Source organism: Ixodes scapularis, unplaced genomic scaffold, assembly GCF_016920785.2.
Source record: "Ixodes scapularis isolate PalLabHiFi unplaced genomic scaffold, ASM1692078v2 PGA_scaffold13__105_contigs__length_92229423, whole genome shotgun sequence".
Taxonomy (NCBI): Eukaryota; Metazoa; Arthropoda; class Arachnida; order Ixodida; family Ixodidae; genus Ixodes; species Ixodes scapularis.
Window position 1 is genome coordinate 63,843,872 of NW_024609839.1, and position 60,948 is coordinate 63,904,819.

Genomic DNA, 60,948 nt, shown 5'->3' on the forward strand with positions numbered 1-60,948 from the left:
GGTCCTGTACGTGCTCGTATGCGTTCTCACCAACGGAGCTTTACACGTGCATGTCTCTATTCGCGGACGCGGAAGAAGTGATCCAGACTATACGTGTAGACACCCCTTGGAGCAACCGCCTCCCCCCCACGCACTTTGCCAGGGACGGGCAAAAAGAAACGCCGTGTCCGCAACGAGCGGCGCTTCACCCAGCGAGATGAGGAAGCTACTAAAACTGCAAATAAGCGGCACCCGGCTGTACAAAATTGCCACCGTGTAGGCGACAATTAAAACGAATCGCCACGGGAAAAACGGCGGCGCGAATAGGAACAAGCAAACACTACGTTTCAGCAAAGAAGCAAGAATAAGTGGCCGTCTGATAAAATGTAAATTAAGACTCCACTCCCCAGAGACCATCAAGAGTCTGCAATGGTCCCGTCTCAAGATAGACTGAAGCGGAACGCGCGTATACGATGGAGGTTCCCGGAACGTGATTGGTCAAGCCGGCTGACGTCGACACTGACGTTAAGCGTTCTGGATAGCTGATTGGCTAAACTGACTGAGGAAGCCGGTGACGCAGATGCGTTTCCCGGCACGGGATTGGTTCAGATGGGGTCGCAGCCTTCTGTTTGGTCCGTCACAAAGCCAAAAAACTATGGAGTGGAAGCAAGAACCGCTTTTCACCACGCGTCGCCCCTTTTTTTAACGTTAACTCGAGCGTTAAAGGGAGGAAATTTTTAGATGAAAGAAAGTCCGTTCAATCGTCCGTGGGTGTGCTGATTTGTTTGTTTGTTTGTAGTCGTGCATTAGCTCGTTTTCCTTTGTCTTGAACGCTAGTTCTTCTAGTCTCGGTCAACACCGTCGTGCCTGAGCGGTTTCTGCCATTTATGAACTCTGGTATATCGAGGAAATCGTCACGCCAGATTCGGTCGTCCGTCCCTCACTTTGCGGGACCCAAACGAGGATCTTTGCAGAGCGGTTCGCGACTCATTTGATCCATGGCATTGTCTGCACTATACTTCATCCTCTATTTTGTGCGTATACTTCGAATCCGTAACAAAAACTGTTCGTAAAGATGCTTTATTATTTCTAATAGGGGCCACCGCCACCGTGTCTGAGCAACGTGATTACTCCTCTCGCATATTATTAATATCTCTCATTTCCTTTAATGTTTTCTTGGTCTAGTGGTTATGCAGTATATTGAGCCATATAAACAATACCTGCTTGCGTTTCGTTAATGACCTCGGAGATCATCTTAAGTGCTTAACGTATCCGTTGTAATTTATTTATTAAGCTTTTTTCTTATTTCTAATCTAAATTGTACTTTCAAATCTGCGGTTTTCACAGTTGGTGAGTGGGTTGTTTAGTCGTTCGTGTCAAGAGCCCCTTAAACGTTTACGTAAATTAGCTGATATCACTTCCCACGTGTCAGCTAAGTGGGTTTCCAAAAAGATAAACAATATGGTCTAGCAAAAAAAAAAAAAAAGGTCAAAGGGGAGGCGAGTTGGGGTGCGTATTTAAGGACCACTGACACGTCAAATCATTTTTTTTATTATTATTATCCGAAACGATCGAAAATTATGCCCGGACATTACCCTCAAAATTCGAAACTTGGGAAATCAATATGTGTGAAGTAAAAAAAAAAAAAAACAATTTTCAAATGCCGAATTTCAAGTTCCCGCGCGATCCGCGCCACTGCAGTGACGTCAAATATTGAGCGGTCCTGCGAGTCGAGTTTCTCCGAAGCCTCCGAACTGCCGTGAGTGTAGTGTTCGCCGGCGTGCCGCGAGCAACTGGCAGCGAGCAGACGACTCTTCACTTTCGAGTTTGAAATTCTTTTAGGGCCTTTTTCAGCGATCTCAAGTTCTTGAAACGGTGTGAGGTAGAAAGGAACGCGCAGTGGCCTTTTGTGAGCTACGACAGGGGCCACGTCTAGCCGGTTCTGCGTGAATGGCTGCTCCGGCGGAGTCACAACCGAAACTACGATAGACAGACGCCAAATCCAGTTGTTTTGACCGTTTGACGATTTCTTTTTCGAAGTCTGAGAGGTCGTCGGGCACTTGAATAATATAACTTCGTCCGATTCCCCGACTCACCGATCAATCTCTACAACATGCGTCGAGCGCCGCCATGTTTTCCGAGAGAGAATAAAACGCCAGGAGGCGACATCACTTCGTATTCCGATTTTCGGTATTTCAGTGTGCCTTTGCAATTGCGTTAAAAACATGATTTACGAATGCCATTATCTCACTAGAACTTGTCTTCTTCTCGATTGTCAATATACTGTTGAAAAATGCGAGCTGAGCCAGAAAACCAGAAATGTATGGGTAACAAAGAATTGTGTAGTGAAGCAAATAACAACAAGCGCACCAATGTGCGGAACGCTGCATATGATGCCCTTGAAAGAAGACTCTAGACCGTGGGTGGCCAGGCTGCGGCTCGATGGCCGCAAGCGGCTCTTCGCGTGTTAAAGTGCGGCTCGCGGCTCCCTACCCTCCCGTACGCCCCTCTCCCACTTTCCCGCCTCCCTTCCGGTCACACGAGCACTTCCCCAAAAAGAGAAATTGAAAGCGGCTTAAATCGAAAGACAGGTTGCGGTTAGGTAGTGTTGTGCTAGTGCTACCTACGTACGGTTGAACTGCTTTTGACTCGAATAGATTGAAAGTAGTTCGAGTGTCATTTATTGCTCTAAACAAAACTTTGCCTTTCTTCCCCCCCCCCCCCCCCCCCCCCGCGGCTCTAGGAAGTTTTGTGGTTTTGTTTGCGGCTCTTAGGTCGGGTCAGCCTGGCCACCCCTGCTCTAGACAGTTGGAGACTGCTATTAGATAGAGAGATAACTATTGAAGTTAGCCTACTGCCTTGTTTCTTAGGCTTTTACCTCGTATTAATTTTTTTTCCCGTTTGAACAGCCATGTTTGCTTGTTTGTTTATTTGTTTGTTTGCTCGTTCGGCGGTGACAGGCAGTTAGGTAAACTTGTATCTTATGTATTATCCTACTCCTAGCTGTACTCCTTCGCTTGTTTTCTCATTAAGTATTACTTTATACGTTGCACAGAGTTATTCCTATTAATTTCTTACCTGCTTTATGTTAAGGACTACTTCAATATAAGAAGCGTAAGAACGTTTCAAAGAGGGGGAGGTGTTGACGTTCTCTTAAAACAGAGTTCGGTCTGAACTCTAACAGACGATCTGAAATGAAACCGGCATGGGTGGGATTGGAGAAAATAATCACCCGGTACGAGCATGAAAACTTGGTGTCACCCTTAGATTTCGCTTCTCGTTCATGCGACCTGGGGCTCTACGTTAGATGTGCTGCGAGAAATTTTGAAATATCGCCAACCGCCGTGATTGGCAAGCGCCAAGGCCAAACACAGCGCTGGCCAATCGCGGTGATCGGTGATCTCGCCGACTTCCTCGCAGAGTGTGTAACTAGAGCCCCTGCGCGAGCGTTCAACGACTGAAGAGGAAAAAAAAAACACGTACGTTTCACAATACACAATTTCTATAGCAAACATCAGGTGCAGCTTACAGGCACGTAAGGTTTCTTTTTTGTCGTTGTTGTTCTTGTCTTGTTTATCGCAGTTACTTAATCCGAACTTATATCATTCTAGGAGGCGACCCCATGCGCATCGAAATCCGTATCTAATCCGCCGCCTTAGACGGCCGCATCGAGGAATTGCCCGACTTCCTTTCTAGATACCCCGTTCTCGACCTTAGCCATATCCTTATTCGAGGTCACGTGGAAGCCAGTTTAGGCTGAGCCCGTTCGTTGAACTCGTAAGATTCTCTGCTAGCCATTTTATTGGCTCGAAACGTTCGCTCGATGTTAGCTTTCGTAGACTCACTGAAAAGAAGAAAAAAAAGGGCCGCCGAGTTTATTTTTTACCAAAACACACAAACGGCCAATCACGGTGACAGTAGAAAGATCCGAGCGAATCACGAAGCTCCTGCAGAATAGGATATAGATCTGAAACACGGGACCGTATGCAGGGGCAATGAACGAGCGAAACGTCATTTTAATATAGACCCTTTGCAAAAAAACCTCGTCGAGCAACACTGGGGGTCGCCATTTCTCGGGTACGAAGCGTGGGTACTGCATCCGAATCGTGGCCGAAGGCTGACGTAGCGAACGTTTTCGACACAAGCCTGAGCCGAGCTCACGCCGAGCGCCGACTTGGAACCTCGTGTCCAATGCGTGTTCATGCAGAGCGCGTGCCCGAGCAATGAGGGAGCTCGGATATTTCAGGCAACCGCTGCCAGATGGCGCGCCCTTTTGAAAAAAAAAAAAATTACATCATCTTCCCGAGGGGAACCATGGGGTGATGCGGAGCATCGTTCCATGACACTTCATCGGAAGAACGGAGTGGAGTCAACAGCGGTGAACTGAACGCGCGCAGAGTTGGTTTGTTCTTTATGTTTATACAGCCTTGAAGGAGGTGCGCCTCAACGGGTAATCAGTCTCTTAGCTGAGATGAGAAATTTAGCCAGTGCAGTACAACCGCTAACCTGGGATTCTTAACGTGCATCACGCAGTAGTCATCACACGAACGCGTGCCGGTACGAAACTCATCCAGATCGAAACGGGCGAGGGTCGAAACGGGCGGGGGTGGCGGGGACTCGAACCCAGGAGGTTCCCAGCGCAAGCTTTCGATCCACGCTCCGTCTGAGACGCGTTAGCCCACTCGGCCACTTCCTCCCCTTGAACGCGCGCAGCGCGCTACCGCTACTTATATTCAAACTTGACGGAGAGGACTATAGAGGAGGAGAGTTGCGCCTGCGCGCGCGGTGTGAGTAGAAGCGAACGTACGCGAAGTGCACGCAGCTGGTAGCTGCGTGCACTTCGCGCAGCTGTTGAAGAGAGAGAGAACGCACGCGCAGCTGTTGGAGAGAGGGACGCAGCTGGTAGCTGCGTGCACTTCGCGCAGCTGTTGGAGAGAGAGAGGACGCACGCGCAGCGAGGAGAGTTGCGCATGCGTAGTGTGAGTGCGGACTACGACGCCGCGGGACATAGCCCGAGCAAGAGATGCTCCGCATCTAAAAGGGGTCTACTGTCCCATGCGCAGATATGGCACGTTTTAGAGCGCAGATCTCAGCCGCCCGTTTCCGGCTTTAGCGGGTTCGCCGTCGCCGTAACCGCGCGTTGCATTATGGGACGTTTCCCATATTGACGTCAGACGTGACGTTACGTGTGAGGTCACGAGGGTAAAATTTTACCGCTAAACGAGGCGCAAAAATTTTTCAGCTCAATTTAGCGGGGAAATTTTCCCGCTAAATTTAGCGTAAAAATTTTCCCGGGTTCAGTGACTTCACGCGTGACGTCATGAGGGTAAAATTTCCCCGCTAAATTTAGCCAAGAAATATCCCGCCAAATTTAGCGGAAAATTATGCTCTTAAGACGTCACAAATGGTGTCACATTTGACATCACACGTGACTCTCTCCTCCTTATCCTCCCCTCCTTTTCCTCGAGAGCTGAGCCCTAATTTGGCATTACAGAAAAATGTTAACGTCTCCTTTTTTTTAAGTCTAGTCGTTATTGTGAACTTCGAGATTCGCTCAGATACTTTTCTATTGTTTGCCGTAAGTGGGCTCTCTCCGTGTCCGTACGGGAAAATGAACTCGCGGATAATTATTAAAGCAGGAATTTTTTTTTTTTTTTTAACGCTATCAACACTCAAAATTTTATTCGTCCGTCCGTCCGTCCGTCAGTGGATTTCCCGCTAAATTTAGCGGGGAGATTGATATTCGGAGACCTATATAGTCGAATTCAGTTTCTCGGCTGAATGTAGCGCGATAATTGATGTCACGATGACCTGACGTTACGGGACATACAGACCAATTGAACTTCCCCGCTAGATTTAGCGGAAAAATTTGACGTCGCGTCAAGTACACAAATTCAATTTCCCAGCCGAATGTGGCGGGAAAAAAGGGCAATCTAGTTACCCCGCTAAATTTAGCGGGTAAAATTGACGTCACGTGACCTCACGTCACGCGACTTACAGAACCGTCCAGTTTCCCCGCTAAATTTACCAGGAAAATATACAGTCACGTGATATATCCATTCATTTCGCCAATTACCTCCAATGCATTTCATGCATTCCAAGGATCGCTGTCAATTCTTTATTTCTTCTTTTTTTTAGAATGTACTTTTTTTTTAGGCATACACTAAAATGTGAAAAACAGTATGCTACGGTCGCTGACAACTTAAAGAACACAGGGCGTGGTTTATTATATTGACGCTTCTTTGTGATAATTCGTTCATCGGCGTTTATGTCGGCCTATGCTTTAACCTTATTGGCGACGGAGTGACATTAGAATGCCCGAGGTTTGCCGCAACAGGACGTTTCTTAGTTAAAGGGATATTACAACGAAATTTCCGCGCTTATTTCGTGGTCTACAGATGTTCAACGGAGCAGTATCACATCTGAGACACCAATCTCTCGTTTAGAAAAGCGAAGAAATGAATTTTAAAGCGAATAAAATAATTAGCGAAGGGCACCTGGTGGACGTCGCTAAACCCGCGTTTGGAATGCCCGTCTGGGAACCTTGACAGGTAGTGACGGTAACTGTCTCGCCTCCGGCCTCCACGAGAGAAAAGGGGAAGGAGGAACTTTCCTCTCACCGGGACACTGTCCCAGACGTCGCTATTGTCCTTTACAAAATTATACAGGATTGACTCGTCACTCAAAATTCGTACAAAAGCATCTTTGGAATTAGTTGCGGTGGCCCGATCGCTGGCATGCTTCGGCCGCTTCGGTGGCTGCAACGGCACGGACATCATGTCGACGTCAGCCTCGCCGCAGCTTTGGTCGTTCCGAGACAATCTACGTCACGATTGCGCCGGATGTCGCGTGCTCTCCGCTGACTGCTCTCCGATCGCTTGCCAGGGTGGGCCGTTTATAACGAAAGATACAGCCATCAGGCCCAAAATACAAACGAACAGTTGTCATTTACGGATATCCTGGATCATACAGCCTGTTTCTGAACACGAAGGGTATATTTCGAAATTCATTGAAGTATTCCTTTAAGATGTCGCCTACTACAAGGGGAGCGTAGAGTCAAAATAAAACAACATATCTCTTTTCTTCCACAATGAACGCACCAAGTGCTCCGCCGGGCGAAATGCCTCCCGGCGATTCGCTAAACTGAGAGTCGGCAACCCGAAAACAAATTTATGTCAGGGTAAGGTCGGTAAGGTGCTCGGAATCCGCAGCACTAAACTGGTTGCAAGTTCCACTCCAAGGCATCTTTAAACTGTACGTAGAAGAAACATTCGGCATTTCTAGGTGCTTTCTTGATACGGAAAACCAAAAAAAAAAAAGGAAAGAAAGAGAACACGAGAACCAGGGAGGCGAGAACTATTTATTATAGGAAAAATATATATATATAAAATGTAGAAAAACAAAATTAAACGTAAATGGAAGGAGCGCGAAAGAAAACGAAACATGCATGAAGGAGCTCACAAAGCGTAAGCGGCTTATCGTTCGGACTGGCGCGCGCTCTCAAGCGTTGAGCGCTGTCTCTCTCCTGCCGCGAAGTCAGAATGAACGCGGTGCGCGGGTCGGGTCATCGAAGCGGTGCGCAAAGGCTGCGGGCACGTGCTGCAAAGCCCGGCATTCCCCGAACGGAATGCACTGCCGAGCAGTGCGCAGTACACGTTCTTCGCGCCGCTTTGGCGTATAGACGCGTGAAGTCCGACTCACGTGGCGCAATTTCGCTCGCGAATTCGCAGCTGCGACGTCGGGCATCGCAGCTTCGCCCAGGCTTCTCTTTTTGTGCGACGCACGAGAGACGTCGCAACTGCGAAATCGCAAGTAAAATCGCATCATGTGCGAATCAGGCTTGTTGAGGCTGGAGTGGAGGGGCTGAAAGGTGCGCGAATGCGCTTGTGGGTGAATGCATAGACGCATCACACGAATAAACATAAGCATGAGGACAAGCACAAAACACACAAACATATATAACGCAAATGCACACGCGCACAAACAAACACGCGTAGACTACACACAAGCACACACCACACAGAAACACTGCATCCACCATACGAACACGCGCACACGTACCCAGAAATGCACGCACACAAAACTTTATTTTATTTGTACTCCGTGGAGACTACATACTGAGCACACCACAGTACTACACCACACATTCACACACACACACCACACACACACACGCTAACATGAAGACACATTCCATCGCTGGCCCCAGGACAGGTGTGTGCACGCATACACATGCGCACACGTGCGCGTACAAGTACGGGGCTTCACTTGATTCACTTGAGCCAGGGGAAGACTGCGGCCGGAAAACGCTTTTTTTTTTTTGGGGGGGGGGGGGGGGGGGGGGATTTCGACCCTGCGAAGAACGCTGTAACGCAATGCGCTTGTGAGAAAGCGTCGACTCAGATAGTGTGTGGAATATTGTCGACTCAACCGGGCACAGACCTGGACGTCTGCACAGCCAAGGTTCTCAATAGGACATAAGTTCACTACTCTGTTAGAGGTGGCGTTTACACGTTCCTCAAGAAGACACATGCACGCACGCGAGGGGGTATATTAGATGCTGGTTTACACGTTCGAGCCTTATTGGCTTCGTTGCAACCGCTGTAACCGCTTACGACCAGAGAGCGCCTTGAACGGATCGGTGGATACGGCTGAACCCTTTTATTCGGGCGGCTGTTTGCGCCACCTAGCCGAAGCTTTTAAGGTCACACTTGCATAAGTGGCGCCATCTATCGGATAGCCCTGAAACCCGCCACGCCTCGCGTTTTTCAGGTTGTCGGCGCACACGCGATGGCGACGCGTTAGAATGCCGGCACTTGAATAGCTCTTGCTGGCTCGTCTCGCTTTCCCGTCTGGTGCAGACTGACGCGACGACACGGCGACTGGCCTTGGCCGCCGCGTTTGCCGTGACCCTCTAGCAGCCTCCCAACGCTGCATTTTCTTGTTGCTTTGTGTTTTCGTGGCACAACGGTTCTCGCTTTCCTTCTGCCAGATTCCCTTCTACCGAAGCGGTGAAATATACCTGCTCCGTCGTGAATGGCGACGTGCTTTTAGGCTGTAAGCCACACTCGCCGGGCTTTTAGTGCACGTATGCACGCACTGTTTTTATCTTCTGTTTTCTCGGGTAAAAGGCGCAATTTTGGAGCTGACTTTTCGGGTGGTTGAGACGGGGTGGCGTATATAAAGTAGTTGGTGTCTGCTAGAAATATATACATATATATATATATATATATCACGATGAGGCGCATCGGCAGCTGAAGGGAGCTATGTAGCTGGTTTGGGCCAGCAGACAGAGCAAACAACACGCAGTTGCGGAATATTAAGGTAGTTCTATCGATACAAAGCACGCTCTTAGAGTCCGTAAATACACATAGAAACAAAAAAAGATACTTAGGTTTTTGTTGTCGTTTTGCATACAGTTTATGATTGGAGCAACTTATCAGCCGAAATTGTCTCAGCACTTTCCGCCTCTTTTTTTTTTTTTTTTTTACGATGCTACAAAACTTGTTCTCAAATAATTCTTCGGTTACTAAAATATTGTCTTCCTTCTTATTGCTTTCGCCTCTTTTATAAAGTGCGCTATAGCCATTTTGACTTTCACGTTGCCTAATTTTGCTTTGTTATGAATTCCACTGCATCACCCACTGTGTGATGCGCTCCCTGCATTAATTTTTTCTTTCATTCTTTATATAATACGTGTACCCTTTATACAATGTGTTTCAATATTTAGTTATTTGTAAACAAATAAATAAATAATGGAAGAAAGGCATCCCCTTTAGCCACCGCATCGGATGCGGCACCGTCGACGCCCAATATTCCCCTGGCCATTTTAGTGAGAACTGAAGGTAAACCATAGCTACCTAACACTTTGCTATCGCCATCCACAAATAAACACAGATAAATATTGCGTCAGATTGCTCAAGATTCCACGATTGAAAAAAAGAAAAAAAGAAACCCACGCTGCAGTTGTATCTGAACATTACCTTTCGCTGTGACTGCAGTGAATCATGACGTGGATCGCCTTTTGAGACAACGGGAGTTATGTTATAACTTATAACTAGGATTTCGTGTTTTCAGAGGTAATTTCTAGTGAAATTCGGAGTGTTTTTCGGTGTTTATATTACCCCGAAAATTCGTGATTTATCGGAGTTTATTTTTATTAGATTCACATTTCTCTGAAATTGGGAGTTTAGATTACACTGCTATTAAGTTAAAAAAAAATAAAAAAAAATATAAGGAGAGTTCGGGTATCATGACCCGTTGTCCACAAAGAAACCTCGACGTGCTAAAAGGCAAACCCCTTTTGTCAGTAGTTCCTAGGTTTCAAAGGAAACTGAAGCGGCATCTCCTCAGCACCACTGACCCTGTGCTCTTACCAAGCTTATATGAGAAGCTCTGTCTTTTCTTGCTTTTTATTTTGTAGTTGTGACCTTGTAATTCAAAAGTTTTTCGAATAAATCCGAATTGTCGGATAATTTACCGGCGAGCGTTTTTCAGATTTTATTTGATTTATCCGAAAAAAACGGAACCCTAGTTATAACTAGGGTGTGCATTTTGCGGTTTTAACCGAAAAACATTGATAAACATCCGTCGGTGACGAAAACATAAAATCGGTTAAAACCGAAAAACACCGGTGGTTGGATATTTTCGCCCTGGTTAAAACCGAAAAACACCGGTCGTTGCTAGTTTCCGACCTAGCGAAACTCTTTCCCCGTAGAGGTTCGTCAAACGTGCTATCTCGTGGATCCTGCATTCTTCCAGTGTTTATACATAGCTTGCAGGTGGCGTCAGTCCGCCCTCCTTTCTGGGGGTCAAAAGCGTCTGGTGAACGCAGTGGAAGCTAAGCTCTCATACGCCTTTCCCCTATTGTGTCTCCCATGGCCCCCTTTTGTGGAAAAATTAACACAGTGGAGGCTAGGCTCTCACGTGCCTTTTCCACATTGTGTCTGGCCAAGTGATGTCGGTGCAAGCCATGTATTCAGAGGTTGCTGTGGTTCCTGGAAGACACTGCCAACGTCCGTGTCGTACAGGAGCGTGCGTTTTCATAATTGCGGGTTGCGAACTGCAAGGAACGGGCTGCCATGACGGCAGCACGTTCCTTGCGTGTAGATGCAAGCATGAAAGTATGCTTGCATCTACTATAATAACCAAGTGTGAGAAATAGTTGCTTCCTAGAGAAGAAGTGTATGAACTATGTGAATAAAATTGGAACTCTCTGTCTGTGATCAATCGCTTTTTTTCACCGATAATCACCGTTTTTAGCCTCGTCGTGAGACGTTCCACCGAAATACACCGGTGTTTTGAAAAGAAATAAACACCGAAAAACATCCGCCGATTTTTCTCACAAATAAACACCGGAAAGTACACACCCTAGTTATAACCTTCATTTCCAGGGGAGTGGCGACGAGGTAACCGAGTAGGGCTTAGATTTCCGTTTCTTTACTACCGCTAGGGGATTCTTCGGGGATTGTAGCTTACTAGAGGCTTATGCGAAGAGGCCCAACTCACGTTCGGACAATAGAGTTTCTTCGCTTTCACACCGTCCATTCCAATGAATGACACAACCCTGTATCTCTACTCACTGCGCCATGAGCCAATAAGCAATTAGCCTAAGTTTAAAACGTGAAACTGGAAACATTAAGACAATAAATAACAACACCCTCCGTTTTTCTTTGTTTGTTTTTTTTAAGAGTGGCAATAATCGAGGCACGTCCATAGAAAGTGGGATACATTTTCGAACTAAAAAGCTTACGCAATATCTTGTGTAAAAATTTTTTTTTTTTATCTTCGCTGAACCCTGCATACCTCGATCGATCTTCGGATGCAGTCCTCTTCGTCGCTAAGGCATTCATTCGCCCTAGTATGGCACATGTTTTCCGATGCCCCATCAAAGTCAGCCGGCCAAGTCCATCGGCAACACGTTGAGCATCCACCGTGACGACAATGTGCACTGCACTGCAGTGTTTCGAGGTTGTATCGTATAGAGCAACGACTCGAAAACTTGAGATTCGTCTGTTGCGAGATAAGAAGAACTGCGTGCATGCGCGACTTGAGGGGGGCTCATGCACCAACGGAGGTCAATTGGTATGCCTTCTGAAGTCCCCTTGTACACGGCGGTTACCAAAACTTACAAGAGGTACCAACCAATGACGCCGAACAAGCAGTTCGTAACTATAAGCAAAAACTATATCGTAAACAAGATAAGAAAGTTCTTCCCCCTTCCTTAACACCGTCCTCTTTCGCTGGGACTAAATTCGTCTCTGATTTATCGGGAAAACAAACTAATTCGAAGCTGGAGAAAGACGCACGGAGCCAGTTTCACGCTCCGTCTCTAGTGTGCGTCGATTCGAGTGTGTTGACAACTGCTCAATCGGAGTCGAGTGGTTTACGGGCGGCGCTTGCGATACGAGGAGCGAACAAAAGGAATAGGAAGCATAGATCGTCTCCAACCGCTCCGACATTTGCCTATACGGAGCAATCCACTTATAACGATATCGCATGTAACGATGTACCGCTTATAAGGACCGGGTTCTAGAGGACCGTGCGTTTTTGGTATGTAAGTGTCCACATGCCAAGAAGGACGGACGGAAATCTGTTTATTACGATCGCATTTGCTGGGTTTCTTTTCATTATTGTTATAAGGTTAACTCCGAACGCAGTCGACTCAACGGTTCCAGCTGGAGTCAATCGAACGGTACCAAAAAAGGGCATCGGCGCTTTCATTGCCTTTGTGGGTCTGATATCGCCGGCTAAACCAAACACAAGCAGACAAATAAAACGCAGGATCGCTCGGTCTATTCACCGTGCCTGATTGGTTTAGTAGGTTATATGCGAAGCGCAAGTTCGTCTGCTTCTTTTGCAGGGGTTGTGGTGACGTCAGAAAGATACCGAGCTCTGATTGGCTCTGATCTGAAGGACAGTGAGTAGACCTCAAGGAAGCTAGCATTGAGGTCTACCCACTATCCTTCACTCAGAGCCAATCAGACTTCGGCGTTTTTCTGACATCATCGTGCAACTCCTGCAAAAGCAGCAGACGAACTTAAGCTTCGCATAGCAAACACACATAGGCGATGGGCGCCGTGACGATGCACATTTGGTGCTGCCTGATCGGCCCCATCGGATCGTGGCCTTGGCTGCGGTATACGACTTAAAGAAACGGAGACTATGCGGAGCGCAAGTTCATCTGCTTCTTGCACTGGGGTTGCGATGATGTCAGGACGCCAAGCTCTGATTGGCTGATTGAGAAAATAGTGGGTAGACCTCGAGGTACCTAGCATTGAGGTCTACCCACTATCAATCCAATCAAAGCCAATCAGAAGTCGGCGTCGTTCTGACGTCACCGCAAACCCTTTGCGCAAGAAGCAGACGACTTGCTCTCCGCATCGCTACTTCCAGATACTTTCTTCTTCGCTGCTCTACCGCTCGCGACTCGAAAACGCACCCACGGCCCTTGAGCATCCAATCCGAGCCGAAGGTGCCCACCATTAAATTGCAAAAAAACGCTCTCCGTAGTTTGAGTTGCGCGCTCTCTCTCTCTCATCTCTGTCCGTCTCGCCTCTTGTCTCTGCTTCCGCGTGCATCACGCGAAGGCCGCATACTTGCAGCGACCTGTTTGAAAAAAGAAAAACACCGGCCGTCTAGCAGACAGCCTGGTCTTTACCTCCGCGAACTTGAAGATGCACTGGTGCAATGTCAAGTATAAACATAATGGCCGCCTTGAGGCGGGAAGAATTAAACGCCAAGCCAGCAGGTTTTTCTTTTCTTTTCCGGCGTACCCTTTGAGACAAGAATTAGAGGACAATCGCGAGGAAGCGAAGGACAATTCCCTGCCCGTTAATCTTTGAGCGCAATTATCAAGGCGCCGGAGGCATCCCCTTGTGGCTCGTCTCATTGTTCATCGTCGTCGCGCGCGCGCGCGAAACGCGTGGAGTATTATAAACAATCAGGATGATGGAGCAATTACGAGGCCTTATAAGACGGCCGGGCTCCTGCCACTCCGGCGGCGATGCATATCGTAAACAAAACGACGGGCGTAATTTGAGGTCGGCCGCAGCAGCAACGCGGTGGTTTCTTGGTGTCCTCGAAGTGCCGTGAGAAGGTGAGGGCTGGGTGTTGATTGCTGCTAATGGTTCCCTCTGAGACTAGCGTCTTGCGGTTGGGAATCTGCTATGGGTTCCCTCAGATCCTTGTTAAGAAAGGTTGTCGGTGACACTTTAAGAGACGGAAGGGGCGGCGAGCCCCAGGTGTTGATTGCTGCTAATGGTTCTCGCTGAGACTAGCGTCTTACGGTTGGGAACCTGCTATGGGTTCCCTCAGATCCTTGTTAAGAAAGGTTGTCGGTGACACTTTAAGAGACGGAAGGGGCGGCGAGCCCGGGTGTTGATTACTGCTAATGGTTCTCGCTAAGACTAGCATCTTACGGTTGGGAATCTGCTATGGGTACCCCTAGTGTCTTGTTAAGAAAGGTTGTCGGCGACACTTTAAGAGACGCAAGGGGCGGCGAGCCCCCGGTGTTGATAGCGGCTAATGGTTCTCGCTGAGATTAGCGTCTTGCGGTTGGAAACCTGCTATGGGTTCCCTCAGATCTTTGTTAAGAAAGGTTGTCGGTGACACTTTCAGAGACGCAAGGGGCGGCGAGCCCCTGACATTTTATCACGCTGGGCAGCCAATGAGGTTGTGGCGATAGCCCATAAGAACGTCGAAGAAGAAATGACTAAGATCGGAGAAATGCGGAGAATTTGTCTCGTTAAACAGGTCATTTTAGACGACGTCTAAAAAAAATGACGTCTCGCGAGCCGGCATAAAAACAAACTTACTACACGCGACCCAAACGAAAAGTTATTTTTTGTTTAGGGCCCTAAACAAAAAGTTTAAATAAGGAATGTGAGAATATACTGCCTCGATGTACACGAAGGGAGGCCTATCCCAATATGCGACTTACGGTACTATGTTAGATACCATCGGCCATGCTCGAAACAAATTGAGAACTACTGCGCGCTCAGACTAAGTAGATTCGCAGTATACAAACGCGCAGTTATGGAGTTTTGCATCCAGACTCCCACTGGCTTAGGTATCTATCAAGAATTTGTGACAGGTCTTTTTGGTGCTCTGCGGAACTTCCCTGGTAGCGCTTAAACGTCAAAAAAAAAATGTTGAAAAGTGTAAAAAAAAGTAGACATCATCCAAATGTTTAAATGCTTAAGGTACGGCGTGAGCATGCAGACTGATAAGTGCATGGTAGCATTCAGTATATACACAACACTCACCGATCAAGGCCACAAACGTCTCGATGAAATAAAAAAACGTTTAAGCACACCATATGAACACTTTTGTCGGAAAAAGAAATTACACGCACTATATCGAGTTCTTGTCGTTAAAATAAGAAAACGCTTTATTTGATCCACGGAGCCATGGAGTCATGAAAATGGCACATATACCTTCGAAGTTCACACCCGAATAAAGCGTACACCAACTCATGAGTGTGTTTCGATAAGTACGTGTGTTCGCGCGCATGCGTGAATGCGGTGTACCTATGTACAAGAGTATTGTTGCAGGGCATCGTAGGAAACCGACAAACCCTTGAGTAGACATCGCGCGCACTTGATACTTAGCAGACGTACCGGTCACAAGTAGGAATCTAGCGAACTTTTTGTCGAAACTGAGGTTCGACCGGGTCGGCGAACTTTCCTACCTTTGGCGAAATTCGTCGTTATGTTAAATGTTAAATTCCTAAAAATAAAAAAAAAACTGTCTTGAAGTTTTAGAGAATACTTCAAATAATTTCAATATAATGTTTACGCAATATAAACGTCAATGTATAAAAATTTGATCATTTATTTAGTTCCACTTCTGCCAAACATATGTCGGAGTTCGAGTTGAAAGGTCGAAAAAGTCAAACCTGGACGAACTCGAACCTGGCAGATTCGCGACATCCCGGTGAACTGATATGGCCGATAATTCTGCGCCGCATCTTTAGTGCAATAAACAAGATATCTCGACACAAGGATGGAGTATACATGTCCATCAAGTTGCGCCCCAATTCTTTCGTCGTTTGACCATGTAGAGAGCCACCTTCTAACAGGAAACGAAGTTCGTGGTGAACACCTTCAGTGTTTCAGTGTACAACGACGCGAATCTGTCGGCCACAAGTCGCGAAAATAGGGTGATTTCATATCCGCACCTAAATTAATATTTTGTACACTCGATTTCTCACATTAGATGGGCGGGTCGAGAAAAGAGCTAATTAACTTGTTCAAATGCCACTCCGTTGAATAGTGGGAACGTAAGTTCTCGCGCAGCCATTTCTGATCTAATGTTCCGTCAATCGAGAAAGTTCGATTTCGATGTGCCTTTTTTTGTAGTTTCCAAGAAAAAAAAAAGGTTTGGCTTTAGTTAATACATTTCCCCCTTTAAACACCAAAGCAAAAAAGTAGTTTCCGTCGACATATTTCATTCTATAATTCACGTTCTGTTTAACAAAAATTAAGTATTTCCTGTCTGAAAAAAAAAAAATATAACTTTAGGAGATTATAAATGTTTCACCGACAAATATTGAATGACAAAGTCCTCTGTTCAATATATTCGCCTGTTCATAAGTCTGTACCATAAATATGGGTATCGGATTCATAAAGCTATCGTTGATTTTGACAACAAAGCAACTCCACGATCTTAAACATGTTTACAAGGAATTAATCCAAGATAAATTTATACAATTATATAACGAACAACCCTCGCGGCCACATGAATTCTTTCTTTTCTAATTATTTTGTTATATTAAGTGTCAATGGTGACAGGTTGTTTTATTGAGCTTTTGTTTTATCAAGGAAACAGCTTTAACCAGCTTAGCTTTTATGATTTCCATTGCCTAAATAATATTTTCGCTTTATTTTAATAAAAAAAATTAAGTCAAAGAGCTGATAATGAAAGAGCTGATTTTTATCGGCAATCTTGGAGAAAAATAATTTAGTCAGCATGTTTTCTTACTATTACTTACTATTATTTTTTACTATTATTACTTACTTCAAACAACAACCAATATTACTTAGATGAAATAAACAAAGTAATGAACCACCCTATAGAAGAAAAAGAAGAAATTTTACATGTATGATTTGTTCAGTAAACATATAAAAACTGTTCAGTTAGTAAGGTGCATATACGTTCTTATATGATTTTATATGTTCTCATAAGTGTAGTGGACACATTCATGATACTTTTGTGGTAGAAAATCAAGAAAAATGTTTGCAAACGTACTCAAGGTACACACGATTACTTCTAATTAGGAAGTGGGAATAGTGGTTGGAATCGAACTGCGCCGCGTCAGTCTTAGCCTCCACAGCGCTACGGAAACACATACCGGTTTTTCTGCAGTGCCGAAGCTAAGGAACGAAGCATGCGTTATTCGATTCGAAGCAGAATTCGCACACCCGTATACCTGTGAGTTGAAACGTGGTGGCGCCAGTGTGCAAGTGGCGCCCAACCACTTCCGGTTCTACCGGTTCCGGTTTCGCAGTATTTGCGAAATAAAATATACACGTTATCTTCTGAAACTGGAAACTTATAATATCACTGTCAGACGGAATTCACTCTTATGATAAAAGAATGATGAGTAAAAAATAAGGAAATGTACGTGAAGAGGAAGTGTGCCGGGCCTACCCAATAGATGGCACCACTGAGTTTGTCGCCAAACAAAAAAATAGGCGAATACTTGGTCTCAAAATAGGTTGAGTGCAGTCAAGGGTAGAGACACACAAACGCACAACGCACATATTAAAAAGCGCAATGTCAAGGCGCATCCACTGCACATGATTCGTTTATCCGATGATAGCAGACGTACAAAGAGACAACGATCGCCATGACGTTGCACTTTTGGCGCTGTCTGGTTGGCTCTTTCAGGTTGTGGTGTCGGCCGCGCTCGTACTTTATAGAGTGAAACAAAGTATAATACGTATTGTACAAGTGTGCAGCCATTGCCCACGCCCTACTGCTGCTTGAATGTAATCATCCGTACAGGGACTCGGAGAACATTTCGATTCCCAGCGTTCAAAAGAAATGGGCGCGCGACGGAACATTTTCGCGACTTATGAATTCAAAAAGTGCGCGGCGTCTGCATGCTATCTTTCAGAAGAAGAAGCCTCCGGCGTCTCCGGCTTCCGGAAACGGCGTCTCGGCGGCCTCGGGCACCGTCTCGGGCTTGAGGACGAAGTCGAAGTCGGGCTGGTTCCCGAAGGTCTGTCTGGTGTCCTTCTGCATCTGGTCCTGGAGGTCATCCAGGTCACCTTCGAAGAAACGCCGAATGGACAGAATTGCATTATCCGCAGAAACTGCGCAAGCCGTTCACAGAAGGGTGTTATTGCATTTCAAGTGTCGGCGTGGGTCGTGGCATTCCCTTAGTCGTTTCTTTTTTTTTTTTGTTAGGATACCGCGCGCTCTGTATGTCTCACTAGAGCTAAGGAGTTGCAACGTCCTTTAGGCTCAGGGTATGGTAGCAACCCTGTGAGCTTGCTAGAGGGTTGTTGCAGTCGTCGCTGCCGTTGAACTGTTGAGACCGAAAAAGAGCTAGACCATGCCTACGTGTATTTTTAGAATCCTTGTGCGGGGACAAGGCTCGCGTAGGCTGGGAAAAGGAAGGGAAGGTGAGAGTCATCTTGTGAAGCTGCAATTCAGTGGTTGCGGTGCTTTTTTTCTTGTGATGTTGCGCTCGGTCTCTTGAAAAGGGCAGGCACTTTTACGAATGATCATTGTCCTGCCTAGTTCAATCAATCAATGGCTTTCATTAGATTATGAGCATAGTATGGGGGGGGGGGGGGGTTACTGAAAGCCCACCTGGGGCCCATAGTCAATTTGGCCAGTTTGGGCCCATTTTAATTAAATACTACATTGACAGGCACTAATATTGACACTGAGAATACATAAAAAAGTTACGAAATGTTTTACTTTTTGTGTTGTTGTTGTTTTACGGAAATGACCATTATTGTTGGGGTTTCGCAACTGATCCCGTGTGTTTTTCGTATACGTACGTGGTGGCTCGCTAAATTCAGAGGAAAATACTTCGCTAAATTTAACGGAGAATCACAATCTCGTGAAATTGCGATTTGAAAGCGCTACTTGACGTCACGTCACACGACTCCACAATGTTCCCCCATAAATATGGCGAACAGCATTTTCCTCTCGATTTAGCGAAAGAATTGACCAGCCCAGTTTAGCGAGAAATTTAGTGTCACGTGACTTTATGGTGCCACGTGAGGTCACAAGGTAGCTGCGTGCAGCAGTGCGCAGCAACTTGAGTTGTCCTCCTATGTAGCCGGAAATACGCAGCGAGGCGAAATGCAACAGCGCTGCCTTGAGGCAGTTCAGCGGATAGGGCTTATACCTTCGATCTCGTTGCGTGTTTCCTGGGCGGCCTTCAGAGGCCGCTTCTTGGTGCTCGTGTATCGCTGCCCGTTCTTCTTCATCTTGGTTTCGTAGACGCTCTCGTAGGCTTTGACCACGGGCTTGCCGTAGCGCATCTTCCTCGGGTCATCTGAGCTCATGTGGGCCTCGTAGTTCACCACCTGCACGCGCGTTGTTTTTTCCTTTTGTTTATATATTTCACTCCGCAGAAGTCGTTAAACCTAACCTAAGGAGTGCGAGGATCGCGACTCCTCGCCACGTCCCGCCCGTCCACACACACACACAGAGACACTGCTCTCTTCAGTCCGGTACCTCCCCCTCCCCTATTTCCCGTTCCACCAGCCATGAACGTCCCTATCCCCATGATTCCTAGTGTCCTTGCTACATACTTTGTCGTTGCCACATGCTGCTTAGACCCTACATTAGTTCATCGTTTTGTAAGCAACAGCCTAAAGCAGCGGTGACCGTAAGACATATGCAAAGAGCCACAAAAAAAGATCTATTTTAAGTAAAAAGCCGCCACAAAAAAAAAAAGTGCATGTTTTTCTTTTTCTAAATTTTTGTTGGTGACCACGGTGCGTCTCATAAGGCCTCCTCATTAAGTTTCCATGCTGTGCGTTCCTATTCGTTAAAGAAGCCCCATGTCCGATCTACAGTGCTCACCGAACTTAAACGAAACACTAGAACTGGGCCTTTCCTCGTGGGATTGCGCTCCTTGTGGCAGCCGAGCAATGATTTCCTGACGTAGAGCCACTCAACAAACCATCCCTACGTGCTACACATGAAGGAACCATTGTTCAGCTTCCTCCAGGAAAACGAGCTGCCATGGGAAGACACATAGTTGGCGTGTTCCATATATACGTTTGGGGAGCACTGTATATCCTACGCATGGTGGCACAAGGCTGTGAAAAACACAAGCTGCCCTTTTTTATTTTTATTTTATTCAGATTTTTTTTTTTTTTTTTCGGGGGGGTTGGTTTACCACAGAGCCGCGAGTCGCACTCGTACCCGCGAAAAGCGGCAGTTTGGTCCCCGCTGCACTAAAGGTTGATTAATTAAAGCATTTGCGTTGAACTGCGATCGAGTCCGTTGTGCCAACACCATTTGCAGGACGCGCTGTCGAAGACGCTGAGGCAAGCCAGGCGACGCTGCTGGAATCCACTAGCGATGCTGATGACTTTTGGGGGAAAAGTCGCGCTCCTTGCCTTCTATGTGCTACTGGTTGTGCTCCCTGGTACCCTTTTGCGACGAGACAACACAAGGGTACACTAGCGCCATCTATCGAGCAGCCCCGGAAACCCTCCCAACCCGTGTTAATATAATATATATATTTTACTAGTCTTGTGCGAATAGGGGATTTTGAGTTCGATGCGAATTCGAAGCGAGTAGTGGTTTCGGACGAATATTTTCGATTCAAATATCGAATAGTTTTCCCGCGCCTTTCACTACCATAGCATAACGCTTAGACGAAATCTCAGCTAAACTTGTGTAGGTTGTTCCACTTGATGATTTATAAGCTAAGTTTAATCTATCTATATTTATTAACTGTGAGCTCAGAAGGTCCGATGTCATGGGATGGAAAATAAACGACGGATTTGACATAAAATGAATCCTACAGAGATGGCCAACTATACCCAATTGAAATTTACAAATCTTGCTATATCATATATTCTTTTTTTAATCTCGAGTTAAAAAAAGGAAGAATCGTGCATGCTGAACGCAGGTTGTAAGGGCACCTCTGCCTAACATAGTATACTCTTGCATAACAGTCAGTTTAATTTTGAAACTTTTACTAGAATGTAGATATACACATTCACAAAGTTTCCATTTATTTTAATATACAACCAGCACGCGTGCACCATCCCGCTTTAAATGTAGGTTGTTTTTTTTTTCTTTTTTTTTTTCTTTTTTTTTTTCAAGCACGCAATTGCGATATTTATACTTTTCCAAGTGTTTATCGCGGCGGGTTACCCCTTTGAGTGCGCTTCCTACCAAGTACCCATGTAATGCAGGGAAGCAACATTCGCGGAGCTCACTTCCGCGGGTATTTCTTCTCCACAGTGCAACGGTGCTCGGTAAGAAGCGCACTTAACGGAGCTAACCCGCCGCCATCAAGACTTCAAAAAACGCGAATTAAGCAGCTCTTCTCGAAGCGAATATCGACTAGTGTATTATTCGAAACTACTATTCGAAATTTCGAATATTCGCGCAACCCTAATTTTTACAATCTTTTACGGCTGATTCCTCAACCGCGAGCTCGAAATAATTCTGCCAAAGTTATAAGCAATCAATTTCTCGTAGATAGCGCGTAAACCCAATCTCGCAAACACCGAAAAAAAAATTCGGTCTATATTTACACGCAGATCGTAACTGTTTCCAGAGATTCCCGATAGATGGCACCAACGTTCCGGCACGTTCTCTGGTGCCTTTTTGTGGAAAGCGGTCACAAGCCGTCGCAAAGCGGTCCATCACGCTAAAAAGCAAACGTGTGATTCAGCCTCAAAGCCGCAACCCACAAACACTGTCTGACATTCCGGTTCTGCCGGGGTGGTAGGAGGGAAACCACTGGCTTAGAAGGGCAGGAGGAATCATATGTTTGTCTTTTTAGACTTAGGCTAGGTGGCGCAAGCTGCCGCCTGTTACAAAGGGTATATATAGCCCGTAACATCCATCCACCCATCTATCCGTCCTGTCCCACTGGTACTATACAAAAACTATCTGCGAAGAGACAGACATGTTCCAAGCATACATACGTAGGAATCTTTCGTGTCGTGTATAAGCGGCGTGACTCCGGCTTAAAACAAACGCGGCAGCCGTTGGCTCGCAGCTCACCTTGAGTTTCGCGACTCCCGTGGACAACGGCCCACCAAAGTTTAGGCTGCTGCCGTAGTCGAACGGGTTGTGCCCCGTGAACTCTGCCCCGGGACCGTCCGGCTTTGGGAGCTCGACGACGCTCTCGGTGCCCCGACTCGCCGCCGGTCCCAGGGGAAAGGCAAAGCCGCCGCCACCGCCTTGCGGCCGCGTGAGCGGCGGAAAGCTAATGAAGGACGAGTAGGGACTCTTGCGTGGAATGCCGGACGCCAAGGACACGATGCACCATAACAAAGCAACCTGCGAGAGAGGAACACTCGTTCGGTCAAACCGGCAACATTTTTTTTTCGTTTCTAATACGTGCGAACTGACGTACGTGCATGCAGGAAACGAAAGGCCATGTCTCAGCACAATCACCTGACGCACGAATACTTTGTCGGGTGTATTTATTCGTCTTTTGTCACTAAGTCCCTTAGTCCTACGACTACTATAGACGTTTGCAAGTAGCCGCGCTTCGAGAGCTATATATAATCTGTCGGCCGCGGATGGAAAACGCTTCTGTTTGGGCGCCAGTCTAGATGCCGTAAGTACGCCTCAGCAACGCTCGACTATCACACGATCTACCCAGACCAGCAGCAAGATGGCGTCGCCCAGAGGCCGTATACTTGCAAACCTCTATAGCACTTTACAGTTTAAGTGCAGGGCGTGGGCGAATCCTGAACATCTCATTATCCACCCGCAGCCAATAAGATTGAGGCATTAACAGATAAAAAAATGCCGACGAACCAACCACGAAACGAGAACACACAAGCCACGCCCTATTTTTTTTTCTTTTTTTTTTACGCTGTCGGTGATTACGGTAGTTGCTAATAGAAGGCGCTATACCCGCCTCCACCTCAAAAACCATAGTGGATAAAAAAAAAAATACTAATTTTACCCCTTCATGTAGAGAAAATTAAGATTTACATGCAGGTGATTTTTAGATTCGATATACGTCAACTTTCAAGAAAAACACGTTCCAAACGTCAAAAAATCGTCGCGCTTTTTTCCTCCGACAATCAAATATCGTAAGAACTACTTCACGCCGCGTATGAACAATGCGCAAAACTTTTTTTTTCCTTGGGGTGAAAGCGGGTATATAAACAAAATGCAATGCACACCACAGTCAAGTTCTCTCTCTGAAGCCGTCGTCACCCTGCTTAAAGGGACCATGAAATGACCTTTTTACTTTTTCCAGATAACTTTTACATTAAACCGTCAATGTTCACTGAATGCCGAACAAGCATCCGTTTTCGTCTCGGTTTATTAACTTTTACACAAAAAATTATTGAAATATCGACTTTTTCATTCTCTCCAACTGACCGCAAAAGAAGCCGTGACGTAGACCGTTTCCGGAACCGGAAGTTCTCTCGGCAGTAGGAGAATGGGAGTGTTAGCGGCAACGAGTTGGGGTGCGCCGGTAGGTTTTACTGCGCTGATGTCACCGACGTATTTCCTGAATCGGCGCCTCATCGCCGCATCGCAGCTGAGCGAAATTCAATGAGATATGTTGCGCTACAGCGACAGCATGGGACTAGTCCCATACGCCGGTATGCCTGTTGGGAAGTGCAGCGAGTCTTGTCACCACCCCGTCATTGTTGGCAGAAGGGCCGGCCCGTGTCAGTCGTTTGCAAAGCGACGTAGATGGCGTTTTTCGCGGCCTCGGAGATGCAGGAGCGAGCCGACGTTAAAAAAGATACGTTTGAACTACGAGTGTCAGCAAGAGCCACGTAAATACCTGTTTACACTCGGAGCGGACGCGCGCGCTTGATGGAAGTCTTGTATTCGCGCTGTTGGTAAGCGCTTCGGGACCGTTCTTTTACGATTGCAACTCGATACTGACGCGACACTCGGCAAAGAAAGGTTGGACCGGGGTCGACAGTGACGTGCAGTCTGTCAGAATAAAAATGGCATACCAATAACAAAGTGTACATACCGTGTTACGAAGGCAATCCATACGGCGTTTATTTCAGCTCTATATCACACAAAACAAGAAGATAGAATCGACGAGAGTCCCTTTTCGACGAGTGTTCGTCAACACTGCCTCGGAAAACAAGGGGAAGAGATTGACCTCCTCACCTCTTAATCTAGAATTGAGGTCAGTGATCAAACTATAATACGGGAAGGGTCCACAAGGGTCGCGCGGGCATATTCCATTTAGCACGCCAGCCGGTCGTAGGCAGACGGTCTTGCGACGAAGCAACGCAGCGCCGAGTCGGAATGCCTGCTAGGCCTATACGCTTCGTCGGAGTCGGTGAATCCAGCGTTCTTGTTCGTCGTGGTCTGTTTTAAGTACTGTTTTCTTGCTGCTTGAAGTCGGCACGCGCGGGAAGAACACGTAGAAAAATAAACGTTCAGTCAGTCAGAGTTTTGAGAGGAAGGAAAACAAAGAAAATATATGTTCGTCGGTCGCCGTCACCCAAGTAACTGGCGGCCCTGCCCTACTGCGCACGCGCAGTAGTTGCTTCGTTTACCACACGATAGATGGCGCTTGGCTCTCAGCATTATCAAATTTGGCAATTTTCGCCACACATCTCTAATTATGCTACAAAATGTGGATCTGAATATTATTTAACAAAACTTTTAGGAAACATTCGCCGGCTATTTATTGTTTACGATCGCGGTGCTGGTGAGGTAGGCTCTTACCCAATAGGCGATGTGGATTCGGCTGACGTGCACCGATTCTGCGTATGCATCGTAGTGAACAGGCGAAGGAAGGAAGGCGCAAAAGAGTCCAGTTTTCTTTTAAAAGTTCTATAGCAAATAATTTTTTTGGGCTCCCTATTTTTGTGTTTTTGTGTTTCTTTTCACACCTTTTACGACGTGCGGTGGATGAAACTCGATTTTAAAATCATTTCATGGTCCCTTTAAGAGTAGCCTACATACATTCTCCGAGGCGTGCTTCTTCCCTTGTGTGACACTCCTGTTCACATCTGTCGTACAAAAACTGTCCGGTGAGGCGTGCTTCCTTCCTCGTGTGACACTCCTGTTACATCCGTCGTAAAAAAAACTGCCTGCAGAAACATTCAAGGCACACAAAAAGGGAAGTCACAACGAGCTTCCAAGATTTGCTTAACGCGCGTCCCCGCAGACACCTCTGTCATCGTGTCTGTAGCGAGAGAACCGTGTCTTTTCGTGTGACGTAACGAGAAGTGCGACGACATGCGCTCGAAACGTTAATTCGTCACACCCGCGGTGGATGTCATAACAATGTGGCAAGAACCGAAAGTTGAACAACACCAGAATTCCAGTCCCCGTTTCCAGCACTATATCATCCTTTGTCCAACAACTCGTGAAAGAAAGAAAAAAAAAATGTTAAAAAAAGATCGAGACAAGAGCATCCTTTTCGTCCGTCTCGTGGCCTCTTTAGAAGCCGCCCGGTTCCTCCGCTCTTTTCACGAGGATTTCACACACATTTCCAGGACGTGCCCTAGACGCTTATTATGACTCCTTTTTCGTTTGCTCCTTGACCACAATTTACTCTTTTTTTCAAAAGTGCGCCCATTCTATAGCAGCTGCTGCGCCCGCTATTCGAGCCCGCCATTGTTTGAGTACGTACTCTGAGCGTGTATTGGACACCAGGGCTGCATCAAGCATTGGGCGTAAACATCTGCCATCTCGTATTGAGAACGAGTGCTGCGACCAGCCGCCGGACAGAGGCGCACCGGACAAAAGCTCACCGGGCAAAAGCTCGTCGCACAAAGCTCACCAGATCTTTCGCAGACCCGGACAAAAGCTCACCGCTCTTACTCGTGAACCCGCCGATAAAAATTGCTCGCTTTTCTACATGAGCTCCAATAACGTGACAAATTAAGCGCACATTCTATGAAAAAGCATGTCTGACTCGCGCAAGGTGAGTTTCTTGTTTAAGAAAAGGATGTTTATTGCTCGAATCTTTAAAGGTGAATGCATTCTCCCACTGCCTCCGGCAGTTTCGGCGTGTCTCTGCGAAGCTCATCGTCAACACGCAGCTTCCTCGGGCGGAGACGCTGCCTTGCTCGCAGAAAAGCTATCGTGACCAACGCTTGATCCTGTTGAGGACATTCGATTAGCATCCGGGAACTCGGGTGATCTTGTCTCCACGAGTTCGTGGAACGCGTTGTTAAACCTTTCACGCGAGTTATTGGTCCTGTCCTCGTCCCTTAACCGTGGCCTCGTGCCCATTCCACACCTCCGGAGAAAATTCCAGTCGTCGTCTGAGCACGATCATCCTGCGTGGTCCTCTCCTAGGAAGAATACCGGCACAACCTCTAAACTTTTTACCTCGTTTTTTAGTCAGCCGGGTTCAATAAATACACTTTTTCGGAGGGCTGTTGACGTAACCCCTTTTAGCCCAGAGTTCAGCACAGCCCACTTTACACCAACTAAACTTGCGTCAGGCTCATCACAAAAAATGTGAGCTTCTGTCCGGGTTCGCCAACAAATTAGTAAACTTTCGTCCGGGTCCGCAAACAAAACAAAAAAACATAGGTGAGCTTTTGTCCGGTGAGCTTCTGTCTGGTTACCACTCCTACAGCGTTCGGAAGAAACCGGAGCGCCCCTAGCGGCACGACACTGGTGCCGCGCATGCGCGATGGGGTGTGGGCAAGAAGCGCCGCGTCCCGCATCATGAAACCATTGGAATGTGATGTTGTCGGTGTCAGTGTGAGTCCCCGCGCTCTTTTTCGCGTTGGATTAAACCTTTCCAGAAATATGTGGCGCCCCCAACGTCAGCTTTACGCATTGTGCCGTTTGGATATACGGCACTTACTTCTTATCGCAACGTTTGGTCTACTGGCCGCTGTCGTATGAACGAGCAGACGGCAGTTTGAACGAGTCCGTAAAAGCAGACGACAGCTCGAACGATCCGATCGCCGCTTGAACGTGAAGTCGCACTGAAAGGGGTCCGCGGGTGGTTCGGACAACTTGACGGTTTTCCCGCGTTTATCTTGGAACAAAACAAATAAATCTCACGACCACAAGTATCTGTGAATAAAGTGCTTCCCACACAAGCAATCGTGGTCCAACGGTGTCTGGTTTTTCACTTTTCACGGCACCTATCTATAAGCTCTCGGACGAACCGAACAGGCAGAAAGCACATGAAAACCGATCGTCACACCTATCCCAGCTCGTTTGATATACAGCCCCGGCCGAGGCGTTTTGACGAGAAGCCTTGCATTCCAGTTGCTATAATTTCGAGTGGTACCAGAATAGTTTATGTTCGTTCGATCAAGGCGGGTAGTTGTGAAACAAACTATGAACGACAAAACCTGTCGTCCTGTACGTCATGCAACTCACGGCGGTCGCTAGCTCGATCTCTCTTCAGAGTCCAGGGCAATAAATTTTGAATTGCGGCACGACGTTCGCGCACAGTTTTGCGCAATAGGGATTTTATAGCCTCCTAAAGACCTTTTTCTTTCCTCCAAGGCTACTTACGCCCTGTCACGACTTCGGCTGTAAATCATAACAAAAGGAGGGGAGAACATTTCATCCGCTTAGAGGGGAAACAAAAAAAAACCTGCGCCGCGTTTTCAGATTACACGCGCCGTAACCGCAAGCTGCGGCCCGTCTTTGCCGCCTAGTTCTTACCTAGTGACACACACCCTTGCATAACAAAAAAAAAAAAAAAAAGAAGACCTGCCGTTGCCAGGAAAGTTGCACGTCCCCTCAAATCAACCGCTTGTTTGCGCAGGAGTCACCAACGGTCTTTCTCAGAAAGGTCCGCGGTCTTCGTGGGTTTCATTTAATGCCTCGCTATGATCCTGTAGCAGTCGTGACCTCGAAGTCGGTTTCCTCTGAGGTACCTTACATCCTCTGCACGTGTCCTTTGCCACCCCAGTCACAAACAATCAAGAGTGTGCACGCGCGCATCGAGGCATCGGTGATGGAGATGTCGAGGCCCCGCCTCCAGTGACGTGCATATGTAAGCTGGGAAATGACATCAGAGGCCGCGTAATTCGAAGCATTATAGGCTTACGGATTACACGGCACCTTTTCCAGAAATCTGTGTATGCGCAAGGTAGGAAATGACATCAGAGGCTAAGTATTCTGGTGACGCGGTGAATTCTTGCAGTGCGAAGTCTTGGCCGTCGATGGAATGACGTACAGACACCGAACGACACTAGAATGACATCTGCGGGTCTCGTGCGTTATAAGAGGAGGGGGGTCTAAGCAAAAGAAGATAAAGAACAAAGAAACCAAGAAAGAAAGACGAGTGAACGAAGCACGCACACGGCGATCGACAAAGCTTGAAGGAAAGAAAGCTGGCTTCAGCTGATGTTGCAGTACTAGTGGGGACAAAAAACGAAAATCACTCATTGAGAAGTTCCAGCTTCCAGGACATTACTGCGCGGTGAAGATTGGGGAACATCAGATGAAACGAAGATTTAGATGACAGGGCGAAATGACAACACTGAAGATGGAAACGTACGATCCCTTCAGGGGCACCTTCGAGTTTTCGGAGAAATATCGGTGGCGGTTTAAAAGATGGTAGTCTAGATTACGGTGATTGTTTCCAGGACAATAGCTGAAGCTATCCAAACTTCAATGGGTTAAGGTTCTTCTCCTTTGATGATGGCCCCCGGTGACCCACTATTTCTACTCATGTTCTACCTAATTCACGTGCGGGACACGAAACTAAGTTCCATGTCCCAATGCGGTTGCTGTGTTGCTTTTCCAACTCTCCGTAGATGCAATCTATCTTGATTCAATTATATGCTTTTCGCGCTCATGAGCAGCCTAGACAGAGACGATATGTCTTTACGTTGTCAAAGCGGAACCTTCGAAACTATTCTATGCATCTAACCGTCAGCCTGCAGGTTTAGAATAGCAGGGCAAGCCCCAGCCAAGGCTCTCGACTCTCCGCGATTGGTAGTTCCTTTCTTTCTACTCTCCTCCTCTCAAGCGTTCGCTCTGCAAAAACTGAGAGAGTGGAAAGCTGTGTGGCAGGAGCCTGTCCCGCTGCTCTTAAAACCTGCAACCGACTACATAATGATAGCGCCAAACTCTTATTTTCCACAATTTCCGGAAGTTGATTTGCAACCTACAAGCAACAAAAGACAAAAAAAAGAAAGAGGAAGGCAAGTAGGAAGACGAGAGAGGGCATGAAAGCTGGAGGGAACCGTGACCCAATGCGAGGAGAGAAAGAGTTCCTTGAAAGCCACGTGTCTCTCTTCGCTGCTGCGACCTCGGCAGAACATCTTGATGCAACCAGTAAACGACGATTCCATTAGGGCTTTTTTTTAATTTTTTTTTTCTTTCACGTATGCTCGTTCATAGAACGGCGCGACGAAACCAAACCGCGCTATTTTCTTTTCTTTGTCACCTTTTGTTTTCCATACTACACCCGAGACGGCATAATTGCTGGCACGTCAGAGCTCGCCGCACGAGTCGTTGCATTTACAATGGTTCCGGCGGATCTCCCTACCCGGACGCAGCAGCACCGAGCACATTTTTTCACACTCCATCTAACCTCGTTAGGACGAACCGCAGCGAAAGCTTACACACACACACACACACAAAGACACACACACACACAGACAAAGAGATACACATGTGCGTATACGCCCGCACGCACACACGTGCGTACGCACAGTACACGCACGCACGCACACACACACGCACATGTGTTTTTGTCGCGCGTTGCCCACCGGCTGTTCGTTCCAGCTGGCTCAAGCGCGAAGTCACGTGCAGGATTCCTCGGAAACCCATTGGATCAACCCGAACAATGAACGCAGTGACGCGGCGAATCCTTGGCTCCCTATTGGTTCGAATGGTGTCGTAGCCTATCCGCTCGGTTCACCCGAAGCTGCTGCGCGGAGTATAATACGTATGCGCGCGCGCGTGCATTGGAACAAGCGCGCAGAGGGGGGGAAACGAAAAAAACAGGAATTCTTACGACACAGTGTCTCTACGCACGACGAAGACGCTGTGCGGACGCACTCGTCATTTTATGTTTATTTTTTTCCCCTCTCGAGATCTTGTCACGGCATCCGTATATATTAATAAAAACATGCAACAGATATTCGCTCGCTTCCTCGAGTCCATTCCGCTTCTGCACGCCGCCGCCACCGCCGCCTCGTTCGAAATTTGACCCCGTTAAGGTGGCGGCGGCGGTGCGACTTCCTGCGTTCGGGGATAATTGCCCCAATTGCGGGGAATCATCATCGAGTCCAGACTTCATATCGTGTTGAGGAGCCCCGAGGAGGTGTAACAGTAGGTTAAGAGTAACACGGTAGCACTTAGCTTAATTCGGAGGCTTTCTTGGTGACGTGTACGGCGATGGATTAAATCCACTCCAAAGCCGCGGTCGCTCTACTAATACATCGTACAAGGAACATTCAGCAGACAATCTTACTCTTAGCTAAAAAAACATTCGATTAGATTACTCTAGAAAAAAAAGTAATTGGCTTTTATTTAAGAAAAAAGAAACTGCTACTTTTGTGATTACTTAATATTTTCAAAACAAGAAATTTTCCAGTCAGCACGAAAATAAAAAAATAAAAAAGGCGGAACTTTTTGTATTGTTCATTATTGGATTAGAATCACCGAACTATAAACTATACTTGCCTTATTTATCTAGCAATTTTTGGTAAAGCATATCATACCTCCATCTCGAAAACTTGGTTCGAGGATTCCTTTGTACGAAACTTGTAGAAAAAAAAGGGTTTTCTCTAGGAAAGGGGAGGGAACAACAGTTAATGAGCATTACTTCAAAAACGTAATGAATTTACTCTCGCAATTACTTTCGAATAAATGTATTCTAATGATTACGAAATCGCTCCAAAAGGCAATTGACTACGAGTAATTTTATGTACTTCTAACGAGCAGCGTGCAAGTCTGCCGCGGGTACTTGTGTCATCGTGTCTGGAGTAAACACCCTGTCTTTTTGTACGATGTACGAGTGACAGAGGCCTAACTTAACCGTCCACTTCCCCAGGAAGCACTTGAAACAGCCAAGCGCTACAATCTACGAGGGGTGCTCGGAGCAATGACGGGACAAAGAATATGTTTAGCACTGGAAACAAATTTTCGGCAGAGACACTTAAAGATTGCTTACGTGTAGGAACGCGAAAGACATTCCTACATGCAAGTCACCACAGCAGCGCAGAGCACAACACTTCTTGACGACTTCATAGGCTTTCTTTGCGGACAATGTTACGCGTGTATGACGTTGCCTGTTAGGCTGTTTCCGCAAACAAACTCACTCCGAAGATTTCATTACGGCGTCTACATGAGCCCTCGGATCTTAACCATTAATAGATAAGATCATGGATTTCATAGATTAAAAAGCAAAATCATACCTTTAGTTACAATTTTAAAGCAAGTTAGTTTTGTTTACTGAATCATTACATCATTAAAAAGAGAACTAATTGGTCAAAACTAAGTTTGACAGGAAAGCGTAATTGCAACAGAAATAACTTCTGTGGCAATCAATCCTTGGGGCGCACGGCGGCCCAAGGATTGATTACGAGACCGCAAAATGCAAACCTGATGACGGCGATTAAACACACCGGGCGTGCATTGGCTTTATCATTAAAGACAAATTTATTGAGAGACGTCGGTGGTTGAGATGATGAAAGTCAGCGTTCCGCGGTGACGAGGAGCTGGCGGTCACTAAAAACTCGATCAATCACCCAACTTCTTAAGAACCCGAACCATCTAGACACCCCGTCAAAACTTAATTGGAGGTCCAGGCGGGTGACACTCGAGGCGTCCAACGCGGCATCCAATCATTTCCAGATTGTTTTGTTTGTTTCTTTGTTTTTGCGTCCGGGCTCTCTCTTTCGGTTTCATCAGCGTCCTAAACAACTGATAAAGAAAACGAGCCAAACTCTATAAATGATAACGCAAAACCACACTCTTAAAGAAAAACGTCTTAGTGAGTTCACTTTTCTACAGATCACAAGGACTTCTAATCGCGGCGTACAATAGAAGGAGTATAGCGAATGAAAAAAACTGAGTATTTCCACTATAGTCCTCGTTCACTATAGTCGCCGACAACTTAAAAACGACACTATAGTCGCCGAACGTCTTAATTCTTATCACTCCTCAGTCAATGCGATTGCTGTATCGGCCGATAGCCCGCTACGCCCTGCATTTCTTAAGTTTTCAGCGGCTATTATAATCACCGACAGAACGGAAGACGCGTAGTTAATTTTGTTCACGACTCTCGTTTTCTTATCGCTGATTAGGCGTTTTCTTACCAGATAATGCCACAATCTCATTGCGTGATACAATAGGATCCTCGGGAATAACCGTCCTCTGCGTCCCTTAACAGCGGCTATAGAAGTAGACGCTCGGTGAAGAAACACGGCCGAGCCTAAACTTCAACTGAGGACAATTGGCGACACCGAGGAGAGAAGATTCGTTTATCGACAAAATGAAAGCAATGTCGACAGCGGCACCATCTCCGGCCAACACTGCTTCTTCGGTGCCTCGACAGTCGACAACAATCGTGACGACGTACACGTCGGTAGGCCGTCCGGAAGGAAGAACACTTATTGCGCGTTTAGAAGCACGACGACGAAACCGCTGCGCAAAGGAGGCAGTAAAACGTAACACTACAACAACAACCACGAAAAACTACGACGACGGCGATACGGCCAACTCGATGCCTGTTTTACTTCCTGCTCGAAGGTAGCTTAGATGGGAAGGTCTTGCGGTACCAGATTGACGAGGTCGGCCTTCGAGATCGGCTGGCACGTTGTCATCGTCGTCGTCGTCGTCGTCGCTGACTCGGGGTGTCTATACGGCGGCCTATAGACAACCCGAGGAGTTCGTGATCGATCTAACGGCTATGCGCGAAGATCGCCGAGTGCCGCGAGAGTGTCTGTGCCCAATCTCTTTTTTTCAAGAACGACCCTCAGTCGATAGCCTTGACCGAAGGACGGGCCGGTAGAAATGAAAACGAGGGAGTCACTCGACAACTCGGAAACATGGAAAAAGAAATGGTGTATCGACCAATCAAATAAGTTTGAAAAACGGGGGGGGGGGGGGGGGGGGGCAAGAATCGTGTCGTGTATGCATACGTGTGCGTCATGTTTGTTATGCTTCGTTATCAAAATGCTTTGGGTCGTTTAGGATAGGTTGAGAGCAAATATAGTATCCGGAATTATCAGAATAATCGAGACAAGTGTGCATATCCAGGACCCGTGACGTCGTCAGACCACGAGGTCAACTACGCGCGCCGACAGTTAGCTACTACTGCAGGATCCCTCGATTGACTCTTCCTGGTGGCGCCGAACAAAGGCGCCCGCTTAAGGATCGCGCGGTCAGGGGTTCGATGCCCGCACCGCCGTTTGGTAAATTTCGCTGATCACGATTGAGTATTATTGTTTAGGACCAGCTTTATATGCTTAGACATAACCCACTATGTGCTATGCATGGTTGATGGCGCCCTGTCCCGCGTCGAACGACTTTTAATGCGGTAGAATTATGAAGGTATACACATCACAGATTTCTAAGTATCTGACCTCCAAATTTAGCGGAAAATGTACGTCACGTACCCTATGCACCAATTCAGTTTCCCCGCTAAATTTGGCGGAAACTATACGTCACGTGACCCATGTACCACTTCAGTTTCCCCTCTGAATTTAGCGGAAATATTGACGCCACGTGACTTTACCAATTCAGTTTCCCCGCTAAATTCAATGGCAGAATTGGCGTCACGACCTATGCGCCAATTCAGTTTCCCCGCGAAACTTTGCGGAAATATTGATGTCACGTCACCTATGCATTAATGCAGGTTCCCCACTAAATTTAGCGGAAAAATAAACGTCACGTGTCCCATGCTCCGATTTCCCCGCTAAAATTGGCGGAAAAATTTATGTCACGTGACTTGATGTCACGGGACCTAAAGACCAATTCAGGCTCCGCGCTAAATTTAGCGGGGAACCTGAATTTAACGGGCCTCGTAACGAAAGGAAATAAACATGACAAATGCTACCGCAATTCATAGACAACGAAAAACAGCGGTTTCTACAGGTTTTTATTACATTCGACCGCAACGCTTTTCGGATCAAAATCAGCCGATAAACACATTTGGCGTTAAACCAAACTAATAAACTGATTAGTTAGTCGATGTAAACCATTCTAATAACCGGCTTCTGCGCTGCCATATTTTTTTTTACGCGATAGCGCTAAGGTGGTCGTGTCGCAGGAAATTCCGGCGTCGGCGTCGGTGTCGGTGAGACCGGAAAATCCTGATTGGTCGATAGGGTCACAACGTCACAGCCGCGTGTGACGTCACGTGTGACGTCGCGACACATGGCCTCGCGCGGGAATTTCGGACAACCCACAACGCTCACGTGTGACGTCACATAACGTCACGGTGGTGTCTGTGTGACGTCACGTGACACTACCGGCAAGGCCGCACTCACGGGCTTGCACGTCTTGGAAACGAGCGCGGGTTTATATGAGGGCTTTGCGAACGGCGCTATCGCGTTCTACCCTTAAAGGCGAAGCTTAAGCGCCCTCGAGAATTTTTTTATTATTATTTTTTTTTTAGATATTTAGTTTTAGAACGCACTTTCACCATTGCCCAGTAGCAACACGTTGGCACCCCGGATGCGTCCACAGCATTCAGTGTTTTTCGCCTAGGTTGATACGCATTAAAAAGGTGTCTACACTCCGTTTCATGTTAAGTCCAGAAGCAACTGACGCCACGAGGTGTATAATGAGACCATTCAAGCCGCGTCAAAGACGGAAGTCTGGGCTTTTTCTGTTTACGATTGGTTCGTGGATTATGAAACACGTACAGAAACATGACGAAGACTGGGGATGGTGCGTTTTTAACGCTGTCTGATTGGTGCCATCAGCTCGTAGCGTCTGCTGCGTCTGAACTTAAGGTGAAAAGAAGTATGGCGGCTGGGGCACACAAAAGTACAATTCGAAGAGCCTTCAAAAAAAAAAAAAAAAACTTACTTGAGTTGACCCCGGTTTACTCGCGATAAGAAAGTACAAAAAAAAAAAGAAAAAAACACGAGATTTTGTTTGATAAGTTTATCAGTAGGAACTTGTACGTATTTCCTCGTTTTTGTCTGGTTCTACTTCATTCTTTTATCCGTGATAGGTTAGAAAGTCAGTTTGTTAAAGCTTTATCTTCCGATTCAGTCGTTACGTGTAGAACGTGTGGATAATACCATCAGAGAACGAAGCAGAACAGAAGAAAAAGAGAAGATGTGACCATCCGACCCTAGTTGACCCTGAAAACTGAAGTTCAGTGTCGCGATGTCTCTGAAACACTAACAACTTTCCTTCCCTTTTTTTTTTTTTTTTGTTAATATTGTTTTTAAGCGTTTTTCTTTTTCTTTGCTTTTTTTAACGAGGGTTGACAAAACGGATAACGGTACCGTTTTCCAAGTTCTTCCGGAAGATAACGCGTTGTTCCATCATCGTGCGGTCGCCGAACTCCAGGATTCAAAGTACGTGCGTCTTCACAGCGCAGAGAGGTGCGCGAAGTTCCTCTTGGCGAAAAGTTTAGATGCACAGTCCATACTGTACTGAGCGAGGTATGCCCATGCTACGAGCCAAAGGGACAAATTCAGCTCCTCGGAAAGCGCTAGATCACGGCATTTGTTCGTGTTTCGGTGCGCGTGTGTTACCAACAACTAATCCAATCATGCGCGAAGAACACATAGGGACATCGCGTTCTTAGTTTGTGCGACCGGGTTTGTGTTGCGTGTAGCTTGTAGTCCTGCGAAGACTTTAGAGGAAACGAAGCATAACGGACCGGCTTAGGAACGTCGAGAGAGCGTGTAGAAAGAATACCCAACACACTGGGTGGGGATCAAACTCGGACAGCCTCTGGAAACTGCCCACTCGCATAAACAAGCAGTGTCACTGGCTCGAAAGCTGAACTAAACCCCCCTCTTTCGAAACACCGAAGAAATATACCACGTTCCGCACACCAGCACAAAATATATTAATATACATTCCTTAAAAAAATGCACACTGTCCGTCTGTCTTTCACGTCTTCCTTTGCACAGATAACCCACTGAAATTACGGTGGTTACACATAGGACTAATCAGTTCTAGTTTTCTCAATTGAAACTGGCTATTTCTGACTGGAATGATCTGCCCAAGCACACTTTTGTTCGCATCCCAAGACTCGATACCTTGTGATCTGTCATTTGCCACTCTCCAAGCCATTTAGCATCATGTTTGTATGTCAGAAAGGCAACCTAGTGTATATTTTGCATTGTCTCATTTTATACTTCAGCCTTGTCAGCTCCCCCTTCCCCCTTTTCTCCCCTTTCTTGATGCAAAACGGCCCATGACCTTCTAAGACTAAATTAAATTAAATAAAATAAATCAAAATAAACACTTGGCACAAATGCAATAAAATCTTCAAGAATTATTATGGGTCGCTTGGGGTGACAGAAAAACTTGGGTTTAAAAAATAAACCACAAAAAAGAGACTGAACAAGCCAATACTATGCTATTTAATTAATGGCCCAATAAATAATACAAGTACTACGTTGTGCTCAAGTTCAATGTAGCTAGAGCTACTCACTGTCTAGATACTAGCGCGGCAAAGGTAATACAGAGCGCGATGTATTAGTACGGGCAAAGTGTCCATACGAAAGACTGTCAGCAGACATTGTCTGAGACGCGTTTCTTCCCTGTATGATGGTCCTGTCAGATTGGTAATACAAAATACCCTCCCCTCGTCCTCCTACTCCGTGCGTTCCCCCCCTCCTCCACCTCCCCCGTACCCTGCTCTCTTCCTCCTCCGTAACCTCCTCTCCTCCTCCTCCCTACCCTCCCCTCCTCCACCGTACCCTTCCCTCCTTCTCCTCCGTACCCTCTCCTCCTTTTCCTCCGGTTACGCCGACGCCGCAAAACACTGTAACAAGCGCCTAAAAGCTGCGCTCTAAAAAAATGATCTCTGCAAACACGTCGGAAGCAGACACGTGTACGTACTACGAAGCGAACGTTCTTCGAAACATGCTAGAGGCCTGACCGCAGATACTTTTGTGATCTTGTCCGCAGAGAAACTCCGTGTCGTTTGTATGACGTACGAGTGGTGTACCGGCGGCTCTACAGCGCGATACCCACCACCGCCGCGGCCAATGCGGTGACACTGAGTAAAAAAACAAACTAGCTTATCGGATGCCGTCGCCTGAGGAGGACACGGACCGAAAAAGAGGTCTTATAGATGAACGGGCGTGCGCAATCTTCGCTCGGCCCCTCGTCCGAGCGTCGTCGCGGCCAGCCGGACAACCGGATGAAGTGCATCTCTAAAGTCAGCCGTTCGACAACACCGCGCGTGGCCGCTCACACGACCGCAGCGAGACCGATGCTCGTCGTAGCCGTATTCCGCGAAGGAACCCCACGAGAAATCCCAGCCAATCCGACACTGAAAAACGCACCACGTGACTACGCGCCCTTGCGGCTCTCCAGTGGGTCACGTGGCACTCACGCAGCATTGGACTCGCTTGTGGCGTACGTTCAGGTCCATGGTAAGCTGAGACATGGTATGGAAGCGGGCCATCGACAATCTGCAACCGGTTGGTCGCCTCCTCTTGCACGCCGCCATCCGTGGGTATGCAGCGGACGGGAATCGCACCGAACTCGCCCAGAGATCGATTGGGGAGGGGGGACCCGCGCGTTCGTGACCCAACTTGCTGCCACACGCGATGCGTGCAATGCGCGCAAGGCTACGCACAGTTCTCTAGAAAAAGAGACGTCGTCCCTTCCGGGAAGTTAGGCCTAGCTGGGCTCCAGTTTGTTCTCACTAAAGTCATAAAAAGAAAACTGCAGAGAATATAATAATAATAATAAGGAGATCCCCTAGGGAGTTCTCAGAACGACAGCCGACGCTACGCTAAAAATCTTAGTTTCGTTAGGCACTGCAGAAGTAATGTTTCTTGACAAAGCGTCGGTAGTCACTCTGAGGCAACCAGGAGGACATTTCCCAAGTTGTTCCTTGCAGCTTAGACTGCCTGCAAAGTTTCTGGGCTAACATTCTTGTTTCCTTTGAAGACGTTCACATCGAATTCAATCGGCCTATTGTGTGCGTGTCCCGTGTGAATGTCAAGCTAGTTAGCGTTCCAATGAATCCGTTCTGGCATGCATTGAAGCACGACAGAGAGCAACGTGTCGACCGAAACAGGTTTTACTAAAGTTACTTAAACAAGCGTCGTTTCAGAGCATTGACACTGCAGCCGTCTTTGTACTTAAAATCATTGTTGCTAGTTTATCTTAAGATTTATCTGAAATCGCAGGAAACGCTTTTGCGGCCTCCAGAAATGTTAATACGGCCATCGACAGAGCAAAACGACATTGCCTGAGCTTCCTGATACCGCATACCTAAAAACTCAAGAAGTCGCAGTGTCCAATAGTAACTATCGCCAATCGCACCTGCTCTGCACGAAGCATCAAAATGGCGGCGTCCAGAAGAAAATCCGGGAGTTCCCCGTAACTCCTCGGCTGTCGGTGGTCATACCAGCCACAAGGCACGACGTCGACAGACGTCGCCGTCAACCACCATACCTTGCAACAGAGCTGACCGTCACCTAAAACCGCCCCATTCCCGAGAGATTCCTTTGCACAACATCTCCTGGAAGCTAGGTCTCTGTCACGGCAATAAGTGGGTTAAACGAAACCGCCCACGCGCAGAGACCCGACTACAAACGATCCGATTTGCACCTCAATGGCGGACCACCACGTGATCAACGGTCGGCCATATCCCTTCGCGCATACGCAAGCTTCGTATTCATGCGGCTGCATTGTGGTCGTTTATGAGCCGGCTTGATCTATACGAGGTAGGTGCCACGAAGCACGAGAGTGGTGACAACAAACGGTCGTGTGCGCGTGCGCTCGCTCGCCGCCATTTTTGTTACGTTGAATTAGTAAGCGGCTACAATTAGGGTGAAGGTCTGTGTACACGCCGATAATAAGGGTTTAGATAAACATCGTTTTCTTTTCTTTCTTCCGTGTCGTCGTTTATCACCGGTCAACAGCAAGTCGTAGGTCACCCGCAAGTTGCAGTTCAACATTCCAAGTGCAGGAATACGGCAACAAGATTATTCCTCTTCGTTGATAGGAACGAAGCGCAATATGTAGTTGAAAATTTCCATACGAGAGCCGCACCGGTAACGAATGACTGAACAAAGTGACAGTCCTGTCCGCATTATTTGAACGAGTCGTGCCCAATGGTAGTTACTCTTAGTTTTCCTTCCAATCGTCGACGTAGTGAAAATGTATCTTGTACCAGTAATCTCTTAACCGCTACATATTCTTTCATTGCAAAGCAATACTGTAGTCGCTGGACCTCGAAAGGTCGTCGCAAGCTGTTTTTTTTAATTTAGTTATTGTTTAACTTGTTGTTTTTCTTTTCCTCGGACGATTGAACGTTTAAATTGCAGAGTCCATGTGTCATTTGTCCGCGGGCAACATTGTAGCCGATTAAGTACGTCACTTACTTCAAGTACGTTCGGATCAACAGGAGCTATGGAGACGTACAGTGAGCAGGTAGTCATTGTGGTTACGCAGCTCGCTCCACAGAATTGGAATTCGGATTGGAAAACCCTTATTATCGGCTAGTGTTAGTAAAACTATTAGACTTGCCAACGTCCCATGCTGGACAGAAATGACGAAGTGCTATCACGATACTGTTACATAGATAAATCCACAACCTTCATAACACAACCTAAAAAAGGATGGAAGAAATGAAGACTCATAAACCAGTTGTTTGAAAAGTTCCGTGCATTCCTAGATCATAAGTGACATGAAAGAATGAAAGACTGCAGCTATATATTGTACGTTGCTGGCCAAGAAAAACAGGATAAGACGCTCCCGCAAAGCTCTCTACTTGCAATGATTGGTGGTACTTCCTTCTCTCCAGCATTCGCTCTGCTAAAGTGGAAAAAGTTGAGGGGCATTCTGGGACCAGCTTCTGCTTTCCTTGACCTGCGAGAGACCCTGTAGTTGCATCACGCTTGACAGTTGCGCGGTGCACCACTGAGCACAACGCCGACATGCATAGCCGGCATTCCATCAAGCCTTAGCTACGCAACACGCGATCCCAGCAATCGCTTTCACGCAGCCCACAAAACCTATTCTCGATTTAACAGCCCTCCTGCTCGAGGCAATTTCTCGCTGGCCACAACAATTAACGGACACAAAGCAAGCGTTCCGATTAGTCTTCGTTCGCCGACGCAATTGCTCGACCAAGGGGGGAGCTCTTATTTGTTGCGTCTCGGAATAAACCACAAAACGCCGAGTTCGTTTTCCAAAGGTTCGTGCGTCACCATGCGATGCGAAAGACTTCCCGCCTTGCCACACAGACCACCCAAGCGAGGAACGCACGCCGGTCACTTCCGTCGTTCGCCCGCGCACAATAATACGCCATGAGACCCTTGACAAGCGCACGCGGAAGCCAGGCCGATCCCGAAGGGTGCCCACGCCCCTCCAGACCGGTGTAGCACCAACACCTCTTTGGTGACAAGGCCGTACCACTGGATTTTGCTACGTCATTGATCGGAGGCCAGCGTGGGACACGGAGTGGAGACGACTCCGATCCGAACGCATGGCACAGTTCTCGTGTCCAATCAACGTCACGCGCTTGGTTTCTAGCAGCTGACGTATGAGATCTAACACTACGGTGTCGCTGTTAACACCGGCTTTGAAAACAGCCTCTGAAGTAATAAAAGCCTTTCAACTGCGTTCTTTAGCTCCACGTAACGCTATCACACTCTGGTGGCGGCAGCCAGACGCCGACTGTCCCTCACTGCGCATGGACGCGAGAATCCACAGAATGATGTCGCAGAGCTCGTGCCCAAACTGTGTCCGCGCTCGATCTCAGTGCGATGACGTCGAAATACTATAGAGCCGCGGGATTTGACTATTCTAGGTGGTGTTTCCTTCGCCCAAGCGGGGTCCCTCCAGTTCTGAAGATGGACACGTAAAGAACGCAGTCTCGGCAATTGATAGCAAGCAAACTATCTTGATAGAGTTAAACAGCAATTAGCGATATCCTTGGCTGGTTCTCTGGAGGGCGCGTTATTACACCGTCACTGGGTGTGGGCCTGTCGGGGAATATCAACTAGGAAGCTGGCGGTACTGGGTTAATGGTGCACCCTCCCAGGGAGATAATTAAGCCACGCACGGGCCGCAACGTTATATCGTTTTGGGCGTCACTCCTGGACGTATGCCGAAAAAAATACATTGTCCAAGAGAGTCGTGCTTATTGTCCATAAATGTAACTTCGAGAGCTTTCATTTAGCCAGGCTCAATGCTACATGTGGGTGCCTCAACAGATAAAGAAGCCAACTGGAAAAAGATAAAAATGCTGAATTACCACCAAATTGACTAACATTTTGTACGGTTTCTTTGGGAAGTTGAAGGTAACTAAAATTTTCGTAGTGTATCTAAACATGAAAATAAAAAGCATGTGGTTATCTCTTTATGTAAAACTCAACTCATATGTCAGAAGTGTTTTCAAAATGACCCAAGTTTAGTTTTTAATATTTCAATTTCTCAACTTTGGAATTCTTTTTTTTCACCTTTGTGGTCAATGTATTGAACAGTTTTAGAAAAAAACATAATAATTGAGCTTTAAAGGCTATAATCGCATTATTACTCAAGGATCTCCGCTGCCCGATCTTCGATACGTCATTCAGAAAACCTTTCGTAACCTTCCAAGTTGTCCCTGTATCGGCCCTTAGAGACAGGTCTCGAAGGTTGGTCCTTCGAAGTTTGCATTTCAAATGAGGTTTCGTTCCCTGACATATCACGATTTCTGAAATTCAATCGCTTGTCTGCTATGCGGAGCGCAAGCTCGTCTGCTTCTTGCACAGGGGTTGCGATGATGTCAGTACGCCGAGCTCCGATTGGCTGACTGAAAAAAAAAAAAAGGAAAATAGTGGGTACACCTTAGGGCATCTAGCATTGAGGTCTACCCACTATCCTCTCTATCAAAGCCAATCAAAGCTCGACGTCGTTCTGACGTCATCGCAACCCCTGCACAAGATGCAGACGAGTTGCTCTCCGCATAGTCACGCACAGCTCAAGCACCTCCAGGGCGTGGCACATCCCAAGAATCTCATTATCGCTCTTCGTCCAATCAGGTTGAGACATTAGCTGACGAGGGCGCCAACGAAGAACCGACCGCGAGACTGAACACAATAATAAGCTACGCCCCGTGTTTCTTAAGCTGTCAATTAATACAGGAGTCTGAAAATAAATTTAAAAATACATTTGGATGCTGATTTCGGGAATTCCAGGATAACCTCGTCAGATAACAGCACACGTGAGCTCCACCCGCGCTATGCTAAGCGCTATCAGAGCCAATTCGACGCCGGGTAAGTGTCACGTGACCTAGTCACGTGACCTAGTGTTCGCCGCGAGGCATTGGCTGGGACAGCTCGTAACTTCCGCGGCGTTCGTCCGTCGTAAGGTTAAACAGAGCATAGCAGAGCTCGCTTGCGTGCGAAGCAACATATATCAGAGATAATACGCCCGACGTTGGAGGCTAACTACCGCCAGATATACGCCCTGTGGCTCTTAAGCAATCGAGACCTTACTATATATCCGCAGGTAGGAGACACTAATACATGCAATAACGTGCGAGCGGACAGTACGTAAGATTCAATTAATCAGCGCATCATCACGGCACAAATAAAAACGGGGGCAGTTCCACAAGTTGTTGGTCATGAACTCGACAGAAAAAAAAGGTTGGTTATGAGGACGATTACGACGACGCATGCGCGCGATCGTAATATCGTAACCGCCGCCATTCGGAATACATTAGGAAGAGTCGGGACGGCCATCCTGTGTGTGTGTGTGCTCCCCCGATAGCGTTCGCTTTCACTGATTAGCTCGCCCAAAATTAATGAACTCTCAATGTGGCCGAAGGACACCCCGTAAGGCGTCGCTTGCGCCCCGGTATAAGAGCGAGATCTAATTAATGCGTGTCATGAATATGGTATTACCGTTTCAGTCTTGCAATCTTTTCCCTTTTTTTTTTTTTATTTCTAAGCGAAACGTTTGTGTTTTTTGTTTCGTTATCGTTTACAGAGTTGAGTCCGGTTCTGCGGGTTTTCGGGTCGGTAGAAATCCCAACATTGACTTCGTTCAACCTGGAAGCGACCCGAACGGCGAAGGGCCATTTCCAATGGCCACAGAAGGCTTCTACGCGGAGCCATCTGTGGCTACTGGGATATGGAGCGCCTTCCGAGCATACGCAGACGCCCTGTCGTGCTGAACATCAGACGCCGCGCACCCGGCCACAGCTCAGTGACGTGTCAGTTTTTCGCCTGGTTGACAAGCGATAGGAAGATGTTTACCGACCTTTATTAGGAATCATTAATGCACGTTCCTGCTCCATCGAGGGAGGATGTTTATTTCTGTGTTCGAGGATTTGCGATGAAGGATCCGCACACTTTCCCTTTCAAAACAAATTATAAATAGAAGCGTAAGGCTGACCTCCACCCTTTGACACGTGAACATCTTGTCTTCATATATATATATATATATATATTTATTTTTTTTTGTATGATACATTATTTTTTGTTATCGTGCCGCTGTGCTCGTGATTTTGATGTAAGAGAAAGGAAAGGTGATGTTAAGGGTCAAGGGATCACCTCCGGCTGCGAGGGCATGTGAATCGTTTAGTGGAGGACACGAGGAAGATGTCTACTTTGTTCAGCATCCGGCGATGGAAATATGGAGTTATTAAAGACGGCTTAATTTCCACAAGGTGTTTCCATCGTAACCTTCAAATGTCAGGATTTGTATTAGCATAGATTTCGAGCGTTGTAAAGGGAAATTGATTGAGGTGTTTAAGCACCCCGAGGCCACATTGTTCTGAATTCGCGATCTAAGAAAGAGGCCTGTTAGGTTTTACATCGGGGACTTTAGGACGTTTAAAAAATGTCGAACCCGGACGACAGATTTAGCAGGGAGTTGAGACCTTCTTGGTCTGAGATTTTTGTTGCCCTATAGTTGGCTCATACTTGCCAATGCGGACAGCCGAACTGTTTTACGAAACACCGAGGCAAAGTAACGGCGTCCTTGCACACGTACCTTTCTGTTTCGTAAACAAATTCCGCTGTGCACGTTATCAACTGGTGCTCTGATGGTGCTCTGATGCACTAATGAATCAACTGATGTTTTCTTTTCTGTCTTTTGAAACACGCAGTTTTAAACACGCAGGGTCACAAGCAAGATATGCAGTGTCACAAGATGTCGGGGACTATAGTAGCGGACAGCTTCAGAAATCCAAAGATTGCCGAATCTGGGGCAACTACTTATCGCTCTGCAACATCATGAGCAGGGTAAACATCATAAGCCATGGCCGTGCGTTTCTTACGCTGTCAGTTGTTATAGTTTTTATTACATATTAAGAAAGGCTTGTGCGTCGACTTGCATGCAAAACACTCGAAGGGCCAATCTCTGTGATCTACGAAATCAGCTCAGCGAATGATAAGGCGGAACATCCGTTTAGACCTCAAAATTAAGACTGTGCTGTGGCATTACGCAATGCAAACATGACGCTTTGCATTGCGTAATGCTAAAGCGCAGACTTCACTTTTAGGTCTAAACGGATGCTCCACCTCATCATTCGCTGAGATCGCAGATAGTGGCTCTTTGAGTGTTTTGCGGGTAAGCAGATGCGCAGGCATTTCTTAGAGTGTAGTTCGATGCGTTAAACGGACACGTACGATTAAACAGATTTGCTGATCTGAACCATCACCACCGTCAACTCGAAAGTATTATAGTTACTATATATATACTAGAGTCACTGACGTCATAAGAAACGACGCAGGGTAGGGTTTATTCTATCCACGGCTCTTGCTTCTTGACTGGTTCCTCCAGGCTCCTATCGGCTAATACCGCAAACCCATTGGCAGCGGAGAAATGATACTCGAGTGTAGCCATGCCCTGCAAGTTTTCAGGCAGCAGTGACTATGGCGAGCTTGATATTGAAAGGCGGGGAAGAGCGCAACTTGACAAAGCGCAAGCAATAAGACGTGCACAGGCACAGCGCTGTTCTGTGCACCTCTTGTTTCCAGTCCTTTGTCAAGTTGCGCTGTTCACCACTTTTTAACAGCACAGTGCCTGTCCACTTCTTGTTTGTCGTCCTTTGTCAAGTTGCGCTGCTCCCCACCTTGTAATAGCGTTCTTTCTGTCTGTGCACTTCTCGTTCCCCGTATTTTGTCAAGTTGCGCTGTTCCTTACCTTGTAAGAGCGCCATGTCTGTGCTCTTCTTGTTCCTTGCCCTTTGGCTGCGCTGTTCCCCACTTTGTAACAGCGCTGTGCCTGTGCACTTCTTGTTTCTTGCCCTTTGTCAAGTTGCACTGTTCCCCACTTTGTAACAGCGCTGTGTCTGTGTTCCTTGTCTGTTGTTAAGTTGCCCTGTTCCCCACCTTGTAACAGCGCTGTGTCTGTCCACATCTGTCCCTTGTCCTTCGTCAAGTTGCGCTGTTCCCCACCTTGTAAGAGCGCTCTGTTTGTGCACTTCTTGTTTCTTGTCTTTTGTCAAGTTGCGTTTTTCCCCTCCTTGTAAGAGGGCTCTGCCTGTGCACTTCTTGTCCCTCCTCTTTTGCCAAGTTGCGTTGTTCCCCAACTTGCAACAGCGCTGTGACTGTGCACTTGTTGTTTCTTCCCCTTTGTCAAGTTGCGCTGTTCCCTACATTGCAACAGTATTGTGCCCGTGCACTTCTTGTTTCCTGTCCCTTGTCAAGTTGCCCTGTTTCCCACCTTGTAACAGCGTTTTGTCGGTGCACTTTTTTCCTCTTCTTTGTCAAGTTGCGCTGATGACACCTTGTAAGCTGATCGACCCATTAGCCCAACTTTCTGCCTTCTTCATTTCGAACGCAGACAAAGAAGCATTTTGAAAGTGGGGCGTCAGCCAGAAAGTGAGCTTACTCGAATCTTGCATAAGTGCGACATTTGAAAATCCATCATTTTGAATCGTCCCTGTCCTTGAGAATTATCCTCGCAGTCAAAAAAAAAACAAAAAAACTTACAGCTACGCTACCGAATAAAACAAATTTGTTCAGTCAATTGCTATACCGCATCTAGTAGAATGAATCGATAACAACTCGTTCTAAAAAAAAGCGAGATCTGATATCGAGAGACCAATAAAAATATCCACGACGCATTAAAGGAAAGCTCGTGTTCGAACCGCACAAAACAAATTATACTAATACGAAAACACGAATAAAGTCCTTTTCACTTTACGGTGGTCCGCGGAGGGCCCTACGAACCAGCGAGGCCAATCGAATGCTGTGTGGGTGGCACGTGACTTTCGGGAAGGGTGCTGCGATGCGCAGGGAGCGTACGGTCACGTGACGCGTTCCAGGCGCTGGATTGACTGGGATACATCTTAGTGCCATGTGTAGTCCATCGTAACGTGAAACGGAGTTCAGTGTGTAGACGCACCAAGCACCGAGGTAACACACGCAAAAATAAAATATCCCAAGTACAATCAATACAAGAAAGGCGTAGACGGAAAGTAAAGCATCCCACGCATTGTTTGCGTATCGGGTGACCCCGGCGACCTCCACCGCCAAAGATGATCGAGGAAAAACCTCGCGGTCTACGACAGCGTGTGCCGGAACCAACCGTAAATCCCAGCCAGAGATTGGGATCTCCCCGACCGGTTGAGGCCTGAACGCATGCCTTGGCTTCTCGTATTCCATGGCGCCGAGTCAAACTCTCCGGGCGCGTGGCCAAGTTTCACACTTTCGTTCATGAGTTAGGGGGGAGATGGAGGGACGGCCGGACCCCACTTCATTACGAGAAGGGGTAATTGTAGGGTTCTGCCGCGATCTGTTGCTGTTGGCACTTGTAAACAAGGTAGTTGACGAGAAAGAGACGTGCAGTCGCACCGAGTGCTGACAGGTATGAAGGGGGCGAAATATACAAGGACGGCTATTTGGGGCCGAAGATCCCACCGCCGATAAAATGATCACTAAACTTGTAAACGCGAAGTATTTGTTAGTCTTGTTCTCTGCTAGTTTAGAAAACGGAGAGCGCGGAGAGTACCAGGCATATGATACACCTTCGTGAGCTTCATATATCAATGTGGTTACTACAGGAGAAAGGTATAATTTTTTTTATTTTTATTTATTTCGTTTGTATACAAATGCCAATAATTTTTAAGTTACATTAACCTTCTTGTCTCGTCAAAAAAAAATGTTTCATAGCAATCATCGCTCGGGGGCAGCTAAATTGTGCAACGCACAGTAAGTATTTGTGTTCACATTGCGCAAAAAGTGGGAATTTGTAAACTTATGCCTGCAGTAATAATTTTTTTAACCAAAATAATTACAGAATAAAATATATCATGACATCATACTATCATGAAGTGTGTTATCGATTACTCGAAGAGAATGAATGGCAGAGAGGTCCAGATATAATTTAAGGGTTCTTGCTTGTTAAACCTCAATAGCGTTTGACATAGAGGTTCGAAATAAATGAGCATTGACCTGACGTGTCGCAAGTTCCGAAACAAAGCAGGCGCTTCAAAGAGGTGATCAAGGGGACATGACTACTGAAGACAATCTAGAGTTGCTTGCTTGTCCATGCGGCTCTTTTCTTTTTTTTATATCAAAGGTAACGTGTCAATCGACATAACGGGAAATTATATAGGTGACAGGTCAATTTGCGTGGTGTCGATTATTCGCTGAAAGCGTTCAGCGCTTCACGACAGATTTGTGTACTCGACATTTCTATTCTCAACCTTGGTCGTCAGGTTTGAAGTGCGCGCTTGTGAAATAAAGCAAACCACTAGCACGCCCACGCTACGAGTCCTTCGTCATGTGTTGCTTCAACAATAAAACTCATTACAAAAAAGAAAAAAAAAAAACGTCACCGATTAAATTAGTTTATTATTTAGGCGGGGAAGAGAATATGTGAAAGAGTTTTAAGAAGCAGGTTGACAGCTTAATGACTATACATAATTCTGGGGCATTGCGCAGAAAAAGAGTGACAATGAAATCAACATCGATTGCAACGCAGAAAGCCTAAGTCGATATACACTCAGATTTTATCTTTGTTGCTTATGGGAACTAATAATAACTGCTCCGATCAAGATGTTAAGAATATCAATAGGCCTAATTTGCGACGACTCGTTAATATTAATTTCGCGGAAACGACTCGTGAATTACAATGACAACTGATATGCCATTATAATCAGTACGCTAAACGTTATCACATCTGAAACGGCTGAATCAAACTCTATACATCCAGTGAACATTTACGAAACACGTGGTGTGATTGGAAGCGATGAAACGCTTATTAAGCAATGTTGTACATATTGCATGCTTCCTCAGGAAAAAAAAAAGTGGCACTTTTTAGACGAAGAGTAGACACTTATAAAAGACTACGGTTTGCATTCCAGTGTAAAAAAAATGCAGTAAAATGTTTGTCACGGCAATTAATTCTGAATATTTTCAAAGGAGCCGCGCCTGCTGTCCTTATTTCGGTACTAAAGTTTCTCAAATCTTTTTCATATCTCTTTATGCCAAATAAGAGAATTAAGAATTTGTATTCTTGGGTAGAAAGCGGATTATTCACGCGTTCACATTTTTAGGTACCCGCAGGTGCCCGCATGAGACCAGACTTAAATTCACCCTTTTACGACTGTAGTCTATTTACATTTTATACAACTAAGTAACGGTACCTACTGCAAAAAACTCTAACTTCCTCTCGTTCTTTTTTTTTTTTTATTATTTCGTTTGTAATTTTGAGAAGAGTATTCTTTAATAAGTAATTACCTCCCTGGGGCGTAGTTGAAATTTAAACACGTTTCCAAACGCATAGTCATTATTGACGAGCTTGCAACCCTTCCCATCGCCCGCAGTATAACAATCTTCGGATATTGTTCGCACACAATGGGGCACTTTGCCGACCTCAGTGATGTGATTGGCCTAAGCCATTTTGGAGCACCTTTTGGAGCAGCCAGAACAGTGTTTTGGAGCAGCAAATGTGGACTTTGGAGCAGCCAAGACAGTGTTTTGGAGCAGCAAAAGTGGCTTTTGGAGCAGCCAAAACAGTGTTTCAGAGCAGAAAAAGTGACTTCTGCAGCATATAATCTTAGAAAAATAAATATTTGTTTTAAGTGCTGGACAAACGAAGGCCACTTTTTGTGTTGTGTTGTGATGTGACGTGTTGGGGCTGAACTCGCTGCTTGTGTTTGTGATGCTGAGACATCCCACAAGTATAGGAGGTATTCACTGGACGCCATATTTGTGGGTGCTGTTTAGAGCGCATGCTCAGAACGAGCTCAAATTAATAGCCTGCTAAGACCGGCAACCTTGATGGTGCTAAATGCACGCTCCAAAAGGACCGCGGAAGCTCGCCGTCAGCACGCGCTCAGCAGCAGCGCACACGGATATGGCCGCCAGTGAATACAAAGCTGTAAGCATTGCCGAAAAATACCGAAAAAAAAAAAAAAAACTTGCTATCGTTTTACTGGTTCCCGACGTGGCAGATTTTTATAAAAAGTAAGCAAACCTAAAACAATGAATTGCAAGCGGCCCGGCTGGTGCCTCTTGTGCAACCATGTTCACATGCACGTGAGGGCAAGTTCGGCAGGCTTGCAGTTACACGTGATTCGCCGCGCGAGCGGAGACAACGGCTGTTCGACCGAAACCGAAACCATGCCACTCCGCGCACCGTCGCCAACTGGTTCCCAAAATAGTGTGCAAAATGTAACTGTCCAGCATACGACAATAAAAAGTCCAGCGGCGCGTGCTTGGCAGGCCAGCAGGCGAGGTACAGGCTAAACACACAGGAAAAAAGAACCTGAGAGTATCGATGCAAGACATTACCAATCAAGGTCAAAAAGTTCTTGGGGCGCTTTGTGCAACGACTAAACTCGAGACAAACAAGCGCGCTGTGCGGGTTCAGCGTGCAGACATTGCCTTCGTTGCTTTAGCTCGCTTCTCGTCATCAACTTTCTTTCGCGGGAGATTTTTCACGTACCGGGGTCCCTCTCGAAAGAAAGCCCACCGAGAGAAACCTAGGTAATCAAAACTTCGCCAAACATTAATTGAGTTAAAGAGGAATTTTTATAGCAGCGTATGATTTAAACAAGAGCAGGAATGTCGATGCGTTTCATTTTAGAAAGCCCCATATCTGCAGCGACGTGGGGACGGCAACACACGACGTCGCGCGACTACGGCGACTGTGGTCGCGCGAGCGCTTCAGCTCACAAAGTAACTCTCGCCACGCAAAAACGTGGTTTTGTTTCCCAGCATGCCGGCATGGTTAGAACCCGGCACACTAACGTCGGAGCGTCCGCACACGCCCACGTCTATCGCTAAAAAAAAAGTAAAAAAAAGAAAAAGGCGCGAGACAAGATTCCCGAGACGACGAGAGCGCGAAACGCAAGACGACGCGGGAAAAATTATGCAAGACCGAATAGACGATTGATTCAGGGTACTTCGTGTCGGGCGGCGTCTTTTGCCACCTAGCTCATGCATGCTCAATTACGGTTCTTAGTTTCGTTTTCGAAAGGCGACCAAAAATGCTCCTTTGGCGCAGGCTTGGCGCAGATTAGCCATATTTCGGTGAAATGTAGCAGGATGTAGCAGGGTTAGCCCCTTGGCGCAGTTTGGCGCAATTGGCGCAGCAATCACATCACTGCGACCTGTACCTTGGAGACTTACCTTTTCTCGTTTGGATAGCCCAAACAAAGTTTCCTCAAACTCGCTGACCTATGCAACTCTACGCAGATACGCCTTTTTATTATCTTCAGTTGAATTCAATACACCTAAGAACGCTTCAAGAATAAATAAAGAATTCATTTATAGCCTTAACCGTACCACTTGTTTGACGGCCCACAAAGCACCAAAAGCAGACCCTCTGAAATCACCCCCGAGAGGTACACAGGTCAAACCACCTGCGAGCGTCAGAAACTACCTCCTAAACTATAACTCGCGCTGCCCTTGAAAAAGAAACAAAAATAAAATGTTGACAATGATTCTGATACCAAAGAAACCTTCGGCAGACCTGCTAACCTCCATCCATGTTTAGCTTCACGCCCACGCCGATATAATCTTCCATTAAACAAAGGGATCTTTGTTGTTCGACATTAGACCCCTATATTTAACGCCCCAAGCTTCCCGTTATACCCCGTCCTGTCCGCGTATACAATCAAGGCGACGTCACACACGATCTAAGGTGGGCAAACTGATCGGGTTGCGAGGTCGTGACGTTCCTTCACGATGGTATCGGCAACTCGAAATCCGGCGCCGGCTGCAGACAAAGGTCACCAGAGTCATTACGATGAGTAATAAAGAACGGAAGGTCGCGCCCCGCGTGCAAACGGAAGGCTTCAAGGGGACCGTGAAACGGAAGATGTCAGTGTAGAACGTGGATGATCTCTCCCTGAACGCCTCATAAAATTACGTCATGACAACGTAGTCGCGACTTCCCGGTGGCTAGTCATTGGATTATCTCTTTTCCTCGACCCCTCATCAAGTTACGTCATGATAACGTCATAGCGACTTTCCGTTACCTCGTCTTTGAGTGCATTTTGCTGTTGGCGACGGGGATCTTTTCCTGTTCTTCAAGATGATGGCAAAATAAACGCAAATAGTGGGAAGGACAGACTAGGACATGGGCACAAAGACGGGACTATGTCCTTGCTTGCTCTTCGCGCTATTTACGTTCATTATGCTCAATCAACTATAGCCCAGCTTAATCTTTTGGTACAAGATGACTGCCTCCAAAATACCCTCGCCAATTGCGGTGCGTCTTTTGTGGCACTTCCGGGGACTTCGGCCGCACTCCAAGAGGTGATTCGCTTCTGTCTGTTCTGAAGATGAGTTCAATAGAAGGTTAACATTAAAAAAAAAAAAAAAATTATTTTCATGCACTGCATAGTCGACGCTAGAAAAAGTAAGAGTTCATGTTCCTTTTAAGGTCAAACATAGGATTGAGAAATGACGCAAGGTACTATCTTCACTGTATTTGGGAGTGGAGATAATGATAATCTGTACACGGCGCTTGTCTCCTAAACTCGCTCCATGGTAAAACGGTCTCAAAAAAAGACCCTGCAGAAGAACGCCCATAATAGCGGGAATACCCTGATGAAGTTTAAGAAAAGCAGGACAAACTTTTCCCGCCACTTTAGTCAAGCGAACGCCGTAGAGGAGGCCAGTCCCTTCTCGCCTCGTTCCCCCTCCTCTCCGGCGTTGGCTCTGCTAAAGTGGAAAGGGTGGAGCTTCGCGGGAGGAACTTGCAACAGCGTATGACAGTGAATTCCCACAGTAATTATGTTAGAACTGCAAAGCCGCGTCTTCATAGTCCAAACTACACTTCCTGATATCCGAAAGTGGTGAACGCGTGCCGTCAACCTGTTGTCGCTTTTCCTCTCTTGTCTCGGAGATTATAATCATACTGTCACGGTGTTCACGTAATAGGTGACTGACGAAACACAGCGCTTCACCTATGAGTATACTGAGAGCTGAAGACAACATCTGGCCAGCACGATGCCAATGTACTCTGACGGGAGGAGGCAAGTTGGGCTGCCCTTCACTTGTAGTTCGAAGAGAACTCTGGTTCGTTACTGGAAAAAAGGTATATTGTCCTATATAAAAAGGTCGATATATTTAAATATATATACATATATGCGGGAAATATTTGTTCAATTTACACAGTTTCAGCTGATCGGACTTAAATTAAAAAGCTCCGCAATAGGCTTTTAGCATTTTTGTTCAGAAGTGAAGAGCTCCTCGCTACCCGCTCATTCTAGAAAAGTGTATTCATTTACGAATCGGGCGACAGTAATCATTGGAATACATCGAATCAGAGCGACTAATAATAAAGTTTTAATATCATTAGGATGTTAACGATTTCGGTCGGTTGTTTAACTGGCTGAGAAACCAACGTGACGGATTAACTGGCTGAGAAACCACAAGGGTGAGACTGCGCACGTACCCTTGATTGCCCGTAATTTGCATTGCTAAAGTGCCCTAAATACAATGAATCGAACTAACGAACGAACAATAACGGTGCAATTAATCACTCCAAAGCACGCCTAAAGAAGTGGTATTCGTTAACAAGCACTCTTTTATTTCTATTATTTTTCTTTTTTTGTTAGCTAGACGTGACCGTTGATATTACTACGCCTTGCTCATAAAAAAAAAAAAAAAAGGAATGCATGTCCACCAGAAGTGGTAATCGCACCACTAAACTGCGTCGAATTAAGAAACTCGTACAATAGCTATGACTTTAGTCTCAGCTGCCACAAATTAAAATTGCCACGCCGTCGTAAGGTATAAATCCTCATTCCTCAAAACGCGCCCAGTTTGTAACTACGACTACTAATGCAACAATTTGCTTTAACAAGCAATAAAACCTGTTAACGTTAACCAAGCTATTTGCTCTTAATCTTCGTGACATCAAATTTAAATCCCCACGCCTTCAAAGGAGACAAATGTGCACCCACATAACACTCTTAATTGCCCCATTTAACTTGGTCCACAAGCCGAACTACCGCTCATTAACAAATACCGCTTCTCGGCCACGGTTCGCATTACTGCGCCCTCGCAAAAGCGGAAAAGGGGAAAAGGGGTGAAAGCTAAACACACTGCGACAGCATAAATATACCTGTTTTTTTCTCATTTTTCCCCCCTTGCCCGTTTTTCTGTTATATGTTAAAGAACAACTCTTAACGGATGGATCGTACATACAAGATACGCGAAAAAAACGCCCTTCGTCTCGCTGCGAGCTGCGATGAAATCAGCTAAAGAACCGCGTCAAGTTGCTCTTCTTTTCCTTCGTTTCGCGCGCGCGTGCATTTTGATAACAAATATTGTACCATCTGAACGCAGGTCACATAGGCGTGCACGCCCGCGCGCGCGTATGCCACCACAGATATACACGAATAGAGATGTGGCGAAACTGTAAAGGTTCGAGATCGATCAGGTTCGACTTTGGTTCGAACCTTTAACGCCAAGTTCGGCGGAAGTGCGACCGAACGTTCGACTGTTATCCGCATGCGCGAAAATTGAGAGCGAACTGACGCCAACATTTGTCGGGTTCGTTTCATCGTTTCACTTGTGACTAACAATTTTCAGAAAAAACGGGGCGTGGCTTGGAGTGCACGCGCCTTGCTTCGTGATTCAGTTTTCGACAGAAGTTGGTCCATCCCGTAGTCATTCACACGAGTAAGCTTACCAAAGCAACAAGAGTACACATATATTGTGTAAAACATTGGTAACCATTCTACAAAACAAGAAAATATACAATCTAAGTTGCTCTTATTATTATTATTATTATTATTATTATTATTATTATTATTATTATTATTATTATTATTATTATTATTATTATTATTATTATAGATTTTTTTTATTGTGTAGAAGTTGAGCAACACGGTTCATAGGTCAAACTACGTCGAATTTCTTTTTTTTTTTTTTTTAGAAGTTCGATGGTTCGCCGAAACTTCCGAACCTCAGGTTCGACAAAACAATTCGCCACATCCCAATACACGAGTGACCTCAAGTTTGAAAGATGGCCTCCCCGCCCGTGAGCCAAGCGGAACACCTGTATATCCAGACGTCGGCAGAGAAGGGACAAGTTGCGACACGGGGAGGAATACACGAGCACCCGATCAGAATCAAACTTTACGTCGCGCCCCACGGGATAGGTTTGCCGACCTCTACTACACCATGTGGCGCCTGGAGATGTGGACAGATAAGTGAAAGCGACGACTTCCAGACGCTAGCTCGTATTTGCGAATGGGGCTATGGCCTGATAGGGACAAATTACTTACGAATCGTGTTTAAATTACCCTGCCAAATACCAAAACAAAACAAAAAACACTGTATTGGATAAAGCGAAATTGGTTATTTACTCGGGGTCGTACTGATTTGTCGATTTCAAAAAGTTCAAGCCTTGTATCGGCGCGTGTCCGGAAACTACGAATCTGCAGCGTGATTAACTCATAAAGTATCAGCAACTCTAATGAACTAGATGCGTTTCTTCTCTTTTTTTTTTTTCGGTAACGAATTAACACGCTCCAGCACTAAAGAGAAAATCTGCGCCAAGTATACATGCCAGAAAACCCGTTTTGTTAATTACCGCGTCAAGTGATGGAAAACAGACATCAACTGCAGAACAATTGCATCTGTATAACTATGTTATGACCTTCCAATATTTATTTGTCTCGTATTTCAGCAATTATTACAAAAGTCTGTTTTAGATAATTAAAAATAAAACATATTCCAGCAATAATTATCCGTAATATACTTGCTGAAGAAATATGAATCAATAAACATTGACTCAAAGACAAAAAAATCTATCTTCAAAATGAGAAATTCAGAACAGCAACTAAAATATAAAATCTGAAGTCTTGCACCACGAAAACACAATTTTAGCACTTTTACAAGAGAGTCACTGGCTAAAATATTTATTCCTAAAATTAAGCCACTCAAATTAAGTAATATCTTCAATCAATATAATCAATACTGTTTAAGTACCAAAGACTCGAAATGATTATGTAAAAGGAAGGTCCAAAGAACCTAATTAGGGAATACAGCAGAGGAAATAACGACGCCTAAAAAGTGTATTATGCTTTATCAGTCCTTCTACAAGATATAAACCACAAAACGAACCCCTCACTCAAAGTAGCTGGTCCTTAACGAAAATGTATTAATTGAGTTATCGATGACTAGTCCATAACTTACTTTGGTGAGACCGAAAAAGCATTCGAGAAAAGCCTTAAAGGAATTCACTCAACACTAGACAAGCCAGAGCAATTCAGCAGAGAAAGTATCTTTTTTAACGCATCGTTCATGCGACAGCCACGCCAACCACGAACAATGGGTTATTGGCTCGAATAAATTAAGCTCGCTAAACACTTCTTCACTGGCTAGAAACGCTCGTCCCTAGATTAACGAATAGAGTAGAATTTAATTAACACCGAACCCACAGAAGAGCTGGTGATGGGCTTTCGAAGTGCAGAAAATAGAACAGAGACGAATAGAGACAAATAGAATAGCTTCCTTTATAACATATAGGCTTCATTCAATGGAATATCGAGGAAGCCCCAAGAAATTGTATACCAAGCTCGGCCGGTAAAAATAAAAAAATAAAAATGAACAGTGGAAAGGAGATATTCCCATCTCAAAGAATTTACATTAAAAATTATAAATATATAGTGTGGCAGTGTAGATGGGTCACGGACAGATTTAACAGCAATAATAATCACAAGAACCAGATATTAGACACACAGTGCGTAGCGAGGGAATAAAAAAAAAAAAATACAAAGTACCTGAAAAGCAAATTTCACTCTAGCCAAATTTCACTCTATCACGTTCAAGTTACATGCATCGCGATTGGGTTTCCGGCGATCTTAACAGCCAATGCCGCAAGCTCATTGGCTGCCGGGGAAAACCCGGGCCATAGGGGTGAAAGATAAAATATATCCCAGCGAATGATGAAGCTCTGAGAGCAATTTAGACTCTGAAAAAAAAAAAAAATTAAATGTGCGCAGGATAAAAATTAAAAAAAGGAAACGGCATCCGCATTGCACTAGCGCACGTCGCATCTTTGCGGTTGGCGACACCCTATTTTACGGTCATTGTCGTAAAATTACGACACTGATCGTAATTTCATTTCTCTATTAGAGAATTTTAGTAGACCGTTCGGACACCTCCGATACCCCGAGAACGATAGGATGCATGTGCAAAGGCGGTGCATCCGGCATTGTTATCCCAGTTATCGGAACGCTCTAGTAGATATTCTCTTTTGTTCCAGTTCGAGAGTTTCATAGCGTACTTCGAAGGAGGACCCCGACGGAAGACAGGAGGAGGCATGCAAAGAGCGACTCACTCGAACAGAGACCGGCAGATGCATGATGTGGAGAGCGAGCGGCGGCGTCGGCGGCGTCGGTGAGCGAAAGTCCCTTCCCGTGTGCACCCTTCGAGACAACTGCTCGATTCTCGTTCTCTGTGAGCGGCCAAGTCAGCCAAGTCCAGTCAGCGGCACCACCACCGGAGAGTACGAGAAGACGGTTATTGCGCTTTTTCTTTTTTTTTTTTTTTATACTTTTGTCAGGAAAGGACGCCGGTTGTTGCGTGAGAAAGAGGGGGGGGGGGGGGGGGGGGGGTGAACAAGAAGGTGCTCGAAGGAAGAGTGAGGGCCGAAAGGGGGACACAAGCGAGAGCGTCAAGTCGTGCATGACACGGCGGCGCGGCTGGCGCGAGGCGCGCGCTGCGAGCAACTCCTCGCTCAAGACAGCAGCGCGCAGAGCAGCCGAGGCGGGCGGTGCGAAGGTCGGGTGCTACGCGCCGAGGGCACGGCGACCCCCGCTTGTTGCATGCTGCTTGCCGGCATTCGCGTTTATTATGTACGCCGCCGCGGCAGCGTGAAGGAATCTTCTCTCCGATCCCGAGCCGATTGTGTACAGAGTGGGTTCTGGAGCAGTGCTAGTGGGCCATCGCTGGCAGCGTGTGACCCGGCGGAGACCCCGTATTTAGGTTCATCGCGAACTCTCTGCGGAGAGCGAGTCGTCTGCTTCTTCCGCAGGAGTTGCGGTGACGTCAGAAAGACGCCGTGCTCTGATTGGCTCTGATTGAAGGGTAGCGGGTAGACCTCAAACATAGCCTCCTATATTTACTGACAAGGCCCGGCAGATCGCCACGAGAAGCGGCCGCCGAAAGGGAAAAGCTGGAGCGGCGGACAACGGATGAGAGGAGAGCCACGTCACTGGCGTCCCGCTGCGGCGAGACGCCGAAACACACTTCTTCGGAGTGAACAAGTCTGTTACGGGTCCTCGCCGCTGCAAAAGGTGTGAGCTGACGTCCAGGCTTTCCGAGAAAGGACTCTTTGATGCTCTGTGCTACCAGATCCTCGCGCTCCAAATCTGCGACCGGGCACTTTATGGCGCCGTCGTCGAACTGCCAGGCTTTGTGAGTATAGAGAAGGCTATGCCTCAAAACAAGCACTCCTTGAGGTCTGGTACTGGTAAAAGCGAGCGTGTTGAAAATAAATATTTATACTCGAAAGAATAAAAACGCCGAGGAAAAGCACAGGACAACCACGTTCTTTCATCTACCGACTATCTTTCAATCAAAAACAGACAAGAGCTCGAAGTTCTGACGTCACCACAATACCTGCAAAAGAAGGAGACAAACTAGCGCTCCGCATATTCTGTTTCGATTAGAGCCCGAACAGCAGCCGACGCTACGAAGGAGCCGATCAAGCGGAGCCAGATGTATGGTGCCTGGAACGCGTCTCCGACTGATGTGTTTACCGCGGCCAAAAAAGTGGTCCCTCGATTTCCGCCTGATGACGTCATAGAAGTGTCATGGTGTCGCCGGTCGCGACCCTGGCGGCGTCCCAACAGTTGTGGTATATATAAGAGACGCCTGTTCTGCTGCAGGTCGCTCTCCGCTGTGACAGTTCACGTAAGCTAGAGCAGCCGGAAGTTGGGACGCCGTGACGACAGCGACACTCGCGTTCGCTCGTGCTTTTTGCCAGCATTTCCATGGCCAACCGCCAGGATCGCGACAGGCAACAGCATGACACTCCGGCTTCTGTGACGTAATTTGTTGCCACGTTGGGACCAATTTTGATGTATGGGCGGGATAAGACTCTAAACACACCAGTCGAAGACGCGACCCAGGCATTATACCAAAAGTGCAGCGTCGCGGCGCTCGTTGTCTCTGTGGGTTTGCCCAGAGCCATTCGCTGGGAAGTATAGGAGACAAATTAGAAGCCGCCATAGGCTGAAAGGGGCTGGGCGTGTTCCAGGGCGTCTTCACAAATTCGAATGTTACCAACCAGAAGCTGGAAATATTACCCTGGCGGTGGTCGCGAGAAACAAACTTGATAAGTGCGTTGGAGTGACTCTCGGGGACTGAAAATATAGTGCACGTGACGTTTCAATCATAGTTATACAGAATCATGCTGGAAGAGTACGACTAGTGAAACGACCGACAAAATCTGTACGCTAAGCACCGAGGGCCGGGAATCTGCCGTCCGAACGGTCACACTCTGTCCGAGCAAAAGAGAGTTGAGCGGCGCATTCGTTTCTTAAATTTTTCTGCATGATCATGATCGAAACATCACGTGCACCCCATTTTCAACCACGAAGGGTTACTACACTTCACTCTTACGCGCTTATTAAAACCAAATACCAACATATATCTTTGATTAAAACAGTTTCTCGCTACCACCACTAGAGGATTTTTTTCGGCTTCTGGTTGGCTGCGAGAGCATGTTGTACCCACTTTCTGCGTCTGGTGCACGCCCTGGCTCTGCCCGCGCCTCCCATTGACCAAACTCTCTGTATACACGGCTCTGGGTTTGCCGTCACCAGCTAAGCAACCCACGTACCAAAAAAAACGCAGGATTGCGGCGAATATACTGCGCGTAATTGGTATAGCCAGTGATAGCAAACATAGAAAGGCAACGTTCGCCGTGACGATGCACGTCTTGCTATTGGTTCTGCCAAGCATTTTTTGCGGGAGTGTATTGTCGTTCCAGATTTTTAGAGTGATGATTGACCAATGTCTGCACTGTTCCGTGGGCGCCGCCATCTTTGTTTATGCTGACGCCTTGCCACAATATTATAGGAAAAGGGGAAAGGGGGGGGGGGGCGCAGCGCTTTTTGCAAGATTACGTTCTTTTTTCTTTTTTGGAAACCTTTGCACATATTGTAGTGCCAGAACATCAGAAACGCATAGTCACGAAGCTCCAAGACCAACACCGATGCCAAGAGTGCTGTAAGAAGCAAAATAATATTGCCTTATACGCAGCCCCTTTCTTCAAATGAGCCTGCGTTTGAGATTATTGCTTCCCAGTCTTTTATCGCCGGGGGCTAGGATTTCGGACACTAGTCTAGAAACCATTTTAGTGGGAACGGTAAGTCGTTGCCCAAGATCGGATCACGTCCAACGACTCTAGGCAAGTCGACGAGCAGGCTAACACTCGAATGGTCGCGCCTCGTCGATCACCTTTCAGAAGTACATTCGTAGGATGTTTTGCTTGTTTCTGCTTTTTCTCTCAGCCAATAAACGTTGCAACCTTACTGCGGCGAAACGCTCTCGCGAAACGTCCTATCAGCGGCGGGCGCGACCACAGTGTCGCTGTGATCGGCATTCGCGATTGGCCGAACCATAGCTACCTGTATAGGCTCCTTGCACTGACGTCACATTGCATACTTTTGAACACCAAGTAAAAGGAGAATAGGGAAGCTGCTTTTGTAAGAATTTTGGGTGACAGGTTAATTTTCTATAATCTTCTGGGAGGAGAATAGCGACTCCTGTGCAAATCCGGGAAGCACAAAGGAGGATTTTGATAAGAGGAGAGCTCCTTCTCCCCCTTTTCTTTGGAGGGCATCGGAAATGACGTCATGTGCAAGCCACGTATAGGCTCCTTGCACTGACGTCATATCGCACACTTTTGAACACCAAGTAAGAGGAGGAGAGGGAAGCTGCTTTTGTAAGAATTTTGAGTGACAGGTTAATCTTCTATAATCTTCTGGGGGGAGAATAGCGACGCCTGTACAAATCCGGGAGGTACAAAGGAGGGTCCTGATAAGAGGGGAGCTCCTTCTTCCCCTCTTCTTTGAAGGGCAACGGAAATGACGTCCTGTGCAAGGAGCCTATACCGATAATGCTACATAGTCGACAGTTCACGGCGAGGCAAATCCTGGTCGTGACGTCACGAACGGAAACCATCGGAGTGCGCCACCGAAACATCTCGGCGCTAACCAACGTTACTAAAACCCTCAGTTAGGAAACTCACCCTTGAAACACGGGCCGCTGGCGTCCA

At 46.6% G+C, this 60,948-nt stretch overlaps 1 protein-coding gene across 1 annotated transcript; it reads right to left on the reverse strand.

The window, feature by feature from the left end:
- Positions 1-15,343: 15,343 nt before the first annotated feature.
- LOC115320875 lies at positions 15,344-57,355 on the reverse strand. The gene is made up of 4 exons (XM_029981095.4): positions 57,001-57,355; positions 22,201-22,479; positions 19,349-19,529; positions 15,344-18,254 (listed from the first exon to the last, which is right to left on the reverse strand). The coding sequence occupies exons 1-4, from the start codon at positions 57,022-57,024 to the stop codon at positions 18,097-18,099; spliced, it is 642 nt and encodes a 213-aa protein (XP_029836955.2). The 5' UTR covers positions 57,025-57,355; the 3' UTR covers positions 15,344-18,096.
- Positions 57,356-60,948: the final 3,593 nt, after the last annotated feature.

What these genes read in the sequence shown, in the direction of transcription:
- LOC115320875 (XM_029981095.4), bottom strand. Translation starts at nt 57,024, where the DNA reads ATGCATCTGCCGGTCTCTGTTCGA. An exon ending in ATCTGCCGGTCTCTGTTCGA is followed by an intron (nt 22,480 to 57,000) that starts GTGAGTCGCTCT and finishes CCTCTCTCGCAG; the next exon opens with GTTGCTTTGTTATGGTGCAT. An exon ending in AACACGCAACGAGATCGAAG is followed by an intron (nt 18,255 to 19,348) that starts GTATAAGCCCTA and finishes GTTTCTTCGAAG; the next exon opens with GTGACCTGGATGACCTCCAG.